The sequence below is a fragment of the Pollicipes pollicipes genome, unplaced genomic scaffold (assembly GCF_011947565.3).
Source record: "Pollicipes pollicipes isolate AB1234 unplaced genomic scaffold, Ppol_2.1 Scaffold_4740;HRSCAF=5597_pilon_pilon_pilon, whole genome shotgun sequence".
In the NCBI taxonomy this organism is placed as follows: domain Eukaryota; kingdom Metazoa; phylum Arthropoda; class Thecostraca; order Pollicipedomorpha; family Pollicipedidae; genus Pollicipes; species Pollicipes pollicipes.
In genome coordinates this window covers 3,335,117-3,406,242 of record NW_023596545.1, presented here as the reverse complement: position 1 = coordinate 3,406,242, position 71,126 = coordinate 3,335,117, and the positions used below count along the sequence as shown (strand labels likewise).

General features: G+C 54.9%; 2 protein-coding genes across 2 annotated transcripts; both read right to left on the bottom strand.

The window, feature by feature from the left end:
- Positions 1-21,001: 21,001 nt before the first annotated feature.
- On the bottom strand, positions 21,002-31,609 carry LOC119098897 (transmembrane protein 209-like). The gene is made up of 11 exons (XM_037221942.1): positions 31,545-31,609; positions 30,629-30,812; positions 28,741-29,085; positions 27,446-27,587; positions 26,990-27,099; positions 26,305-26,454; positions 25,871-25,964; positions 24,568-24,693; positions 23,655-23,752; positions 22,500-22,709; positions 21,002-21,713 (listed from the first exon to the last, which is right to left on the bottom strand). The coding sequence occupies exons 1-11, from the start codon at positions 31,607-31,609 to the stop codon at positions 21,588-21,590; spliced, it is 1,650 nt and encodes a 549-aa protein (XP_037077837.1). The 3' UTR covers positions 21,002-21,587.
- A 9,429-nt stretch (positions 31,610-41,038) lies between these two features.
- LOC119098896 (bromodomain-containing protein 8-like) lies at positions 41,039-44,970 on the bottom strand. Its single transcript, XM_037221941.1, has 4 exons — positions 44,874-44,970; positions 42,651-43,433; positions 42,178-42,593; positions 41,039-42,054 (listed from the first exon to the last, which is right to left on the bottom strand). Exons 2-4 carry the CDS (start codon positions 43,411-43,413, stop codon positions 41,341-41,343), a joined length of 1,893 nt encoding a protein of 630 aa, XP_037077836.1. The 5' UTR covers positions 43,414-43,433; positions 44,874-44,970; the 3' UTR covers positions 41,039-41,340.
- Between the last annotated feature and the right edge of the window lie 26,156 nt (positions 44,971-71,126).

Here is a 71,126-nt window from a genome sequence, read left to right as displayed (position 1 = left end):
TGCGCTCCTCGGTCGTATCCGAGGCCGACGGCGGCAGGTGACCTCGGCTTCCCGAGGTCCGATCGGCTCGTGAGGGGGAGAGGAGACGGGCTCGTTGGAGCGACCTCCGCCGAGAGGGCGCTCTCGTCGCCGCCTGACCAGGGCCCAGTCAGTAGAGTCAGTCCGTGCCTGTCTGGCGGGCCTCGTGGCGCGCATGCGTGTGTGTTTGTGCAGCGTGCACTCTTCTGTGGCTAGCAGCTTACACGTGTCTTGGAGGCTGGAGCGAAGGGCCGAAAAGGTGTTTCGGCATTTGGGCCTCAGTGGATGAGTCCAGCGTGCGTGGTTGTCCTCGCCAATTACGCTAAGCTGGCGCATCGCTAGCTTAGCACGAGTGCACTGGAGCGCGGCGAGCGCGCTGAGGCCGTGTGTGCGCGCGCCAGACGTATCACGTGTTCATTTATTGCATGTTGTAGGCCGGTTGTGAGCAAAATGGATGTGGACGTGGCTTAGCTTTGGCGTGTGGATCTGTAGCGTTAGCCTTTGCTGGGCCTTGCCTGTCCCGAGTTTGGAGTGTGGGGATCCGTCCTGCTCTCTGGTGACGGGCAGGCATATACTACGCCGTACCTACATTGTAGATGCCTAGAAGTTAGCAACTCTGAAGGCCACGGCCTATATTTGCCAGATGTTTGCGCGCTATGGAGGGAACATCTACTGTTCGTATAATCTCAAAATGAAATGCGCTATGTGGTAATGTTGATATGCGTTATCTGAAGAGCGCTGGCATCTACCCTCTCCGTCGTCCCCTCGCGTTAAAACGCGTCTGTTCGTGCCTATCTGTGTTCCATTCTCCCGCTATAGACATGTGCCTGGGGGAGTCTCACGTGGTTTAACACTCCGCTTCATGCATGTCAGCCTCCCGCCGCGTACCGAAGACAGTGAGCAGCAGCTCATGGGCCGGCTCCACCCAGCGGAACGCTGTCCTCGTGTGTCCGTTTAGTCTGTACCGTTCCACGTTCCGTTCCTCTGCAACCTGTCGCTGGCCGGCGTTGCGCCCGCCGCTGGGTTCGGCTGGCTGCGCCGGCCGCCGGACCTACGACAGCGGCCACCCGCGCCTCTCAGCCGTGTTTTTGTATGATTTATCGTTGCCGGTGACCACACGAAATACAGTGCACGAAAAGACGCCGGCGGTTGGACCTGGGCTGCAGTCTAAGCGGGCTGTTCGGGACTAACAGCTACAGTCTGAGCGGGCTACTCGCTACAAACACCTGCAGTCTGAGCGGGCTGTTTGGGACAAAAAGCTGCAGTCTGGGCGGGCTGTTCGCGACAGACAGCTGCAGTCTGAGCGGGCTGCTCGCTACAAACAGCTGCAGTCTGAGCGGGCTGTTCGGGACTAACAGCTACAGTCTGAGAGGGCTGCTCGCTACAAACGGCTTCAGTCTAAGTGGGCTGGCTCGCGATGAACAGCTGTAGTCTGAGCAGGCTGGCTCACAATGAGCAGCTGCAGTCTGAGCGGACTGGCTCGCGACGAACAGCTCCCGAAGGAGTAACTGTAAGCCTAAACGCGGACAATACGATGGACGATGGCACAGACACTCCCTGACTCGGCTTTGCCGCCAAGACTTCTCACCTGCTCGGCTCTTCCTCGACGCATTGTTACAAACACGTCTCTTAAGTGCGCGAAGGAAGGATTTAGAATTAGGAGGCGGTAGGACGTCTGTTTCCGAAATGCGACAGCTGTAAGACGCGCATGGTGTTTCAAAATGTGTCTGCACATTTGGTCCAGTAGCTCCAATCGTTTTTACATTCGGGCGGCGCAAATACCCCAAAATTACGTGTAGAGTTCAGTTTATCGAATAACACTTGCAAACTGGTCTATTTTTTGGAATTGTTGTTCTGGCTAATTTTTAACGGGTTTATTTTCTAATGGATGGAACATGCTTTTTATCACTTCACATATCACAGACATCGCCGAGCAGTAAATACGGGTGTTGCTGTCACTGTCACGGTACTGTTAGTGACGTGTTGATTTTCACAAGGTGAATCTCTCAATGACAAGAATGGTTCAGGCCGATCTTTGCTGGTCAGCCGGGTACTAAAACTTGCCTGCGCCAAAGCTGTGCTGATGAAAGGCAGAGCGTGGGAAAAATATCAGCCAAACTGAAAGGCAAGAGAGGGATTTGGGGCATGCAGCGCGACCGTTAACCGTTACATCAGGCGCTCCTGGGCTTCACGGTACACTTAAGGGTTAAGCAGTCAAAATTGACCGCAACAAAAGCGAAAGGCAAACGCGAAGCTTCACAAAAAATAAAAACTGTAACAAGGATAATTCTGAAGAGGCTATTTGGAAAGACCAGTTTGTTTTCGGGCTCAGACAACCCTCCCCTCCAGCTAAAAACGCCCGCATTTGGGGGAAAAGCGAGCAGAAGTACCTACCCTCCTGGCCGACTTGAGAAGAACTCAGAAGGTCATGCTCTCTGAGGTGGAGGGGGAGGGGGATAATGACTGCTCTGGGACTCATAGAGCTGCACGTGGAGCCGAAAACCAGACCGTCGGCGTAGCCAGATGGTGCGTGAGACGCCGGCCGCCATATGCATGCCAGGTGGCGCTCCGCTCACGTGGCGTAGAGCTCCAGGGTGGTCTCAAGCGACATTTCCGAGGTTCGGGGACACGGAATGTAGCCGGGGAACTATCCTGGTCGGAACCGCATCGACAATATTTTGGGCACCCTGAAGGCACGCCTCAGCGAAATGGACCTCGCAAGCAAAAGCATCTCGGGGCTGGAGGCGTTTCTGTAGAGGTAGTGGGCAAACATCTCACGCTCCATGCTCTGCAAAATGGTGGATAGTATGCCAAAAAGAGTTGCCAAGCGTCTGGCATTGCGCAGGGAGTGCGAGGGTAAGCCAATAGAAAATGTCTGATGCGTCTTACGAGTTCCGCACATGGTGGAAAGGTGAAAGCGAATCTAAAAGTCATCCTGTGTGTCGCGGCAGCCCGTGCTATCATGCTGCCGCACGTCTGGGTGGCAGCACGGACCAGTCCATCCACTGCCGTGGGAAGTGACGGCCACTCCCACGTGCGGTGATCCACACTCCGCTATTACTGCCTCACGGACGCCGCCAGTTCGAGTGCGTGTTCAAACGATGTCAACAGCCGGAGCGAGTCTGTCGTTCGTGGTGTGCACGGAAGCGAGGCAGTATGGTCTGTCGTTCATGGTGTACACGGAAGCGAGGCAGTATAGTCTGTCGTTCGTGGTGTGCACAGAAGCGAGGCAGTATAGTCTGTCGTTCGTGGTGCGCACAGAAGCGAGGCAGTATAGTCTGTCGTTCGTGGTGTGCACGGAAGCGAGGCGGTATGTTCGACTGTATTTGGCTCGCTTCCACGGCTGTGATTAATATTTTCTGGCATAAACAACGATTGGGTCGACCAGCAATTCAAACAAACGTAAAATTTACCAATTTCACTGAACATCCATGTAGTGCGACACTTCTGTGAGGCAGTCGAAGAAAAAAATATCGCCACAACACGACTGATCGCACGTTAACTTCTCCATGCATAATAACGATCCAACAGAATGCCGGAGAGGGACACACCCTAATATAAAGCTATCACGACAAGCGAGCACAACTCAATTATTTAACACTCGTAATATCGCATGAAACACTAATATATATAAGCAGTCCGCTCAGATCTGGAGTCAGCTGATGGCCGACCGCATAGCGTGCCGGCGACCCGTCGTGGCTCTTCGGGTTGAGGTGCTCCAGGGTGAGGCGGTCAGCGGCGCTCCTCGGACCAGGCGATCAGGCGATGTTCCCCGAGTCAGGCAGTCAGCGGTGTTCCCCGGGTCAGGCGATCAGCGGTGTTCCCTGGGTCAGGCGGCCAGGCGGTGGTCCCCGGGTCAGGCGGTCAGGCGGTGCTCCCCGGGTCAGGCGGTCAGCGGTGTTCCCCGGGTCAGGCGGTTAGCGCTGCTCCCCGGGTCAGGCGATCAGGCGGTGTTCCTCGGGTCAGACGGTCACGCGTGGCTCTCCGGGTCCAGGTACCGACCCATCAGGAGCAGCGCGCCCGTCGGCTCGTGCCGCAGCGCGTACAGGAACGCCCGATCGAACCGGAGCGGCACCAACCCGTCCCGGCCGTCCAGCGGCTCGGGCCGCGGCCCGCTCGGCGCCGGCCGAGGCTCTTCCCAGGGCAGCGTCTCCTTGCCCACCCACCAGGCGTCGCGCGCGTCGCGAGCAGGCGCCGCCTCTGCGCCGGGTCGGCCGCGTCCGTGCGCCGCGGCGCGGCCCAGGTGGAACTCGGTCATCTGGAGCAGGCCGCCCAAGACCAGGTCCCGCAGGCCGTTGACGCCGGAGAAGTCGGCGACGGCCGGGTCGGCGGCGGCGCGCACGCCCAGCCGACGCAGCGCTGACCTCAGGTCGACGTCAGTCCGGTGCGCTACCACCGGCACCGTGAGCTCCACCGGCTGCGGCGTGGCGGCGCGCAGCAGCGTCCGCCAGGCGGCGGGCGCCAGCCGCGTCTCCAGCCGCTGCAGGTCGGCGCCGCCGGGCCGGCCGCTGCGGCCGGGCATGGTCAGCACCAGCTGCAGCTCTCCGCCGGCGTACGGCAGCGCTGCTACCGTGGCGTCCAGCTCGGCGCTGTAGCCGGCCGGCAGCACGCCGCGCACGCGCAGGGCGGTCGTGCTCAGCAGACGACGTGGCGTGGCGGGCGCGCGGATGAACGTCAGCAGCGCCGGCCGCACGTCCAGCTCCGGTGACAGCGTGCCCTGCGGGTCAGGCCGGGTCAGGCCGGGTCAGGGAGGCGCCCAGGCAGGCTCAGGCCGAGATGGCGTGATGCCGCGATGCAGGGCGTCTCGCTCGGAAGGTTGGCTTTGTCATATTTATGTCGTTTTGTTCGAGTTATTTCATTTTTATTCCGGCTATTTTACTCGCATTTGAACGGGGTACCTACCTGCTGAGTCCGGACAGCATCAACATTAGTGGCGTTCGCATTCATGGAACGCGAGCACCAACGCAGCCACCCCACCGCGCAGATGCGGTGCGACCATTCGGAGTATTTTCAACATTGCAGAGTAGCCACCAAGTTAATGGTGTCAGTTGTGTGAAATTAAAACAACCGCGTGTCATGAAAACACCTGACTATGACAACGTCCCAGTTACGAACACCGAAACATACAATAAGGATCGCATGGGAGAACGCCTGGTCTCCAGTTCGACTCACGTTAAAGTAGGTAGCTGAGGAGGTCACCAGGGACGGCCCAATGACAGGGATGACCTGTTGGTCACCGACGAAGCTGTCCACGACACCCTTAGTGGTCTGCTTCATGCAGCGGTTGGCCTCGACCTGCACGGTCCGCCCGGGGTCGGACAGCTGCACCTGTGGTTGCGCCCGTCATCGACGGTCAGACCCACCTCTGGGCAGCTGCTGGACGGTCCTGGACCGGTGCTGCGCGTCGCTTCGTCGTGGAAATCGCTCCTCCTTACCGAGCCCATCGCACATGCTGTGAGAGCTGACCAAGGTTAGGATGGAAGATTAGGATGGAAGACATCATGCGAGCGGGTGTGCCGATATCTGCACGGCATCGAATCATGGATGGTGTTCTCAGAAAAAGACACTTAAGTTGAGCTATATGACACACCTGCTCCACGACAATCAAACGGATGTCTTCAATGGATGCCTGTGTGAATCGTGTGCCGGGTACTCACGTTTGCATTGATCTTCGGGCGATAATAACGGTAAATCAATGAGTGAAATCCAGTGTGCATGTTTCCTCTTGCCTGCAAATCAAAGGAAAGGCTGTGGTTGAAGGAAATCAGACCTACATGGTTCAAGCAATGAAAATCCTCACAATATGTGGATAGTTTAACACGAAGATCTTGCTATTGGCATAGAATGAGCCGACAACAACACTCGATACGTTTATGAACATCACGAGTACCGTGTCGGCAGCAACCGCTATAGTGTTAATCATCTAACTTCAGAACAAACAGAGTAAAACAGTACTTGGTTAACTTGGTAAGACCACAGACGAAGCAAAATGTGACACCATAGATATCCCGTTGGTTCGTCAGGTGTACCTGGTCTTTGTAGATCGTCGTGCAGATGGCGGACGTGTGCGGCGGTCTCTGCCTGCTCGTGAGCCTGAGGAACTTGAAGTAACCAACGTGTGGGTTAAACTCGCTCATGTCGTCAAGCTGCAGCAGCTTGTTGATCTCGTCCGACGTTTTCCCCCGGGCGCCCAGGTAAAGCATGGACAGACTGCTGCCGACACCTATCGGAGACATCACCATGTTCTGCCTGCCGTAGTCGGCCGCCAGGGCGCGGTACACGTTCAGCGCCAGGCGATTACTGTTGTTGACGAATTTGCTGGTGCGCTCGTCCTCAGTCCGCAGGCTCTGCTCTAGACCCAGGTCGCCGGGCGGTGGCGCGCGGAGCGGCGGCCCACCGACCCCGTCATATGGCGCGCTGTGATGACCTTCGTGATGAGCGTGGTCGGGGTGGTCATCGGAAGGCGGCTCGCGCCTCGCGAGGTGGCCGATGTTCATAGCCTCCAGGATAGCGGGCGCCGGGGCCTCGGCGAGTTTTTTCAAGGCCTCGGCAAAATTCCAGCTCGGTAAGTCTTCCTTTCGTGGCGCTATGGCTCCTTCATCGCCGTCTTCGGAACTAATGTCTGTTGCAACTGGTTGGTCAAGGTCACCAGATCCATCGTGAATGAGATTAGTGACACTGCTATCGCCAGATCCGTCCTGGACGAGATAAAGGCCATCGTGGTCTCCGGATCCTTCTTGGACGAGATTAGGGGCACTGCTGTCGCCAGATCCATCATCGACGAGGTAAAGGTTATAGCGGCCTCCAGATCCTTCTTGGACGAGATTAGGGGCACTGCTGTCGCCAGATCCATCATCGACGTGGTAAAGGTTATAGCGGTCTCCAGACCCCTCTTGGACGAGATTAGGGACACTGCTGTCACTAGATCCAGCCTCGACGTCGTAAGAATTACCGCCGTCACCAAACTCCTCCCTAACGATGTAAAGGTCACTGGGAACCCCCGATCCTTCGTATTCTTCCAAGGGCGCATGTTGTGCATTGCTCAGTACAAGTTTCACCTCTTCCTCAGGAACTGCTCGAGGTGCTCTGTTATGGGATTTCGCCCTCTCTGTTACGAACCTTTCGAATGCATGTGACGCGTCTTCAGTGCGCGTAGGCCATTGGGATCCCATTAATTCGTCTTCCAAAAGGTCTTTGAGGGGTTCCTGGTTCTCGCGTTTTTGCAATTGTGCACCTGGCATGTAATTGCTCGCATTCTGATTCATTGTGTCCGACAGCGTCTCAGCCTTCATTTGAACATATTCTGAGCCCAAGATGGCAACGTTCTCCCTGTTGTGTTTTCCATGCGCCATTCTGGTGGCATCAGTAGGGGCAAAATGAGTCAAAAATTGGAGCTGCCCTTTTTCAGTTTGCTTCTTAGCATGTCCAGACTGAAATTTAGTTGGTCCTTTCTTTTTCACGTGTTGATATTTCTCCCAGTCTGTTTTCGAATGATGTTTTCGTGCCACATGTTCGCTCCGTTTGCGGTCTCTCCATTTCTTCACCTTCTTACTGGGGTTAACTGAACGTTGAAAGAGCTGTAGGGCTGGGAGATCTGGAGAAGCGATCAATGTTTTGCCGTGACGACTGGGCTGCCACCTGTCGGCCGCACCATCAAACGGCCACCTGTTGGCATGGGCAAGCAATGATATGTTATTGCACGCAATAAATATAAGATGACTGCGCGCAAAGTATGGATATAAGGTATAATATTGCAGTTGCACCAAACCGATCTGATGGTACGGTAATATTTTAACTATTCATTGCAAAACGATATATATATATATATATATATATATATATATATATATATATATATATATATATATATTATAATACGACAATGGCGTGTTATCGTCGTGTTATCAGGCGTTTTTACTAAAGAATACCTCTGCTCCCCCGTGTGTACCCGCGTGAACTTCCTTCATGCGTATAGGAATGTACATGCGGGAATGTATGTGCTTGTTGTACACATGCCGTGCACGTGTTGTTTGTGTGCGCTGTCTGTGCGGTAGTGTGCACGCATCAGTGATGTGACTCATGACCTCACCTTCCATGACTCCGTTCCTGGACAGCCGTGCTGACTGTCGCCGCCGCCAGTGACAGAGCCGCCAGTGACAGCGCCGTCAGTGACAGGATCACCAGTGACAGGATCGCGCCAACACCTGTCGATTGCACAGAATGTCGGCACTTCACGCCACACGAGGCTCGCGCGGGGTGCTCTTAGTGCGGAGACCGGCAGGGGTCAGAACTGGGGTCGCTTGTGCCGTTTATGCGAAATATTTACGACTGCCGGAGCTCCATATCGCTGCATGTAACTCTACGTTTTCGCGGTATGTTTGGGTAAACCAGCAGTGAACAAAACAAGAGGTAAATAATGCTACACTTCGCCTGTCCTCCACCATGCGTACCGGACGCAAAGAATCGGGCATCAAGCGTAGGAAGCGTGAGGGGAAGAAGCGGGAAGCGTGAGGGGAAGAAGCGGGGAGCGTGAGGGGAAGAAGCGGGGAGCGTGAGGGGAAGAAGCGGGGAGCGTGAGGGGAAGAGAGCCTTCCACTATTCATGAAAGTTTAACATCGCACCTGTTGTAATGAATGGAAGTAATTGACCTAAAACGGTCTGGTCTCTTGTTTCTTCTTTAGACATTCCTGTGCCCTTGAATTGGGTCAACCTGGGGATGTTTTTACGGCGGTTTGCAGAGAAATAGCGGGGCGTTTCCGCGCCGTTGTCTGTATATCGGCTAATGAGACAAAAGCCCTGAAAAGCCTAATTTGGGTGCTTGCCAAATGTTTTCATCAGGCTAAAAGCTTACCGTATTGAGGCAATGCAACAAACGCCGGTAACACTTGAAGTCAAATGGTAATGGGTAATATGTCACGTGACGTCATAAATATGTCTGAGCGAGTTTCTGCCGCTGCGTCCAAACGAAAAACCACCATGAAAAATCGCTTTTCAGTAGCCGTTTGCTGTTGCCATACTTTGAGCTCAGGCTTACATTTAAATCGGATTTTCCATTCCACGCATTCTGCCAAGGCGATCGTGGCCTTGCTTGCTGCTAACTTGCGCTGCCTTTCAAGTCCGTGTTTTGCTTTGATCTCTGTAAAATGTTTCGGGCTGACGTGCCTTTTGAGTGAACAGTGGTGAAAAATCGAGAAAAATGCACTGTTTTAGCTCACACCATTGACGATCAGTTCACCTCATTTCGCTGTGCTTGCATGGGGTTCCGAAACTAGGCCACTGGTTTGTTCGTTTGCCAGTCAAAGGTCAAATATCTACGCAACATAGATCTGCAGCTGATCGAGATCTGCAGCTGACCTGTAAACGCTCCCTAGCCAAGAGGCCATCCCAACAATCAGCCAGCTGCGTTCGCTGACTGGGCTCCAAATATTCTGTGCCCTTCACGTTTTGGCCTGTATGTGCCCGTACGTATTTTTCTCTCGCGCCCCTCCTTGCCCCGCGCGATGCCGTCCGCCGGGCACCCCCGCCTGCCGTAACCATGACCTCGCAGTGGGACCGGCGCCGCGGAGGCGGCGGCAGATGGCCGACGAAAGCGGCGCCCTCCTCACGCCGCCCGCGCACCGCCGGTCTCCGGCCCCGTTCCAGTCCGCGTCCAACTTTACAGCGGCCGAGCCGAGCCGGTGATTCTAGATAACTGTTCCTCGCCGCTTCGGAGGCATCTGTGTTTTCCGCTCGAAGGAGGATGATGGCTTTGATAGATCTCGGTCTTGAGTGCTGTCAAACAGGCCCGGTGATAAAGCGGGGTTTGGTTTGGTTTAGATGGATTTTATCGGTCTATTTCAATCATTTTTGAGCCCAAGAATTACGAGAAAAGATGAAGACAGCCTGCACCGTTGCAGTGGTACGACAACCGGTCCTGGGTTTGTGAGCAGTGAAATATTGCGACAAATCACTCAAATAGATATGATGTTTTTAGTTAGCTTCCGGAACAAACTTGGCCGATCCACTCAGCCCATCACGCAGCCCATGACGGGTGCGAACACGTATCCATGGGTAAGGCTGTATAAGAGAAAGTGAGACATAGCACCATCCGATGATTCTCGTGGTATAATCAAATGACACCACTGTATGACGTTGATATGACGCAGCGTAGCTTATCAAGACGTCGCCGGTATCCGAGCTTTTCATGCGCCGCAGGCCGCCAGACACAGGAGTAATGCCGCGGAACAGACAGAATATTGGAGGTCTTCGTGCAAACAATGGACACTGTAAGCGGAATGTTCATGCGACCAGCGAGCCGATTAGAGTGATATTGATGGCCGGTATTATGATGTGCCTTGGAAGCACGGAACAGCACTCGCCAAATATTCGGTGCCCTCCAAATATTCGGTGCGTCAAATACACGTCAAACGATTAATATGCAATGACAGGGCAGCAAAAACATGCACACTTTAACTATTTGCGGTCAGTTTGCCGGAACATCGGGCTGCCTTCTCACCGATAATCCCTGTACCGAACACTTAGTAACAGCTGCATTAGACCAGCAAGCCTGCAGGAACATCTGGCTGCCTTCTCACCGATAATCCCTGTACCGAACACTCAGTGACAGCTGCGTTAGACCAGCAAGCCTGCCGGAACATCGGGCCGCCTTCTCACCAATAATCCCTGTGCCGAACATTTAGTAGCAACTGCATTAGTCCAGCAAGCCTAAAGCATAAAATCGAACAACCGGCATGACGACGAGCATGACGACGTAAATTGCAAGTTTTTGCGGCAACACGATGCTTTTCAACCTCATGCGGCATTGCGCAGCATGATTGTGCTGCCGCCGATGGTGCAAATGAGCGGAGAATCTGTTGCCGGCAGTTAATCTTGTGGGAGAGGCGCCAGATATATCGCTGTCGTATGAGATACATGGTGGGGGAGGTTTATATGTTTCTGAGTAAACTGGCCTCATGATTTTTTTTGCCGAGTAAATGGTGATCAAGGAGGGAGGAAGTTTTCGAGTAAGTTATCTTAGTAAGATCGCGGACATAAAATATTTTGCTCGGACACCTACTTTCTGCATAGACTTACTGAATTCGTTCGGTCTTGCTGGTTATGCACCATCTATTTTGATGTTTCACTTGCTTTGTTCTCAGTTTGAACAAGGCTTGTTTGCATTGGTTCAGTGGTCTTCATTTCGTTTCATCTTCAAGATAAGCATACTTTGCTTAGTATGGTTCTTACTGCGCTGTGCCGATGCTATCACCACATGATGGTTAAACCGTGAATCCGACCAATAGCTGTAGACACTTATAGCTGAATTGATGTTAATTTTACATGTCACTGGTCCGCATAGACGCCGTTTTCGGCCGGTGCCTGTCGACATTTTATCGCGCTGGCTCCTCAGACATCCGCGATATCACCGTCAGTTTTGAGCTACGAATTCTGGGTTCTTGGGACGTTGATGTGTGCTTTGTGTTACACGCTTAAAAGGCATGTGTATAGCAAGCCAAACCGAGGGAAGAAGGGGGTGGGGGGGGGGGGGGGGCAGGGTGCGTGTCTGCGGTCCGCTGTGCTTTAGCCGGAGCAGCGTTAGCTGAACAAGTGAGGAATAGTTGCGCGCAAGTGGCAATGTACTCTGATAATTACATTTACTCCATCCATAAGAGTAGTTTGTTTAGCCCCGACATCTTAACAGCCGAGATGATGTGAACCCACGCCTGTCCTGGTTACGAGGCTCCATGGGAAGCCCACGAGCCGTGTGAACCAGGCTGCTGGCTGGCCGTGTTTTGGCGTCGGTCACCACTTGTTCAGTCGTCCGCGGCGGCATCTGTGCCTCGAAAAACAAAACACCGGGCGTCTCTGTTTAACACAGCCCCATGCAGCACTGGACTCCTCAGCTTCGCACCAAATGTGTGCCTCGAAAAACAAAACACGGAGCGTCTCTGTTAAACACAACTCCATGCAGCAGTGGACTCCTCAGCTTCGCACCAAATGTGTGCCTCGAAAAACAAAGCACGGGGCGTCTCTGTTTAACACAACCCCATGCAGCACTAGACTTCTCAGCTTCGCACCAAATGCGAGCAGCTCCCAGCGCAGCATGCTCGCCGACTTGCCCATGGACGCAGTTGTCGTTGCTGGTGAGAGGACACACTGATGTTCTGGCCATCTATCTCTCCAACAGCTCACGCGTGCACGTTACGTTTTTCACACCAATGTGGCTTTAAAGGCTAGGCAACAGGTGTATAAACCTGCAATGAACAAATCACCTCACTTGTCACTTCATTCTACGCAGCGGATTCGTTGATTATATGCACCTTCCTCTGACGACCCGTTCATCATCGGTACAATTACTAACGATTAGGTTTCACGCCTCACCGACGGCCCCGGCCATTCCGAGACGAACGCCTGTATTGGGATGTCACATGTGATGCGGTGGTGGCGAGGCAGGGTCTTGAACCCGAGCCAGGCCGGTCCGAAGCCGAGCGCCCTGACCGCTGCACCACCACTGGCCGTCATCGGTACGAAGGCGGTCCCATATCCCGGCTGCCTTGTCTCTGCAGCAGCTTTCCCCTGAAAGGTTTCCTTTGCATGCCGATTGCATTGCAATGGCTGGCCGCACAAGCTTGTAAAGCAGGCTTGTTCAGCGTATAATCATATTCGACATTTGAGTTCGTGATCGGCTTACTAGTGATATGCACTGAAGTCTCGGCACCAGTGGTGTCACCGTCCTGTATGGAGTGGATGAAAACCCGACTTGTGGCAAACCCTCTGCGCGTCATTCCCCTGTGCTTTATGCAAAGCTTATTCCTTCACAGCATGCGTTTCGCTATGAGCATGCTCACTTGACCACGGTTGGAGCTTGATAGGGAATCAAGATTCAGTCCGCGTCTCAAAGAATGGTGGGTCCGAGTCCGGGTCCGAGTCCGAGTCCAAATCCAAATCCGCCGGGACGCAGAGCGCGCAGCCGTACAGTCGGGTAGGTCGCATGACCTGCCTTTTACTCATGAATATCTAATTGCCGTACAATCTCTTTCAAAGTTACAGCATTTTGTGAAAAAAATTTCAAAAAAAACTTCATGCACCGGATCATCCCATCTCGTTATGGTAGTGAAAGATGGGTAATCTAGTCTGGAAAATGGACAGGTGGTCTGTCATGTTAGCAGTCAAGAAACTGACAGAGGCATATTTAGGAAATAGGGAGCGAGCGAAATGTTGCATATCTTTGTGTTGAAAAGGTGGTTTGATGTTGCTCCATCTGTAGTGGACGTTATGCTGGTACTATTCCCCATGAACTTGTACTGATCGCTTTTCTTCTGGGTAAAAGTCTGGCGCTGACAGAGTCAGAACTGAATTATAAGGACATATTGATAACCCGGTGTGTTAGACCAAGCCCGCCTGCAGGTGACGCGTCTGCCTGCCTCGATCAGTGCCTCTCTGCGAGTGCCTTTCCTTCCCATTCCGATGCGTTTCGACATGTGCTCTATGCACCACGGACCTCGGCTGATCTTCCGCGATGCACCCCGGACATCGGCTGATCTTCAGCGATGCACCCCGGACATCGGCTGATTTTCAGCGACAGCCTGCGTCCGTTTAAGTTCACAGCAAAGGCTTGCCCTTATCTGGCGACATCCGCCGAGAAGTTTGAACCTTTCAGAACTTGTGATCATTTACCATGAGTACCTAACGTCTTGTCACTCGTTGTAAAACAATATTGGAAACCGGGCTTTGATCCTTCAAAAGAGGGCTCACTGTTTCCGTGCGGTGCCCAAAGCACGCTGTTTAAAATGCCCCAGTACATTGGACAATAATCATAATCTCCTGAAATCATTGCAGTTTATGACCCAGTTGTTGGCCTTCTTGTGTGTCTAGTTGCTGACTCAGCAGCGTGTAAGAAGTTGGAGGGAGGAGAAGAGCATCAAGACCTCTGAAGGCGCTCTTTTCGAATTGCGATGCAGCACAAGGAATGATTTTAAACCTAGCGAAAGTTTGTGGCACGTGCTCCCCACATTCTCTCTCCGTCTGTGACAGACGCAATGCTGCTTTTAATCAAGCTGACGAAGCATGGCGCTTCATCTGTAATGATTGCAAAAATGTGGTAGCATTATCGGCATCGCTTTCTGGATTGCACCCTGCACTTCATGCTACACGCCATCTTATACCATCTAAGACGCTAGCACAGCGGTGTGTGCAAACAGCTGAGCCGTCCAGCGATACTGACTGCAGGCAGCGCGCTTTGGTTCGGTTCAACGCCTTCTAGACCCCACCTAATCTGATTCTGTTTTGATTTATATGAAACCGGCTACACTTTTTAGCCCTAAGAGTCAAGGACAGACCTTTGGATTATCTGAGACATATCTCGAGGCGCACCTGTACGTGTGGGCGCCTTTTGACGCTCAGGCTATTCCGATGGTATGATAGACAAGCACTCTGTTTTTCTCGAGCAGTGCGAGATCACGGCCGACAGACATCGTGTGACATTGGAGAGCCCCCGATCCCCGCGCACCAGCCGGGGTCGGCCCGTGGGTGGGTCAGCGGCGCGCCTCACTGACCTGTGCGTGCCATGTGGCGGGCTGGAGCCGGGCCGGGCCGGTCGGCTGGTGAGGCGGCGACGGTGGCGACGCCGGGCCCACAGACTTCACCGGTCGACTGCCGGCGCCGCCGACTGTACAGGACAGCGGCGCACAGCGCTAACGGTGTCCCCGCACCCGGCCCGCCCACTGACCTGGACACGGCACAGCTGGTGCGGTCTCCAGGCCTGATCTGGTCACGGTCACACCTGGACGCGGCCCTCCTGACCTGGTCTCGGTCACACCTGGACGCGGACTGTCTGACCTAGTCACGGTCACACCTGGACACGGACCCTCTGACATAGTCACGGTCACACCTGCACACGGGCCCTCTGACCTAGTCACGGTCAAACCTGGACACGGACCCCCTGATACGGTCACGGCTACACCTGGACACGGACCCTCTGACCTAGTCACGGTCGCACCTGGACACGGGCCCTCTGACCTGGTCACGGTCAAACCTGGACACGGACCCCCTGACACAGTCACGGCTACACCTGGACACGGACCCTCTGACCTAGTCACGGTCAAACCTGCACAAGGCACAACTGGACACAGTCTGCAGACCTGATCTGGCCACGTCACACCTGGACACGGACCCTCTGACCTAGACATGGTCAAACCTGCACAAGGCACAACCGGACACAGTCTGCAGACCTGACCCAGTCACGGTCACACCTGGACACGGACCCTCTGACCTAGTCACGGTCAAACCTGCACAAGGCACAACCGGACACAGTCTGCAGACCTGATCTGGCCACGTCACGACTGGATACGGCCAAACCTGGACGTAGGCGTGATCAAGATCAATAATGCTGATCTGAGTCTGGCCACAACAAGACAGACCTGGGCACGGTCACAAGCTGTCACGGATACAACTGGACATGGCCACGACCGGAAACAGCCACATCCAGGACGCGTTCACAACTGGACACTGCACAACTACACATGATCGCGCATACGGGCACGGTAGGGCACGCATACATCAGCACATGGCTGACGTCTTGACCTAAACACATCTTTCCAGAATTTCTGGACATTTAGTCGAGCTCTATGTGAATTCACTGAAGCCGAGCGGAGAGCAAACGTGAGGCGCATGTCTCCTGGACTCCTCCTAGACACATGCAGTAACAGTTACCGTCCGACGGTGCCCAGCGCCCTGACCGCCGGCGCAGCTTGCACTGCTTCGGCGGGGTCACTCACCCGAGCGCAGTACGGTGTCCTGTTCCGGCCGCTAATGCCGACAGGCGACGGCGAATCAGCGGATAATGGTCGAACCTCGCAGGACAGCCGTCCATTACTGGGAAATCGCCCATCTGATAACAGCTCCGTCAGCCGCAGGTAAACGTCCTTCGTTCGGCCGTCAGCCGTTCTAGTCCCTAGATAGAGTCAGTGCGACCGTGACCATAAATGGCGTGGTGGGTCTAGTTTAGTCTGGTTTTACTCTAGACTGGAGCGAATTGTCACACACCGCTGAAGTAGTTTTATCGAAATGTACGCCAATCATCAGCTTGGTTATTATGACATTGCTGGGCTCCAGTCTAGACTGGAGCGAATTGTCATACACTGCTGAAGTAGTTCTATCGAAATGTACAGCGATCATCAGCTTGGTTACTTTGACATTGCTAGGTTAAATATAAAGCATATGCACGCAAATTCTTTGCCAAGCGTCCACTTAGGACACGCACGCCATCATCCCATTTGGGGTGGTCATTTAAGCTTGCATCGACGTATTTTGATACATTTGTTAGGTTTATTGTCGACGTCATCTAAACAGCGTGTCAACTGAGTTGCTGTTTCAGAACCCCAGAAAGTATCTAATGAAATGGACTCTTTTGTATATGCCATCAGTGACATCATCCTCCACGGCCAGCTTTGCATTCGCGAGGTACGAACAGAGCTGTGGTCGTCGAAGTCTCCGTAAGATGAAGTAGAATGGTCGAGGCTTATCGCTGACGAGACGCTGCACGAAATGATAACGCCCGCAGCTGCCACTCTCCTGTATCCCCCATGACTGACAAGTATCCCCCATGCTGATCCAGCATGGAGGATACTTGTCTGCACAAGTTGACTCCCACACAAGGCGCTGAAAAAGCGGAAATTCCGCATCCCTCGACTTACTGTTCAGGTAAAGCTCTAACTAGAACAGTGGTTCTACAGCTGCTGCCCGCAGTTATACAACTGTAGTTCTGTAGCTGCCCGTGGCTCCCTGTTCCGGTGACGTGTAGCCCTCGTTTTCTATCCATATACCTGGGCTCGGTTCTACAGCTGCTACCCGCAGCTGTATAACTGTAGCTCTGTAGCTGCCCGTGGCTCCCTGTTCCGGTCACGTGTAGCCCTCGTTTTCTACCCGTGTATCTGGGCTCGGTATTCACACCTCTTGGCGCCTGCCCAGACCTGACGCTGGACCGAGCGTCGCCGACGTCACCGCCCATCCCGCCGCCTCGGTCGGTCACGCTGCGTCGGCGCCCGGTCTGCCGGTCAGGGGTGGCCGGTGGCGGCCGTCCTGCGGCGGCGGCGGCCCAGCTGACCTCTGCCCACTGACCGTCACCAGGTGAGCCGCTTCACTGGCGGCCCGAGATCAGTCCCACGTTCAGCGTCAGACCCCGAAACGGTCGCCTCGAGGGCACTCAAGCATACTGGGTTCTGGTGCGGTCTTCTTGGCCGTCTCGCGGCAGGGCAGGTTTTTGACGGCCGTAGCGACGCCAGTGACGAGGGAACTGGGGCGGTGAACTTGTCGAGGCGAGCCCCTTTCAGTCGTAAACGTGGGGGACTAAAGCTGCCGACAAGGAGGCTGGTGACGCGACTATCGCGCCCGTCACACCGCATCATCCATCCATGAACGGGCAAGTGCGTTGAGTCAGAAGCCGGGTCACGTGTCTGGCATGGCGGGGATCCGGACGGAGCTTTGATCGCTTGGCGCAGGTCAGAATTTTGTTGTATGGTCGCCATGGTGATAAACTGGGACGACCGTGATTTTAGGCACGATGATCTCTGTCGATGTAACTAGCGCGCTGAGGTCATGTATATGTCGCATTGTTAAGCACAAATCGAAGAAATCCTGGGCTAGTACAGTTATGGACGTGCGCTAGAGCACGCAGGCGTCTAGACGTTGATAAGTACCTGTTGAAATACATTCCGATCTGTCATTATCTTGTGTCCACAACCCCAGTAATAATGAGGTGAATCAAACGGGAAACGATATATACAGACGGAGGCAGACAAGAACTCGTTCTGAATCTAGGACGGCCAAGTTCATCGGCAATCTAACAGCGCGCCATGGCCTGCCAGTTCGGTAGGCGACGACAATCTCACACACCAATGTCCACGAAGTCGCGATTGGCCACGGCTCCAGGAATCCCAAAAACCAAGTTGTTTTCTGGCGAGCAAGGCAAAGGAAAGAATTGGAATTTCAAACCCAAGCAGTGTCAATAGCGTCCAAATGCCCTCGAGCTTGAATAACGTGCGTCGGATGTCCATTTCATCGGGTTTGTAAAAGGTGAAGCATGACACCGGGTGGTGACACGCCGGGACGGCGCCAATGCCATTGCGCGTGACAGTCGAGCCGCCCCCATCCCAGCCCGGGGGGCCCGGCAGCGGGCTGCTCGAGGTTCGCTGCCAGGATCCGGGCCCGCTACCGGGCTATGCGGTCCGCTGCCGGGCCTCTGGGGACCGCTGCCGGGCCTCTGGGGACCGCTGCCGGGCCTCTGGGGACCGCTGCCGGGCCTCTGGGGACCGCTGCCGGGCTCCGGGGCGCGCTGGCGGGGCTGACGCGGCCGGAGCCGGGCACGTCTCCCGGTGGGCCGCACCGGTCCGGCCGGAAGCCGCTGGACGCGGGGTGCGGGTCAGGTCGGCGCCGGAGTCGCCACTTCCGCAGACTGGGTTTTTGCCGGCAGTGATCGACGGGAAGGACCGGTCCAGTGACGCCGTGAGGTGCCGGTCGCCTGTTCCGCTCCTCTTCTTTGGGAGGTTCTTGCCAGGGCACATGGTGGTGCACGGCCATGAATGTCAGACGTCGGGCCGATGGGTACAGGCACCCAGTTTGTGTGTAGCCAATTCGCTGCACATGAGTACTGCACGACTCATCGGCGACCTTTGGGAAAAAGAACTCCACAGCTCCTTTGTGCAGTCCTTGACAACATATTGGCGAGCGCTCGGACATCGCGCACGCATCGTTCATGTTCTTTCCGACAGCCACCACCATTCGGCTCAGTTATTCGCCACGTGGCTGTGTAGCGATGCATCGCACGAAAGCGGGAAGCGGCAGTCTGTCGTCGCCCGCCTTTCATTCGCCCTCTGACGACAGCACACAGCTACAGGTCAGTCGCGGGCCGGCGCCGCGAACTCAGCTGGCGACCCTGGAATCGGTGCCCACCAGCAGCGGCGCACCTAATTTGGCCGTCAGAGTTGACGTGCGATCGGTCCGTGGGGTGCCCGGTCGGAAACGGAGGCCAGTAATGGGCCGGGGGCGTTGGCCTAGGTGGAGTGCGAGCCGGGGTGAGCTGGGCTCGGGGCAGGACGCGAGCCAGCCGCAGTGTAGCCAGACAGGTCTTCCGCGGGACCGAGGTGGTCCGCTGCGATCGGTGGTGCTCAATACACTCCGTCCGTGCCATTGGTTTGACCCGTGAGACTCAGCGCCGTCCCTGACGGCGGACGTAGCATGCCCCTGTACCCCTGATGCAGCTTGTTGTTTCCTTGTCCCCGAATGGCAAAGCTGCGACCACAAACCCGGTGTATGGCTGCGTTTCGTGTCACGCTTGCACCATGTCCGGCCTGGCTACGTCCCAGCACTGTCGAGACCATCTGTAAGTGTGTGGCATGGTGTGATCTGTCGTACCTGTGACACCCCTGACACTGTTGGCTGCCCGGCTGCCCCGGTCGCTGAGCATGGTCAGCACGTGCGGCCGCGCGGCAGCTCCTCTCCAGGTCATGTCGACATGCTCTCAGTAAAAACAACCATGCTTGCAGATTAACATTGGGGTGTGATGTTTCGCTAGCACGGGCGTATGCAGGAAATCGCGATGGGGGCACAACCAAACAACCGGAACAACCGGGAACCCAATGATGGTGCATCGCAGGCGCGTTACATTTATTGCATGGCGCGAGACGACACGTGTTTTAAATGCACTCATTTGGATGTTTCTACTGTGATTTTATTATTGCATGCAAACTTATCATAAGGTGACACGTGCTGGTCTCTGGCGCCCTCAGAACACAGCTAGCTCCTTGCCAACGTCTGTTCAGCAAGCCTGCAGGAGGCCGGATGAAAACGGCCTCTGGTACGAACCAGTCGACGCAGGCCATTCGCAGCCGGAGCTCACGGCCAATAATAATACCAACCCGTCCTTTACCAAGTTTTGTTCCGCAGCGTATTTGTGTGTCTCGTCCCGACTATTGGAACTATTCCAAAGCCATGGACAGTGCCATCGCAGTACGTCTCTGCCAAATTATCGGCAAGTCCCGCACGCACCACCGGTCACGACCCCGCCCCGCCCCGGTGCCCTTTCGTGGCGCGCACGTCACGAGCGGGCGCCGTACGCCACGCACGCGTCTACGCAATACAAGCGCGGCAGGAAGCCCGCAAATCCTTTCTCAAGAAACGGTTTAATAGCAGTCCGTTTGCAACGAAGCATTGATTGATAGGTACACTAGTAATGTAAAGTATGTTGTAGTGTTTCAGCCCGGACACACTCGCGGCTGTGACTCGCGGGGCGGAACGAGCCGCTGGCGTTACATCTGAAGGATCTTTGCCTGCCAGGCTTTGCCCACCAAGCTGAGATTTCTTGAGAGAGTCCCCTGGGTTGAAGTTCAAGTCAGTGCGAACTTTACGAAGAAGGCGGCAGGCTCAATATGAAGCGCGCACACTGCTGTCGATATGTTTTTGCAGCAAATATTCTAAATATGCAAACGTTCCATCCCATGTCTAGGTTTCATTGTTGCTCACAGCAGGCGCAGTTTGGAGGCAGTGGAAGAACAACGGCAACGTATATGGTAAGCGATAATCTGAACTGGGATAGTGCTCAGTTACTCCTTTTGCAGTTTAGACGGACCTACGTGCTCCACTAGACTATCACTTCACACCTTCAGTGTTCCATTCAAGTGACTTAAAACCGGACCGTTTTAATACATGGTGGCCTTGGGTCAGGTCTGAGGTTGCAGCGGACGCAAAACATGGCGGTGGTAGAGTTTCAGCCCCAGGCCCGCTAACGGCTCTGATCATCGCGACATCACATTAAAAGCTCTTAACACCCAAAATGCGATTCCAGAACGCGTTCCGGGAAAGTGACGTTACCTTGGGTCAGATTTAATCGCGACGGAGGCCAACAATCACATGTTTTGCTTACAGCCACCGAGCGCTCAGAGCCCAGCGCGTCTGTCGCCACAAAAGCGTGCGTGCCGTCCCCGGATAGGTAGCTTCCCACATCTTCTGTTCCATCACTGTCGACAACACTGGTAATGAGCATGTGATTTGTATGCTGACATCACAGTCACTGATGAAAACGCACATGAGACCAAATGAGCCATAAAAACAGCTTCACCATACGCGGCGGGCAATCCATCACGTTCAAAACGGTGCGGTCAGCATCGCTTTAGACAACATCGAGCCCGTTATCAAGAGGAGCTATCCATATGCAGCACCCCAATTTCAATAATGGGCGTGTGGATCGATCCATTCCAAGCAGTGCGAAGCCACCGACTCGAAGCAGCCCGCTGCCAACGGAAACGCCGCACAACACGGGCTGAACCAGCCGGGGTGATGCCCGGCCCGGAGAACCGCGCCGCGATGCTTGTAACGCAGCGCCAGCGCCGGCCCGGCGCGCTCCGATCACCGCCCGGCCCGCTGCGGCGCCGGTGACGTCACACGAGCTGCCCCGGGGCCAGCGGCCGCCTGAGCGTCGCGCAGTCCTGGTCACCAGGCGACCACCGCGGACGGCGTCATTACTGGACGGGGCGGACCGCCGACCGACCGCGCGGCCCGTCCCGGCCCAGCCCCGACGCCAGCGCCTCGGCCAGGCGTCACTCGATGATCCAGAGCATGTTGAGCCCGGTCGGACCGATGTGGATCTTGTCCAGCATCGAGTCGTGCTTGTGCCGCACTATGTACAGGAACAGCAGCAGCGTGTGGAACAGGTTGTTCCGCCCCTGCAACGCCGAAGGCGTCATCAGCAGCCGTCACGCCTCTGGCGTCTTCAGCGATAGGCTGGCCGCGGATGACTTCACACCACACTCCACTCTCCATTGGTGGGTCGGTTCGGTCCAAAACCTCGCACAACAAGGACGTCCTGACGGGAACGGGAAAAAGGTGACGACCATTGATAATTGCCGCGCCAAGAGAACTGGGCACGTTCGGTACTCCGCGCCCCGCCATTAACTGGCTCGCCTCAGTCAGGTCAACTCGCCGACTTCCCAAGGCCCCCCACCCCCACAACAACGGCAGCAACAGCGTGCAGACCTCACCTTGACCACCTGGTGCGTCTTCCCCAGGGCAGTAACAGCATGCAGACCTCACCTTGGCCAGCTGGTGCGTCTTCCCTAGGGCAGCAGCAGCATGAAGACCTCACCTTGGCCGCCTGGTGCGTCTTCCCCAGGGCAGCAGCAGCATGAAGACCTCACCTTGGCCGCCTGGTGCGTCTTCCCCAGGGCAGCAGCAGCATGAAGACCTCACCTTGGCCGCCTGGTGCGTCTTCCCCAGGGCAGCAGCAGCATGAAGACCTCACCTTGGCCGCCTGGTGCGTCTTCCACAGGGCAGCAGCAGCATGAAGACCTCACCTTGGCCAGCTGGTGCGTCTTCCCTAGGGCAGCAACAGCATGCAGACCTCACCTTGGCCAGCTGGTGCGTCTTCCCTAGGGCAGCAGCAGCATGCAGGCCTCACCCTGGCCACCTGATGCGTCTCCTCTAGGGCAGCAGCAGCATGCAGCAGACCTCACCTTGGCCAGCTGGTGCGTCTCCTGGCCGCTGACCAGTGAGAAGCGCGGCGGCGTGATCTCGGTCTGGTGAATGACGAGCCGGTGTCGGCCGGCCGCCGGCTCGTCCGGTGCCCGGCACACGTGCTCGTTTGTGAAGGTGCGCCCGTCAGGGTGCGACGGGTGCGGCGGCAGGCGGGCGTCCATGTAGGCCGCCAGCAGATGCATCACCAGCTGTCGGCCCCGGTCAGCAGCGGCGTGAGGGAGGAGGGCGTCACATGGGGGACACACGCGGTCACACGGGCGGCGACGGGGGCCACGTCGGGTAGCGCTGGCAGACGCGGAGGACGGTGTCAGGGTCTCACTGGCAGGAACGGGAACGGGGGGGGGGGGGCACGTGAGGCCGTGACACTGGCAGGAGAGGAGGCGTCGGAGCACGGCGACGCGCGTGGGGATCCCAGAGGCAGACACAGGGATACGCGACGTCCCGCTGGCGCACCTCCGAACCCGTCACGCGGCCCGTTCACATATGATCTTTACTGTGCCTCAAAACAAAAGCAGTCTTTAAATGGGCGCACTCGAGTCGGGTTGGAATACATCTGGCGTTACATGACCGCAACATCACATGCAGTGGAATTGCATTACACCCCGTCCGTATTTTCTCTCCGTTTTTACTGCATTGCGATTCGCTCCACTAAATAACTACGATCGTATACGGCTTAAGATGCATGGATCGGTGTTTGCAGCGCTTAGAGATCTAAATTTAAACACTCAAACATCTATCCGACCTCTCATCGTCTAAAATGTTTCATCCTGCACCCTCGCGACGTCCCGCTCGTCCAGGGCAGGCTGCATAGGCCGGCGACCAGTGGGCCGAGTGGGCCCCTGGAGGGGACCCCGGCCAGACGCCCAGTGCATACCCTGCGGGTGGGTCCCTGTGCGGGCTTAAGCTCGGCGGCCGGCCCCCAAGTGCACGCGGTCCTGCCCCACCGTCATCCAGTCCCCTTCATCCCATGGCTCTGAAATGATCTTGCCTGGTCGAAAGGGCTCCAATCCAAATATCCAACCTAGGAAAGCTCAAGTCAATCGTATGAGTGAAACCCTAGATGGATTCCGAAGCGGCGGGCGCGGCCGGAGGTGCACAGAGGGGCGCGCGGGCGCGGTCGGCCGGCGCCGTACCGCCGAGTCGGTGGGCAGGTGCTCCTCCCAGGCCTTGCCCCGGAGTGTGCCGCCGCCGTTCCAGCGGAACTCCTTCAGACAGCCGCCGCGGCTCAGCTCTGGAACAGGCGCAGACGCCGGCTCGTCACCGAGAGCTGCGCACCACGGCACAGCGATGGCTCACTGGTGCCTCAGAGGAATGGAACGCCACACATCCGAGGCACAGTGAGAGCTCGCTGGTGCCTCAGAGGGATGGAACACTACAGATCAGAGGCACAGCGACGGCTCGCTGGTGCCTCAGAGGGATGGAACGTCACACATCCGAGGCACAGCGACGGCTCGCTGGTACCTCAGAGGGATGGAACGCTACAGATCAGAGGCACAGCGATGGCTCGCTGGTGCCTCAGAGGGATGGAACGCCACACATCCGAGGCACAGCAGCGATGGCTCGCTGGTGCCCCAGAGGGATGGAATGCAGCAGATCTGAGGCCTTCAGAACACTTTTTATCTTTCTGAGCCCCCTCCCTCTTCCCCCTGGCAAACACCGAGTTCACAAAGCTTTATCTTTCTGAGTCCCCCTCCCCCCTCCCCTGGCAAACACCGAGTTCATAAACCTGTCAACGTGATGCATAGATGGACTGATGGCTTAGAAAAGCGAATATTGTGCTTTTGGCCTCAGATTTGATAACGTCCATCTGGTTTGCACCAAAACAGGTCGTCGACATAAGAAATGAGCAGAGTTAAGCGCTGGCCCCAGCTGTAATGCGACTTCCTGCATCCGGTATGCCAGAAGACCCCAACGTATCCCCCAGTTACTGTCTCTATCGTCTAATTCGGAAGACCCGGTGCGCCGCACACGCCCCGCTCAGTGACGACCCCCGGTACACCAAGTGCGTGGCGCCACCATGCACCTCACACCTTGACCAGGACGTACCTCGTATGCGAAACACTACGTACTCCTGGTGCGTGGAGACGGAGAGAAAATGGAGGACGGCGTTGAGCGTGGGCACGTCCCGCACCAGCTGGGACGTCTTCCTCAGCTTATCCAGCCCCACCTCGCCTGTCGACAGAGGCACCACTGAGCAGGTCAGCACAGGCATGGTCAGAGCTGGCATGGTCAGAGCTGGCATGGTCAGAGCTGGCATGGTCAGAGCTGGGATGGTCAGAATTGGGATGGTCAGAGCTAGGATGGTCAGAGCTGAGATGGTCGGAGCTGAGATGGTCGGAGCTGAGATGGTCAGAGCTGGCATGTTCAGAGCTGGGGTGGTCAGAGCTGGTATGGTCAGAGCTGAGATAGTCAGAGCTGGCATGGTCAGAGCTGGCATGGTCAGAGCTGGGATGGTCAGAATTGGGATGGTCAGAGCTAGGATGGTCAGAGCTGAGATGGTCGGAGCTGAGATGGTCGGAGCTGAGATGGTCGGAGCTGAGATGGTCAGAGCTGAATGGCCAGAGCTGAGATGGTCAGAGCTGAGATGGTCTGAGCGGGGAAGGTCAGAGCTGAGAAGGTCAGAGCTGAGATGGTCAGAGCTGAGATGGCCGGAGCTGGGATGGTCAGAGCTGAGATGATCAGAGCTGAGATGGTCAGAGCTGAAGTGGTCAGAGCTGGCATGGTCAGAGCTGAAATGGTCAGACCTGAGATGATCAGAGCTGAGATAGTCAGAGCTGGGATGGGGTGGTCAGTAATACAGCAATTCGAACTGGCGTGACCAGTACTAGGGCGGTCAGAAATGGGGGCAGCATCCCCAACACAGCATTGCAAATAATACCGTGTTTGTGACAGCTTATACAAACACTGTGTCATCGACATCTACAACGTCGAGCCCCTTGTTGACCAAATGATCTCGACTTCGCGCCCGATATGGACACGGTGCACCGCGCAGCGCACGGGCGACGCGAGATCACACCGAGCTGCCCGTGTGTACCAGAGAGAGTAAGGACCAGGGAAGGCCTCCCGCGTGCGCCATGAGGCGTCCACTCATCGATCTGCGCCTCCGGGAGGCCGTGCGTACCAAGGAGGGTGGGTGCTAGAGGAGGCTCCCGCGTGCGCGGCGGAGCGTCCACTCACCGATCCGCACCTCGGAGAGGCCGTGTGTACCGGAGAGGGCGGATGCCAGGACATGCTCCCGCGTGCGCGGCGGGGTGTCCACTCACCGATCTGCACCTCCGAGAGGCCGTGTGTACCGGAGAGGAAAGATGCCAGGATAGGCTCCCGCTTGCGCCACGGAGCGTCCACTCACCGATCTGCATCTCCGAGAGACCGTGTCTCCTCAGCGCGGCGTTCACCGAGTCGATCTCTTTCACGAGCCGCACCAGGATGGTCTGGCAGAGCCACTGGAACAGCGCCAGGCAGCGCGTGACCGTCAGCACGGTGACGTCACACTGGAGCTGCTCCTCACACGCCGCATGGGTCGGCGATCACACGCGGCACGCGCGGACGCGCCGGCCCAGTGCGTGGCCGGTGTCACGAGCATACATCCCTGGCGTGCGACCAGGCTACCAAAAATCGCTTATCAAGGCAAAAGGCGTCTCTGCTGGGGCAACGCCATGGTTCTCATTTGACCTTATCACGACGAATGCCGCGCCGCGGTCGTCGCCAGCGCCGCTCTGGGCGCCGTCACTCGCACCGCGTGCGAGACGTCACCGAACGGCTGGCGGCCGGCCGGGCACTCACCACGCGCACGTTCTCCGTCCAGCGGAAGAGCGTGTCGCGGCTGACGTCGAGGCGCGCCCAGGTGCGGTCCAGTGACGAGTGCAGTGCGCTCTCCGCCTTCTCGTCGGCGGCCGAGCCGTCGTCCGTCTCCGGCGGGTCGCGCACAGACAGCTGGCGGGCGAGGGGTGCGTCAGGTGGCGGCGCGCACCGCGACTCGCCGGAGCACGGCTGACAGCGGTCAAAGGGTGCACGCTCGAGAAGCGAGGCGCAAGGTCGTGACGATCACATGCACAGCGCGGAGTAAACCAGCGGTCCTGGAAACAGACTGACAGAGCGTGCCAATGTCAGGTGATGCCCACATAACGCTGATGGTGTCCAGGGAGATCGCAATATCACACTGGAGAGATCGTTAACACTGACATCCGAAACTAGTACCATTTAATCGATATCAGTGAATACTGAAGGTCAGACATTAGCCCTATGGAGCATGATTGTTGACCACGTTGCCCGGATTGGGGGTGACTGACGACATCCCAGCCTCGCATGCCAGTTGCCCAACGCTTACGAGTAACATCGCCACTTCGCCGTCACTACGCCGCCGGGCCGGCTCTCCACAAGACTTCAGCACGCGCGCCCGGCAGCGCACAGGTAGCTCCGCCGACCTTTCGTCGTCAAATAACGCCACGGCCGGTGCCACGCCACTGACCTGGTACACGTGTTTCTGCGGTGAGTGCGTGAACAAGTCCGCCAGAGAGGAATTGCTGTGATTCCAGAAGCTCTGGCTCTGATTGGCTGACGCTTCCATCGACGCGTTCACTGAAAACAGCAGAGGTTGAAGTCTTGAAGGCTACAACATCCCCTGAACCCCCGTCATCAGACGTCAAGACATGCAATCGGTCCATAAACGCCCTGACACGCAGCACTTTTCGCATTCACACGATCTCACTTTGGTTGCTTGAAGTGTGCCGACCCCAAGGTGTCAACAACACCCATCGCATTTCAACGCGCCGGACGGTGAGCATCACGCAAGACGCACACCGGACAAGCGCGACTGACGAGGCCGACGCCGATCACACCAGTGCGCACCCCCGGCACCGTCCGCCCACATCAGCCGATCGACTGCGAGCCGGGGCGCACGGGAGGGGGAGGGGACGGCACTCACGTGCGTTGCGTCGTCGCTCCGCCTCCTCGTATTGCGCCATGTACTGTCGGAAGCTGTCCTTGTCGGTGATCTCGATGGCCGGCCGGTTGACGGGCGTGCTGATACGGGGCCGGCCGACCGACGGCGGCGCCAGCGGCGATCGCTGCCGACACACGGGTCAGGGGTGAAACACAGGTCAGACACCGGCGACACATAGGTCAGAGGTCAGACAGAGGTCAGACGCTGCCGGGAAAGGGGTCAGAGGTCAGACACCGGAGACACATGACCACACGCGGGTCAGAAGTCAGACGCAGGTCAGACACCGGCGACACAGGGCGACACGTGGATCGGGGGTCAGACGGAGGTCAGACACTGCCGACACAGGGGTCAGAGGTCACGCACAGATCAGACGCCGACGCCATGCGGGTCAGAGGTCAGACGCTGCCGACACAACGCACACGGCCAGAGGTCCACACGTGCCATATGCCGGGGGCCACTACGCCCAGTAAGCATAGGACAGCCACATCAACATGCACGTGCTTCGGTTTGCACCAGCTACAACCGCTTCAACGCTGCGAAGTCAAAAACAGGAAGCGTGGCAAGATCAACTGGCAAACACACATCGGTTGCAACCGTCAGTAAATCTATATTTGCACGTGTAAATCTATATAGATTTTTTACGCCACTGCACCGAATCGAATTTTGCACGAATCCCAACAATTGCGCATTGCACAGAAAATATACTGAAATGACAGAACAATGAAGATGTTCTATTTTTCCGCACATATCGTCAGCACATCTTGTGATGGTGTAATTTTATGACTACACCCCGTCGCAAGACTGCTGTCGTTAGATCACATTGAAAACAGTATCCTAGCTGAAGATTACTTTGTGTGGACACTGACTCGTGCAACCGACTGGTCCAGACTGTGAGATGGTTATAGCATTACGTATTAGCCAAAAATACCACAAATATTTAAAGCATATGTAAGCCCTAGTCCCAGGATGCCAGCCTGTGAAGAACGCATGTCCTCACTGTCGAGAATATGCGATGCATTTGGTGGTTATAACACCCACGTCACGTGAATCATTTGCCTCGACCTCCTCATGTCTGTCAGTCTCGCTGTAAGGCATGTCACACGCGCCCAGCGCTATACCTAGCCATATCATACCGCCATAGCGGCGATATGTAGTGCAGCGTTGAATTCACAAACCACAATAGAGCGCCACGCTTGCGGGTTGACGCTGAGGTGAGACCTCACGGAAGAATACCGCAGCAATGTGCCCGGCTGCCTGAGACAAGCATGCCAAACTACCTGGGCGTACGGCGAGCCGCGCTGACCGTAGGGCGAGCCTAGCTGACCGTAGGGCGAGCTCTGTTGGCCGTAGGGCGAGCCTGGCTGACCGTAGGGCGAGCTCTGTTGGCCGTAGGGCGAGCCTGGCTGACCGAAGGGCGGGCCTGGCTGACTGTAGGGTGAGCTTTGTTGGCCGTAGGGCGAGCTCTGTTGGCCGTAAGGCGAGCCCTGTTGACCGTAGGGCGAGCCCTGTTGACCGTAGGGCGAGCCCTGTTGACCGTAGGGCGATCCCTGTTGACCGTAGGGCGAGCCGTGCTGGCCGTAAGGCGAGCCGTGCGTGGTCCAGCCGGCGCTGGCCGAGCCGTCCTGGTAGCCCCAGGAGGAGACGGAGGCGGAGAGGGCGCGGCTGCCGCCCACCTGGTCCGACCGGTCCAGCCAGCTCAGCGCCGAGAGGTCCATGGGCGTGGCGGGCGAGCCGCCGGCGCCGGTCGCGCTCCGGTCCGGCCGGGGCCGGCTGCCGATGGCCGGGTCTGGCCGCACCACCGAGCACGGACGCGCGTCAGAGGGTGCAGCGCCAGGCGGCGAGAGCGCTGGCGACGCTCAAAACGACGGGCCCGCTCCCAGTCGGCGACAGAGCATCCCGGTCAAGGCCAAGAGCCCAGCCCCATCACGATGGCTTTGAAGGAGAAAGACGCCACTTGTGCAATAGAATTAGCTTTGAAATTCTTGGCTCAAGTCAGCGAGCCATTTGGACCTGTAGATGACATTTGCATGCAACTGCCCAACAATGCGTGATGCTGTTACTTGCATGTGTTTTATCCATTTCAAAGTTACCCAGGTGGTCACGTCTGGGACACCCTGGTCAGAGTTGACAAGATACCAAAAACTGCATCCACTCGCGGCGCATAAACAACAGCGTGAACGAGGAGCGGCGGGCTATGCACTGCCGTCCAAAACCAAAAGGGCCTCAGTGCCATCAGGTAAATAGTTAAGAAACATTTCACGTTTAGGCAATTAAGCATCCTCTTGGCACACACAAATTTCATCCAAATTTTGAACTTAAAGGATACGTTTCACACTTATAGATATTGAAGCAAGCATCAGATATGATCAAATGTGCTGACTAATAACTATTGGCAAACTTTTTGATTGGAAAAGACCGCTCTAGACAGCACAAATCTCTGCATAGTAAATATGCTTCTCAATGCGTTATGGTTTGATTCCGTAATCGTTCCTTGCACATTGCACTGATTGAGAACCAATTGGCGGCCACTTTATTTGAGACAGCGCTCACGAACGCCAGATGTGAACGCCTCGACAATCATATTTTTCTTGGCCTTGATCGCCGCATGGCTTATGGAATGGCAGGGTTTGAATGTTGTTATTATGATGTCATGAATGCCAAGTTGACTTTGAAATATTCCCCACAATATGTTTTTTTTCTCTTTTCACGGGCGTGTACCTCAGAAACTAGAGGCGCTACCATCTTAAGAAGGGCAGGATTGTGAGCAGCACCGAAAGGCATTCAAGATGGCTATTTCAGTTCAAAGCCCTATATGAATGTGAAGCCCCCCCCCCCCCCCCTTAAGACCACATGGCATTACATTACAGCTTTTCGAGATGCATCGAATAAGATAACAGCATTTCCAAAAAATGGTGCAAAGCCCTTTCATCTGGATGGCAGTGTAACCACACCCAGAGCATTTAAGTGTATCTATGCCCTTGATTTCAGTATGGGAGAAGGCAAGCCTAGGAATCACAGGAACTTGGTCGAGCACCACGGCGAGCGACGTCGCAGACGCCGGCCCGCACCGACCCGCTCCCCTCCCCCCCGTCACCCTGCGGACCGCCTCCACCGGCGGGACGCGCGGCCGAGACGGACGCTCCAGCCCTCACCGTGCCGCCCCACGCTGAGCAGGCGCTTCTGCTCGTCCGTCAGGCTCAAGACGGTGCAGCCCAGGCCCGGGTACAGGTAGCGGGTCATGTGGACGGCCAGGTTAAGGCAGCTGATGACGAGGACGCCCAGCTCCAGCCGCCAGAGCAGCAGCAGTGGCACGCCCAGCAGCTCGGAGGCCAGGTACGAGCCGTAGTACCTGTGTCAGGGGCACGCTGTCAGATGGGACACACATACAGCAGCTTGGAGGCCAGGTAGGCGCCGTAGTACCTGTCTCACCTGTCTTGGGAGCGAACTGTCAGATGGGACACACATGCAGCAGCTTGGGGGCCAGGTACGAGCTGAACCTGGCCCCCATCTCAGGTCTAATGGGGAGCTTTACCATGGTAACACGTGGCAACACAGAATAAGGCCAGCAGCATTGCAAAACATGCAGGCAGGGGTAGCATGGGCAGATAAGTCAAGCAGACACTAAGTGTTATGTCAGCAGATATAAACAAACTTCGCTGCACAACCTCGTAGACCTGTTGCCCACAATATAATCGGGCAAGTGATTGCAAACAGAAAACCCTCTGTGCACAATTACAGCTGGTAGGTACCCCAATATCTAAATGATAGATGCCTTGATGCTTGACAAATGGATGTCCCAATAATTAACCTGAACACCTAAAAACCATGAAACAATAAACATTGGGGTTCCATGCACCTTCACAGGCACTCTAGAGCAGTGCCCATGGTTTGCCTTAAAGATAGACACACTAGTGGCCCAAACATATGCAAACACTGGCAGATCACAAAATAATATATATTTACATATGCATGCCACTTTTGCTCAATTGCATGCACCATTACTTACATCTACTTTTATACTTACATTTCTAATGTGATGAAGAGTGACAAGAACAGGTTAATCATAATCCAAAAGGCTGACTGTCGTGAAACAGCACCTAAGTTCTTGCGCAGCAGCACCTCTGACACAAACTGATTGACTGCCATCTTGTGTTTTCAGTCCTGCAAGGCCGAAGAAACATAAAAGAACCAGACCACATCACCAGCATGCTAGCATGGGAGATCACTGAGCATGTGCATGCGACATGTGAGTGCTTTGAGCCCTCCTTCCATTCAGAAATTAACATATCAGGTGTTTCATGCATGGTAGCACAAAGATGCCAGCAACTCCAAGCAGCATTTGTCAGAATGTCCATCAAATCACAAATTTCCCATGCTCTTTTATAATGGGTGTACAATCTGCATATTGAGAGGTGGGAGGCTTGGCTTTGTTTGGACTTAATAGGTGACCATAACTGGATGCCAATAACTGGAAGTATTACCTGCTCCTGGTTTAAGTAGCATGATGTGATTTAGTAGTTTGGTGGTCAGAGTCCAGAGATAAATACCTTAATCAGCCATGGGCCAGATATCCACTATCTTAAAATCCACACATTTGTCTGACGTAGCATTGCAATTTGAAATTTTTCAACTAAATTAAGGTACAGGAGGGGCACAGAGGCTTCACCTGTAACATGCACTGATTTCCTCATTATTAGGCTGCACCTACATCCAGCTGTGTTGTTAATCTGGTTGTGTTGGTTTATGACAAGGGACTGCTAGATGAAACAAGAATCTCATGCACCACATTAACACATGCTCAGGCATGGGTTCACATTTGCTTATTGGATGTTTCCAAACCATCATTGGGCACTTCAGTTTATGCTTCCAGTCCACAAATTATATGCAGCTGATTTGACAACCAATCAATGAACAGCTTTATTTTTGCTGTTTTTCATTGATGGGTCCATAGTTTTAGCCAATATATAAACAATGATGCTCAATCGCAATGCCATCATCAGTAACGCTCATGACATTTTCACATGGCAGAATAAGGCACACACCTCCACTGTTTATTTCCATGGTGGGAAGTAGCTACTGGTGTAGGTGTACTTTCCCACCTAACACTAGAAAAAATAATTGCACACCATTCGTCTGTTTAAGGCGCACATCAAATAATCTGTGCAAATAATCTGTCCCGTTGGCGTCAAGGATCAAATTTAATGGATTCTTGTTACCTTGGCCGGGTACATTTTATGGTTCTTGATGCTGCTCGATGGGCAGTAATGGCGCCGGTGTCGCGGGTGCTGTGTGTGTGCGACGCTCGGGAGCTCGCGATCGTAATTATAAAAAAATGAAGGCAAGATCATGAATCTACCTGTTTTGTGATTATTTACGATATGTCCTGCCTTAAACACGACGAATGGTTTAATTTGGTTCCGTACATTTTGTAGAGTTCTTGGTAAGCAGAAATATTGTATTTACACAACAGCAACGCAGAAACGGCGCTAGGGAGTCCAGGCGGTGCGGTGCGTGCGGCGCTCAGGGGCCCACCATCGAAGTTATTCAAATTCGAAGGAAGAAGCATGATTCTACCTGTTTTGAGATTATTTACAATATGTCCTGCCTTAAACACGACGAATGGTGTACAATGATTTTTTCTAACGTTAGGTAGGAAAGTACACCCTGACCTTCTACACTCCTCTCATAACCTGGTACAAAATAGGAAGCTGCCACAAGGACTCCTCACTTATTTCATCCATGCTACCCATTTCACGATGGAAAAATAAAAACGGTATCTCTCCAAGGTACAATAATTACCTTCTTGACCCCACGAAGTAAGGTCACTGGTTTACTACGCCAGCCACGCAAATATCAAGCCGTCATGCTGATCTTTGTTTCAAGTTGAAAACCTAATGTGACTCAAACGATGGCAGGAAGAGTTCCTGAAATGTGCGTACTGTCCTTTGAGTTAGTTGAGTGCAATGTCTGCGTTGAGTACATTAAGCTAGCTTAGTGTGGCGTACTCCAAACTCAGCACGACCCCCCACCCACCCGCACCACACCGGCCGAGAGCGCGTCCGCCAATCTAGTAGCACGCCAAAACCTCCAAATATGAATTGCCCGTCTCTTATGCGTCACATTCGGTGCCATGCAGAAGGTGTACAGCTCGAGAACATTTTTTAGTGGCTTCAACCTACGTTATTCGCCAAAAGAGGAACGCGGGGCTCCCTAACTAATTCCGCACAAAAACCGGCTCATCCTAAATGAGTCACACGTGCAATTTTGTTTTGATTGGCTAGGCAATACGGAAAATATGATCAACAAGGTCCGTCACTCAAGATCACAATTAATTGCATATGTGTGGGAAAAAACCGGTGAGTAAAAGCTTGGTTACGTTGGGTGCTGTCATCCTTTCCCGGCATTATTCGTACGTACCACGGAGCTGAATGGAGAATCAGATCCCGTGAGATCTTTGTACCCAATGGCGATTTAATCACGCAGTCCAGGGCAAGATCGCTTAAGGCAGGATCATCGTCGCTAGCAGCGTTTGGAGGGTGTGGGGAAGGCGGTGTGTTAACAAGTCGTGACATAGCGACGTTCCCGAGTGAGAGCAGCGCATCCAACCAATACGTGTTCAACCGTAAGCCGAACATTACAAGCCTCGCAGACCGGTGGTGCAAAACGACTGAAAAGATGACTGTGGGTGAGACGAGTGTGGCCACATCTCAAGCGCACCAACACTACTTCTCTCTGCCTGTTCTCCTGGTGACACGTGGCCCATGGTTGGAATGTGGGTTTGATTCGATGCATATGGTTAGCATGTGAGACATCCTACTGATTCTGAAAATACCAAGCGAAACAGATTTTAGTAAAATGAAGAACATCACTTAGTGTCAGACACACTTCCAGAGGCGTTGGAAGACGAACACTTTCGTTCGTAAGGGTGTCGGCGAGGACATTACCTACGATGCCACAATGTCCCGGTATCCGCAGAAAGGTCACGTGTTGGTCTGTTGGCAGCGAAAGCATTATATCATGGACATCATGCACTCCCGGGTGGTTGAAATCATCGAGTCGCTGAAGGGCCTGCAGCGATGCCTTGAAGTCTGTGCATATGGTAGCCTGAGGAATACATCTGACTCTGATATGCAACAGCACTCATTTTATAGCGTATACCTACGCAGAGAACACCGTACTGAAGTCTGGAAGACGTCCGGTGAATCGAAAGTCAGGACCGACGGCTGCTGCACCAACCCGGTCACCATGAGCAGATCCACCGGTGTAAAAGAAAATGGATTCGACGTGCATATTTCGGTACTCCAGGAATGCAGACCGTACCTCAGCAGCAGACAATTCCGATTTGGTGGATCTAAATAGATACTCTATTGAGAGAGCATTGTAAAGATAGAAAGGCGTCAATAGAGGGTTACGAGCAACACGAATGCATGGGATGTCAAGAGCTCGTCGCGCCTGTCTGACAGCGTCGGGCAGGACACACGACCTCTGCTCCTGTCTTTGTTGGTGCGGTCTATTGGTTTCAAGAGCAGCGCATAACTCGACGTTCATCCCACTTTGCGATTTGTGGAGCAGCAAGAAGCAACGCCACTCTGTTAGCGCTGGCAGGTTGGCGTCAGCACGGATGGCGAGGCCTGGGGTCGTGCGGAAGGCCCCGTGATCAGACGCAGGCAGGTTGATTGAATGGCTCCCAAGCGTTTGCAAAGGTTGGCGGAGATAGTACTGAATATGAAGCTGTTATATCCCAACGTTGATCGGACGAGACCGATATAAAGTGTGATGAGCGTCGCACGGTCTGCACGCCAGGCATGACCAGCAAGGCACCTGAGGACGTTAAGCCATTTTAAGCAACGATTTATGACACCTGTGTGAGCTTGGAAGGTTAGACGTGAGTCCAATGTAATTCCCAGAAATAGTATGGGAGTTGGGAGTAGAATGGTATGGGGCAGAATGGTATGGGGCAGAATGGTATGGGGCAGAATGGTATGGGAGTACCACAAATTTGTGGAGAGACGGCAAGTGACGGTAAGGGACCTCGCATGAAAACGAGCGTGGCGTGGAGAGTAGAGAGAAAGAAGCCCCATTCTGAGCACCAGTTCACACAATGATCGATTGCTATTTGCAAAGCTGAGAAAGACTCTTGACAGTCTCTGTGTGAGCTCCATATAGTAAGATCGCCAGCAAACATCGAATATCGGGCACATCCTAGGGTGTTCGGCTGTGTAAGAAAAACATCATTGATGGCGATAAAAGACAGCGTTGGAGACAGAACACCACCTTGTGGAACACCATGATCCATACGATGTAAGTCAGATGCCGTGGATTAGCAGCATACACTGAAGAAATGACTGCAAGAAATTGCAAAGAAAATACGCTAAGTGGCCCCTGAGGCCAAGAGCATACAACTTGCAGATCACGGTGTCGCGATGGACTTTGTTAAATGCTGACGTGAGGCCACGAAACACAGCGACGGTTAGATGTTGTCTATCCCAGTTGGCATGTATATCTGTAGTGAGACGTATAATGTTTTCTGCTGTACCATGCTTACCTCCGAATTAACTTTGGAAGGCGTCTAACAGCTGATTTGTTTCCAGGAACCATCGCAGGCGTGCACTGACCATTCGTTACACGACCTTGCAGGCACAGTTTGTGAGCGATATTGGACGATTTGAGTCCGAGGACAGCCTTTCTTTGCCGGGCTTCAGGATTGGGGTGACCATGCTTTGGAGCCATGCGTCTGGGGAAGTGTGATTGATCCAGAGATTGTTGATGGCGACTGGAAGTGTTGATAAGTCTAAAGTAGATAGCTTGGTGAAAAACGAGTAAGGTAGTTCATCTGGGCTAACCGAAACTTTCTCCGGGACAATTCGAGTTCACGCATGGTAAGAGGAGCATTATAGGCTTCATCGTGATCAGACGTAAACTCGGGGTTGGAAGTTCTTTTAGTTAAACATGGGTTAACGCTGGGTGAGTAGATATTTGGGGGGGGGGGCAGAGGCAAAGCGTTGCGCAAATGTGTTGGCGACCTCATGTGGATCGGTTACAATGTCGTTTCCTCTCGCAAGCTGTGGGAAGGCACATACGTGATTTCGGCGAGAGGCAAACGAGCGGACATGCTCCAAAAATTTACTTAACGGCGTAAAGCGCTTGCACGTCGAAGCAAAATCCCGCCACGCCGATTGATTTTCTCGACGCGAGGTGTCAGAACACGCTTTGCGCGCTTTTGTATAAAATTCCGCATGATGGGCGCCAATGCATTCTTGAAAATCTCTAGGTGCCCTGCGTCGAAGTGCATTTGCCCATTGACAACGCCAGTTCCACCATGAAGCGTTTCCAGTCCGATCAGGTCTGGAACCTCCTGAAATGTTTCGGCTGATAACATTTGGCGGCTGAGTGGACGGCATTGGAGAAATCTAGTACGGTTGTTTTGAAATCGTATGGAACATGCCGGGTGACAGCTATTAAAGGATTCCCAGTCAACACCATTTGTACACCATTTCTTTGTGGAAGGCGGAGGCAGGAGTGCAGTCGCACGCGTAAGAATAAGATGGAGAGGAAAGTGGTCAGAAAATAACAGGCCACTAGTTACAATCCACTGGAATAAGAGAGCGACACGGTGTGACACAATGGACAAGTCTATGGCTGAGGTGGTGTGGTAACTGAAACTCCTAAGCATGTGCGTGCCACCATTGGGGTATACCAGCGAATGTTTGTTGACCACGGTTTTCACCTGGGATCCCCGTGGAGACAAATGTTGGCTTCGGGCCCAGAGCGGATTGTGGGCGCTAAAATCACTAAGCATCAGGCAATTGGCAGGCATTTGTGAGAACAAATAATCAGGAGTGGATTGTGTAATGAGCCGAGAGTTGGGAGGTAAGAATGCAGACAATATCAACACATATTGGAAAAGTTTCACAGTAACCGCCACGAAGTTCAGCTGGGTTTGAAGAAAAGTGTGTCGCTGGAGAACCGAATTTCATGCATAAACCGCCACGCCACCCTGACGCGCTTCAGAATTTATGCTATTCTGCTAGAGAGTTTATCCGGGAACCTTAAAGTTGTACGAATCTGAGTCACGGAAAAGGCTTCTTGTAGTGCAGCGACCAGGGGAGAAAATTAATTCATATGTTGTTCAAATTCGGCACAATGCTACAAAAGATCTTCAACATTTCATTGAAGTAGGAACGCCATTTCTTTACGTGACATGACGCGGGTCTGGTTAGGCAGGAGAGGAGGACCCTGGAATAAACGCACGTCTTGTGTGTGTGGGCTGCGTACGATACCCCCGGTTCTTGCCCTCATAGGCTGATGCACTACGTAAGCGGAAGCTTCGTCGCTGTGTAGGAAGCGTGGTGGGGGGGGGGGGGGGGAAGTCAGGGTCCGTTTCCGGGGATGGCGCCCGTGGAGACCTGACGGCCCGGGCAAAAGGAGGGACTTCACTTTGTCGTGTGAGCACACTGGGATGGAGTCATCCGAGTCAACCTCAGACACCGCCTGGCTGCGGTGGTCTGCTGATACTGGTGACCCAGCCTCATCTCGGATCATGATATCAGTGTCAGTGGGCTCTTGGCACGCAGCCAGGGTAACCTCTGCCACCGCGGAGGTTGTCGGGAGTGGACTCCTTGTACCCTCCAGACCACTATTATCCCTGTAATCGCTGTTGCCTGAGATGAAGCCTGACTGACGGCGTTTGCGTCGTCTACGCTCGGTGAAGGCGTTTCGCTCGGGTCAGCTCGGGCGGCGGTTGACTTGTGGATGTAGGTGGTGACGGGGTTTTCAGCAGGTCACTTTTGGCGCTGGTGGTCTGTGACGCTCTGGGCAGCGGCTTACTGCCCGTCGTGCGTGGCGGCGGCGGCCCCCATGTACCGTTCCCAGCCACGGATAGCGTCCCTGGCGGGGGTGGCTGCTGACGGTTTGTACGAGGGGTGAGTGGGTTCCTGGTGGGTCACACGCAGCTCGCCGCGCTGGGAGTGCCGGCACTCCTCCAGCCCAAACCCAGGAGGGGTCACCCGGGCGCTGCGGCTCGCAGCGTCTCAAGTTTCTCCTTCCAGACCGGGCACGCAAGATCGGTCACCGGGTACGGGCCCTGACATGTCGCACAGCGTGGAGGGGGGGGGGAGGGGGCATCGCTCGGAAGGGTGCTCCCCGGCACAGCGTGCACATCTCTGCGAGCGAGCCCCGCGCATGCCCTTGACATGCCCACATCGTAGGCACTGACTACAGCGGCGGGGCAGCGGGGTGTACCGGCGGACCTCATGCCGCGTGTAGGCTGCGTGCAGATGCGCGGGGAGTTGCAGCCGTCCGAAACGGACCATTAGCGGGGGGTTGGGGCGCGCAGTTCTCGACGGGGAACGGGTCACTGCCGCTACTCCCTGCGGCGCACTCTCCTCCAGGATTTTCCTCGCAGAGTCCCCCGCCATGCCCGGTGCGTAGACTACCCCCTTCCACCTGGTTTAATTTGTCTGCTGGGGTGACTCACACCTCTCAGCCCCCGAAAGATGGTCGTGCCAAGAGGGATCGAGTTTGACCGACATCAATGGTTTTCAGGAGGGCGCCGCTCCTCACTGCCGCGGCCTGAGCTACACTCCCTTCCAGAAGATCGTGAATTCGTCTCGAATCTTGTAGGGGCTGACGTTCCTGAAGGACTCGGTGGTATAAGAAAATCTTACCAGGAGGAACGCCGTCCCCGTCGGGATCCAACTACATTCCGCTGTCGCAGAAGATGCGTTGTCCTTGGTCGACACCGTGAATCCGCCCACTCCGTCGTTGCCTTGGGCTACGGAGTAACACCCACGAAGGAACGCAACGGACGAAAGTGCCGGCATACGAAAAACAGTCACGTAGAATACGAAAAGCACATGAAACTTGCATCTAAGGAACTATCACGCGGCAGAAACAAAGGTGTCACAGCTCTGAAAGGCACTCCAACACCACATGTTCTAGAAGCGGAGATAACAGGATGAAAACGAAGCGGCGAGTAATGCACATTCTTACGCTACCAGATCGCAATGGAGAGACTTGAAAGCAATATTACTTCGCCGCCATCCATGCAGCGAAGTCCATGCTTCGAAACCTCCCTACTGATTTTCTCCAAATCCACCGATCGAAAACGAGTCTGCGCTTTTTGGTGGTCGCTCTGAAACTGACGATCTCAGGTCACCATCTTTCTATTTTTCCACCATTTCCACCATTTGCTTTCAAAAACCGCATAAATCACCCTGGCGCACTACAAACAAGTCCGAACTCTAAACCGCTCAACTGATCTGTCCCGAACCTTTACCAACAGACACCACATACGATTTCATCAGCTGCTCTGAAATCGGTGACCGCAGGTCATCATCATTACCTTCCATGACCGTATAAACCATTCTGGAGCATTGCGGTCAAGTCCAAACTCGAAAACCGCTCGAATAATCTTCCTAGGACCTTTGGCAACCGATGGAGCATATGCGATTTCATCTATAATTCGAAAACTGGTGACCCCAGGTCACAATCTTTACCTTCATCTACCGTACAAACCACTCCGCACGTCCCAGCCAAGTCCAAACTTGAAAACCGCTCACTGGATTTTTCCGGGACTTTCACCAGAAGATAGAACGCAAAGATCTTTATCAGTCGTTCTGAAACTGGTGTCTGGTGAAACTGGGCAGGTGGGTTGAGATGTTTCTAAGTTTGGGCTTCACCGCAATGTCTCCGTGGCCTTTACAGTTCTTAAAGGTGTGGATGGTGGCCTCAGGCATCCTGTTTCAGATCGGACACGAAACCACATGATGGCTTTCGATTGGGTTTGGTCTGGAGAAAATCCGTCCAGCGGTTTCGGAGTTTGAACATGGCTGCATGGAATACAGTGAAGAAGTGTTGTCCGCGGTTGAAAGATGCAACGTTAAGTATCACGTCCATGACGTCACGATAATAAATATTCAGCACCCGCAATCACGGACGGTGATTGATAGAGGTAGGGGGTTATATCCCCGCAAAATGAACTTGAATCATGGTTGTGCAATACAAATACTAGGCAAGCATCGCGTTCCTGCCACTCCCGTGTGGTCTTTCGGAGCAGCCCACTGTGCGGAGCATGGACAAGGCCTCATATACGGCATAGCACGTGCTTCAGAACCATTTCGCAGCTTGAACGGGGAACGAGGGATCATGTTCTGCACTTATCGTAAAACATTAACATCAAGAGTATCGTGTTGCATGAAAGTAATTGACCCCAACTCATCACATCTGCAACCTCGAGAACCCAATGAATCACACGCGTGGTCTTTCTCACGTCCGAAACCACACAACTCAGACGTGGTGACAGGGAGTTGAGGCGACCAACTACCGAGCCAACATAGGCTTGGAAGGGCTGACAAAAAGGTCTGGAAGTTCCTTAGCGCGGGGAAACAGCGTGAAGCCCAGCCACCTGCCGCTTGCGGACATTGCTGAGACCATGGTTGGCTGATCACGCGCTGCAAACGAATGGAGAATCGTGCGCGTAGAGCTTCACCACTAGGCATGTCCACTCACCTACCTCTGAGGGTTTCATCGCTGTCACACTACGAAGGCACTGTGCCTGAAACACCAAATGTCGGACAAATTTATTACAAGAACAGGAATCATCAGATACTAAGTTCACAGCGGTACCGACGACACACGCACACATCGATAGGATGCCCATACTGGCTGGTCACCCAGGACGCCTCCGTTACGAACGAGCACCTATACGCCAGGCCCAAAACTCGCTGCACATCGCTGGAAACGTAATACAGACGAGAAAAACGAGCCGCCGCTCATCACTCACACAGTCCGCCAAACACGATGAAATGGAAGGAGCGCACGTGTACCAAGGCGTGGTCACGAGAGGGGGGCGATACGGAGCCGGGCGTGCGCCGGCGCTAGCGTCGCTTCCTGGTGGGCGTGGGTCGCTCGTCGCCGGACCGCTTGCGCTTCAGGTCGTCGCGAGACGACTCGCGCGTCTCCCGTCGCTGGCTCGTCTGCTTGTCGGCCAGCAGCAGCATCTGGATCTTCTCCACGCACTCGGCCTGCATCTCGCGCGCGAACCGGTGCACCTCGTGGTCGCTGGAGTTGAACATCATGGCGTTGCAGAACATCAGCATCAGATCGCGCTGGAACTGCAGCGTCGTGTTCACCGTGCCGGCCTCCACGTTGCGCTTCATCTGCGCCAGGTCCATGGGGTGTTTCACGATCTCGCGGTAGTTGGTCGCCTGGTCGTTGGTGATGGGCCGCGCAAACATCGAGGCGTGCCGGTGGGCCGTGAACTCGCGCCACAGGATCAGGATCGACTTCTTCCAGATCCGATAGTCGCGTCGCTCTTCGGCGTCGTCGCCGCTGAGCACGGCCGACGCTGGGCTGTTGGGCACGGACTCGGCCTGCGCTGCAGCGGCACCAGCGCCAGCCGAGCCACTGCGCTGCCGCGACCCGCTCGACTCGGCCTCCCACTCGTCACGCTCCTCTTTGACGACCGGCAGCGGCGGCTCGGCTGACTTCTGCGGCGGCGCGACCTCCTGTGCGCCACCCTCAGTGCCCGGCTCCTGCTTGATGACGGGGGCCGGCTCGGACGGCACGGCCGGACCGTCTCCGCCGGCGCCGCTGGCTGCGGCCGGCTCCGGCTCCGGCTCCGGCTCGGCCGCCGGCGGCTCTGGCTCGTCGGCGGGCGGCGGTGGCGGAAGCAATGGCGGTGGTGGTGGTGGCGGCGGGGGTGGTGGAGGCGGTGGTGGCGGCGGCGGCGGGCAGGCGGCCGCCTCGACCTCTTCCGCCTGCGTGGCCTGCTCAGCCGGCGCCTCCGGAGCGGCAGCAGGCAACTCCTGCGCCGGCTCCGCGTGCACGTCGGCCACCGCGTCACCCTGCTCAGCCGACTCAGGCGGCGCCGGCTCGGACTCCACCTCCATCTCAGCGGCCACAGCTGGCTGCGAGGCCTCTGGCGGCGGCAGTGGTGGCGGCGGCGGTGGCGGCAGCCGCGGAGATGGCGGGTCGACCACCTTCTCTGCGGCCGGTTTCTCCGCCGCGGTCGCTTCGCCGTCGCGGGCCGCCTGGTCGGGGAACAGGTTGAGCCGTGGCAGCGGATAGCCCGGCGCGGCCGGCGGCAGCTCCAGCAGCCGTGAGAGCGTGGGCGAGCCGGCGGAGGACGCTGGCGGGCCCGGCTCGGCTGTCGCCGCTGCCGCCGCAGTCGCCGGTCGCGCGCCACCCGAGGGCGAGCGGAGCAGCGAGGTGAGCAGCGGGGAAGAGGGCGCCGGTCGTGAGTCGGCGCCCTCCCTGCTCGCCTCGTCGCCGCTGGCCTCGGCCGCCACCGCGTCCGAGGTGGCGCTGTCTTCTGCGAACTCGGGCTCGGACGCCGAGCCGGCCTCGGAGAGGCTGCTATCGCGCCGCTCTGGCGTCAGCTTGCGCCGCTTCGGCGGGGGCGCCTTGGTCACCTGCGCTCGCAGCGCTTGCTGCACGGCCACCTTCTGCGCCTCGCGCTCGGCCAACCGCTGGCGGCGGCGCTCCTCCTCCAGTGCAGCCGCCTCCTTCTCGGCCTGGATCTGGCGCTGGATGTCGTCCAGCTGTGAGTCCAGCTGGCCAGAGCGCAGCTGGCTGATCTGCTGCTTGAGCGCCAGGTAGGCGGCCCGTTTCTCGGCAACCAGGCGGCGCAGTTCTTCGGTCCGGTCCTGGCGCAGCCGCCGCACGATGTGCTCCCCCGGCGTCTCGTTCGGCTCGCCACGCTCGCGCTTCCGCTTGGGCGCGTCCACCAGCTCGAGGAGGCGCGCGTACTGCTGCGCGCAGTTCTTCTGCGAGAGCCAGTCGGATGGACGGCCGGCGTCGGCGAAGCCACGCATGGCGCGGCTCACCGACACCCAGTTCTGGTCGCCGCTGCGCAGCACAGCAGACGCCAGCGCCAGGTGCTCGCGCGTCGACCACGTGTCGAGCGGGGTCTGCTTCAGGGCCAGGCGGGACGGCGTGCCGGCAGCCATGGCGGTGCAGTGGTGATTGGCTGGAACAGAGACACATGCCACTCTCTGGTGTGGCCTACTGCCAGATAACTGACCAGTTGAAGGCAGGGTGCATGTGGAGATGTAGTCCAAATAGGACACTAGACTGTAATGCACTCTTGTCACTATTGATATTTATTTTTGTGCTGTTGTTGTTGATTGGAGTTTTGGGGTGTGCCGACTACTGTGATCATTTTGCACCCATTCATTTTTGTGTGTCACTGCTTGTACACTGTTTGGTAAGTGATCACCACAAAAACTAAGTGGATGAGGAGTTTTACACCAGTGCATGACTAGGCAAAACAAGCGTTTGCTGTAGTACATATTCCAAAGTTCCAAATTTCCTGGCTGTAGGGTATGAGGGCTTATGGAAACAGATAGAAGATTCACAAATCAAAGTTCTGAGCTTTATGAAAGTGTTAATATGGGTATACTAGCCAGCTTGGTAAAAACATCAGCAGAATTTTTAAATTTACTGATGCACTGATGATGACTTGCAATGACACCTTAATGATGCATAACTTCATAACAGGCCTGTCAATCCTGGCTTATTGCCATTTGTCCATTCTGTCAGACCAATGAGTACAGCTGAAGCTCCCTGTCATAATATTCACACTAACCAATACAAATGAATGTATTTCAATCAATGAGTCCATCAAGCTCTTGCCTTGTTGATTTATTAATAATGCTTTCATCCTAAATATGTAGATATTAAGTTGCATGATTTATCATACATAAATCATGTGATGCATATTAGTAAAAAAAGCATCAGCAAGACTTGTCATGTCCCTATTTGTTAAATTTTTGCCATCATAAAGAAATAAAAGGCTTTTACCCATGCCAAATTTATGATTGTAAATTTTCATCTGTTTCCATTAAGGCAATACTTTTCTGGAACAAAACTAGATATGTACCTTATGTTGGGTTTTGGATCTACAGGTTTCCACATCATTGTTTATCACTGACATCTTAACATGAGGTTGCAGATGGTGTGTGTGTGGCAATGTACAAGATGTGTATGCCAAGGGTCTCTACTTAATGTTTACCATTAATTCTTCAATGTGAGATTAATAATTTTAAGCTGCAAATACAAGAACCAAAACATAGCATTATCAACATAGCCAATACTGACATTCTGACATACCAACTTTGCCTTGTAACATCTATTTCTTGGAAAACTAATATTATGGTGATATAACACACAAATCTAACAGGCTGCTGGAAGAGCACACCAAAAATTTCAGTGACGTTGTACATGACTCCGAGACGGTGGGATTGGGGGGTTAGGGGGCACACCAAATCGCACAACCTCTCGAAATTCTTGCATCACACCCATAATGTTGCAACCTGCAAGGAAATAAGCGCCTTCCAAAGCAGCGGGCAAGTTGCGCTGCAATACTAAACAAGCTATTACAATGAGCAAAAGAGATAATGCAAATTACCTTCGACAGCTATCGAAGGTTGATTGGTCAACTCGATTTTTGTAACGAGTTATTGCCACGGCTTTCCAAGATACTTAACGACTGCACCACCAACACACGCGCATCCGCGCGTCTGCGCGCTATTCCAATATGAGACGATACTAGCGCAGATGGTGCGGCTGAAGACGAGCTACCAGAATTTGGACTCACGATTCAATCCGGACTGACTGAAGCGGGAATTTGATTTGGAGCTCTCGCGTTAGCGAGTACGTTAGGTGGGGTGGGGTTACTTGTCTCTAATTTTGGGGGAAATGCAATGTGGGATAGATAAGGAGGAAATTCAAATGCCAAGGGTAGCGTCAGTTGTTCAGTGCATTAGCGGGAACTACTTACCGCCACTACTTATAGGTAGATGTATACAGGCGAAAGCACATCCTCCAACGTCACATCAAAATAAAACGTAATGTTTTCTTTGCTTATTAGTATGGCTAATGCTGAAATGACTAAGCTTGTTTCCTTTGCATACCGCGCCTCGTTCTTGGCTTGCATTTGGAACAAATGGTTCTCTTATCCAAGCTCAGTCCTTCGGTAGCAGGCAAGCAGGCGAGAACACTCGTAACTCATTAACACAGGTATGCAAAGCATTGGACGCTTGAGCAACAACTTCTGATTCATCACGAGGACGCGTGGGACATCTCGTCTGATTCTGGTTGCGTTGCTCCTCACTACCAGTTGGCGTTCTTTTTTTATTACTTTTTTTCGCCAAGCCGCGGTCATAACATTGGGTACCTTGCGCCTGGTGCCGCTGCTCAGTGCGGTGTGTCAGCAACACCGACAGTCAGGCAGTCACGGTGTGGTGCCGTTGCCCAGTGCGGTGTGTCAGTGACACCGACAGTCAGACAGTCACGGTGTGGTGCCGCTGCCCAGTGCGGTGTGTCAGCGACACCGACAGTCAGACAGTCACGGTATGGTGCCGTTGCCCAGTGCGGTGTGTCAGCGACACCGACAGTCAGACAGTCACGGTATGGTGCCGCTGCCCAGTGCGGTGTGTCAGCGACACCGTCAGTCAGGCAGTCACGGTGTGGTGCTGCCGCCCAGTGCGGTCTGTCAGCGACACCGGCAATCGGACAGTCACGGTGTGGTGCCGCTGCCCCGTGCGGTGTGTCAGTGACACCGACAGTCAGACAGTCACGGTGTGGTGCCGCTGCCCCATGCGGTGTCAGCGACACCGACAGTCAGACAGTCACGGTGGCTCTCTGACCGACAGTCGGACAGCCACGGTGGCCCTCTGACCGACAGTCAGACAGTCACGGTGGCTCTCTGACTGGCAGTCAGACAGTCACGATGGCCCTCTGACCATGGCGTTGCGGCGCCACGAGCCGAGCAAAAATGGCAACATTTGAGCCAGAGTTCGGCCACTGGGGGCTTCCGCATATTGGGAATATTGGTGTGTCTACATAGAATGTGCAGTATTACTAGTTTGCACAAAGCTTTAAGCAGTTGTAAAATTGGTAATATTGATCGGCAGAACAGTTAAGAATTGAAAGTAGATGCAGTTATTTAGGAAATGCTGCAAAACTTCTCAATTCTGTATTGCATTTGATTGCCTTTAACGTGCATCACCTGTGACGGTTGACAGCAGCTGCGCTGAAGGTCAGGTGACGTCAGAGGGCAGGACCGACCATGCCGAACAGCACTGCACGTTAGACTTACGCCACCAAATGCTGCCGTTGACATGGTTTTGCTCTATCAGACGGTAGGAGTGAGGGTTCACACAACAGCCAGTGCTTATCGTGAGATGTGATCCCAGATTTTCATTCATTTAAAAGGTTCTAATTAACTCTAAAACGACGCCATAGAGCCCACATTCAAACACTCCGACCAGTTTCAAAAGAAAACTGGGGAGCGTGGCCTTGGACGGGTGCAAAAGGCCATCCGTAAAATGGCTCGAAAAAGATGGTGGACAACAAATGATGGATGGTGTACAGATGTTGAACAGCAGTTGAGTGTGGCGTAAAGCACCAAACACACCCAAATAGCTTTACCGTTAGCATGAATATGAATGACACGATTTCCCTGGTTTGTAAGCTCTGTTTGCAAGTGTGACACAATGCAATCCCAAATTATTGATTAGGGTGATAAAATAAGCATTTAAATATGAAATTGTATCAAGCTCAAAATTCGCTCTGCTTCTGGGCATGATGGAGTTAACTAAAAACAACGGCATTTCGAGAGCTGTTGTACTAAAGGGTTACCTTAAGGTTTTAGACTGAGTAAGTTTATATTTCTCAATTCGTGTTCATGTCGCATCGACTTTGGACACTACCTTACATCCTGATTTTATGAAATCATTATGATTGTGATAACTTAGTGAAGAGATGCCCGTTGCACTAACCGTCGTTTGCACTGTGGCTAGAGGCTTTAGCAAAGCCAGTAAGAAGTCTGACGTTAATGAAAGGCATTCAAGTTGGGGACGGCGAGGTCGAAGTATTTCTTCGTGGAGGCCTCGGCACCAACACATACTCAGGGGAAGAGCCGCAGTTATTGTCAGAAACTTTGAAATTGTCCGGGCTCTTTTACAAAGTTTCCGGTTTACGGCCAAGTCTAAAACAGACTGATGATGCATGGGCTATGTTTTAAACTAGCTTTGTGTTATTTCATGTGTCCTGAGTATGGATTGCAGTGGCTCAAAGCTTCAACTCGATTGTGGGCACCAAGCCGCTAGTAAGCAGCTGAGATGATTAGAAACACAGTTATCCAGCTAAGACAAAAGGAATCTAATACAGCATATCGCGACGGCCGACACGAAACTTTTTTTGCGTCAGGGATGTTGCTGGTGGGTAAGGCGTTAACATTATGCCGATCAGTGTATCTATTTACTTTCTGCCCATTTCTTAAGTCGCTCGTTGAAGAGAACGGAATAAATAGTTTCCAGGTTCGTCCAAGACGGGAAGCAGCATAGAGCGAAGGGCATGGCATACAAGAGCGAGGTAAGAAACGGCGCTCTCAGAGCCCCAGACCCAGATTTATTGGCTGAAAGCTTAGAAGCAGCTTGTTTCAAAAGGCTTTTCTGCTGCTATGGTTTGAATTCGAAATTGTCGATTAAAAAGCATGACTAGGGGTAGACACCAACCGTGCGCACTGTCGGCTTAATACTATTGTACTAACCTTGCTATGGAATGATGCTTGCTGGAAGAAGAGTCTAAACGCGTGGCTCTTTCGATTATCAAACTGGTCTGGGGGCGACATTTGAGCAAATCAGATGTTGGTCCTCGCCGTTTGGGGACACCCCTTCCTCCCCGTGGCGATACCCACACGCGTGTTAGAAACTGCGCATCGGACGAGAGATTTAACACATCTTGGGACGTCGAACCATTCGCCGATGAAAGGAACTAAATTATGCATCAAATTAGCATCCAGCGTCGGTGGAATTTTGAGCTGCGCCTCTTGATGCCTACCACCAGGTGGCGCCGCCGCTTTGTCCGCCGCCTCACGACATCAGGTGCACACACAACCCCCAACTTTGTTCGCCCCAAATCGTATGCGATCGGAACTTTTCAGTAAACAATACAACACATTTTTTACTAATCCTAATTATAATATAAATAACGGCGGCGGCGGAGCGTTTTCGGAGCCGGGCTGGCAGTGGAGGGGACGGCACGTTCCCACGCGTGAATGGCGCCGCCACAAAGGAGGCGGCCGGCGCGGCCCGGCTCTGTGGGGCGCCGCGAATAAAGAGCAGCAGCTCGCGGCAGGTAGGGCGCCCACCTGCCGGGGGCGGCGCACCAGTGCCATGCCGCAGTCCGGCCCGTGTGCAGACCAATTACGTCGGCAGCATCCAGCCCGCGGCAGGCTCGCGGCGGGCCCCGGCAGAGCGGCGGCCGCTCCCCCGCACGAGCTCCACACACAGCGACCACCTCCGGCCCGGCGCGTCATGCTCGGTCTCGACGGCGGCGGCGGCGCCAGGAACGTCGCCTACTGCAGCTCCACCTTCTGGCCCAGAGCCGGCTACCCATGGTAAGTGCTGCGGCGGGTGCGCACGGCGCGGAGGGGCCACCGTTCGGGCCTGTTGGACGGGTCGTCGGGGACTGGGAGAGGGGCGTGCGCAGGGGTTAAACGGCTGGCGTCGTCGTGCAATGCTCTGAGCGTCGTCGCAGCCCGCTCTCCCAGTGTTCTTCTGGGGCTTCGACCACTGCTACCTCGATGCCGTTCTTCAGCGGTCATCTGATTCGTCATTGTGCCCCGTCCAGAAAGTCAGCAGGCAAAAGAGGTTGTCGTCCTCTGCCCAGAGGATCAACAGAGCTCGCTGTTGTGCCATGTCCAGAGGGTCAGCGGTGGAAAGCTATCCTACGATATCCAGAGGGCTAAAACAGGCCCCGGGGCGTCGTGCCATGCCCGGGGAGCTGGTCGCCACAATCCATGCTACTGCGTCGGAGGAGAGGGGGAGGTGGCAGCATGCATTCATGGGCAGAAATAGCCGTTTTTTTAGCCATACGCAATAGACTGCTGCCTATCGTAGCTCATCGTCACTTAATTGAAAACATTACGTTCAGCGTTGTGGTAACATATTCAGACATACAACGCCCACAAACACGCAAGTAAGCCGGCGCGGGCCTGGGCCATTGGTCTGTGGCCACTTGGCATCGCTCTCGGTAGGTGGCGCCTCGGGCGCCTCGGCGACTGGGAACCGCATGTCGGCCAGGATCTCCGCTGTACTGGGCGGCTGGGCGACCCCAAAAGCGTCTCTTACCACCTCGGTGCGCCACCCGGTGGTGTACAAGTTGCTGTCCTGTCTTGTGCGCTGCTTATGTCGCTCAGACATCAAGGAAAAACTCCCTGGTGAAAGAAACAGGCTCATCAGAGAGGCGCACTGTGTGAAGAACGTCTGTAGTGAGTTATCGGACACTAATTTTTCTGAGGAGAGCCATCTGAGACTCTGTCAAGATAGTTGAAATGAGTGAATAGCTTGCGCACTCCGGATATTCTTTGGTGCATAATCACAACTTCATATTTATTTTCCTAATTTCCTCATTTCATGTTCATTCCATCGCAGGATCAGAAGTTTTTATTTCTTCTTTGCTATGGTCAGCAGAAACAATCACCGCAATTGTCATTGGGTTATCAGATGCATTGCATCCATACTTCGTCAGGGCTTCATCAGACGCTACCACTGTGAACACGTTTCTAGGTCAGCCTCTGCTCCGCCCCCGTGTGAACGCGACACACACTAAGTGAACCCCTCTCCCCCCCTCTCCCCCCCTCTCCCCCCCTCCCCCCTCCAGCTCTCCCTCGTAACGTCACCCGCACATCAAACGGCCGGGCTTGATGCGTGCGTGCTGCCGCCCGTTCTACATATTCATGAATTCGGCGGTGCTGTCGCTGACCGGCGCGGGACCCGATAAGACCTTTTTGGCGCTGGAGCGCATTAGCCGGGGAGGCATTAGGCGGCGGTGCGGGCCGCCTCGCGCTGGCCCCTCTGGTCGCTGCCGCCCAATGACGTGTCACCGTCGACTCCCAACCGGCGTATCGCCAATCATTAGACTTTCTATATTTATCACTCGTTATAGCTGATTAATCACGTGACGTTTCTGGCGATATCCATCAGAGATAAAATGTCCCGAGAAAGGAACATACATTCTGGACAGCTAATGAGCGACCGACGGGAGCCGCCTGGGCCGGTGCTGACGGGTCCGTGGGCGGCGGCCGGCCGGCCTCGTGCGCCGCCGCAGCGCCGCGGCGCAGGCCCGGCACCCAGGCTGGAGCTGGCCGGCGACGGCAGGTGCAGCGGTGGGCTCCGCTCCGCGCGTGTGCGCCGCTGTCGGCGCTCAAGATATGACGCCACATCCGCGGTCGTAGCAGCGCAGAGGCGGTCTGGTCCGATCTCGGAGACGGTCCGAGGTGACTAAACTCTGTCTTGGGTGGCCGCGAGCAGGCAGCTGCTACGAAAACTCCCCTGCGACGAGCGGTGCGCTCGTCGGCACTGGCTCTCGGGTCAGTGCTACGCCGCTCGTCGGCACTGCCTTTCGGGTCAGTGCCGCGGGACACGATCGAGGACGGTTCGGTTTGGTTAGAGCCGGGCAATCTCACCATCTTGGAAGTCTGATAGCGGACGGAGCCCTAATTACGGAGGCGCGGTGTCGTGACGATTGATCTCGGCTTAACTCGTTCCTTGGAAGGATCTGTGTTTCTCGCGGAAAAATCCGGTCGTGCGTCATTTGGGACTGTTGGAACATTCCCAATAACAAGGGAGTGGAGCATTTCTGGAACCCGGTTTTGCACTCGACAACCGACTTCGCAGTAAGCCACCTGATACAAGGGATCACCAGCCGTCAAGGTGTCATTGGAGAATAGAAACATTTAAAGCTCACGCAAGCATCTGCGCTTCGTGCTGTCAAGCTTCGACATCCTCGCCACATTCCGAACATTACGCCCTTCATTCGTCGAGATCCACGCCTTGGGCCGCTCCCCATCGTATGCAAAACTAATCGCTCCAAATATTCAGGTCCAAACCGGAAAGGCAGCGTGATATTGTGTTACCCGGATGCGAGCGTGAATCCAGGTAAAAAAAAAAACTCAAAAAGGTGGCCAGGCCCAGCGTTGTCTACCAGCTGAATAGCAGCCCTTGGCCGTGAATGAATGCGCTCAGCTCGTATTTCTCCGCTAGCATCCGCACGGAGTTCAGTCACCCCGAAACACAAGCCTCCCTCAGACGGCCCGGGCCGTGCACGTCCGTGAGCTGCTCGCTGCGCTTGGGGCTCAGCCCAGTCTCCGCCCGCGCCAACCAACATACCTTTGACCTGAAATCACACGGCTCTCCACGGCGCGTGCACGTGCGGTCTGAATGACATGGTTCATGGCTCTGACATGGCTGAATGACATGGCATGGCTCTTCATGGTGCGTCACTGTGTCTGTGCCTCAGGTTACTTGTGTCAGTGGCGCGTCACTGTGTTTGTGCCGCAGATCACTTACCACGTCACTGAGTCTGTACCTCAGGTCACCTGACGCGTCACTGAGTCTGTACCTCAGATCACGTGGGGCGTCATTGTGTCTGCACCTCAGGCCACTTGGTGTATCACAGAGTTTGTACCTCAGGTCATTTGGCGCGTCATTGTGTCTGTACCTCAGATCACGTGGGGCGTCATTTTGTCTGTATCTCAGATCACGTGGGGTATCATTGTGTCTGTACCTCAGATCACGTGGCACGTCATTGTGTTTGTACCTTAGGTCACTTGCCACGTCATTGAGTCCGTACCTCAGGTCATTTGACGCGTCACCGAGTCTGTACCTCAGATCACGTGGCGCGCCATTAAGTCTGTACCTCAGATCACGTGGCACGTCATTAAGTCTGTACCTCAGATCACGTGGCACGTCATTGTGTTTGTACCTTAGGTCACTTGCCACGTCATTGAGTCCGTACCTCAGGTCATTTGACGCGTCACCGAGTCTGTACCTCAGATCACGTGGCGCGCCATTAAGTCTGTACCTCAGATCACGTGGCACGTCATTAAGTCTGTACCTCAGATCACGTGGCGCGCCATTAAGTCTGTACCTCAGACCACGTGGCGCGCCATTAAGTCTGTACCTCAGATCACGTGGCACGTCATTGAGTCTGTACCTCAGATCACGTGGCACATCATGGCGCCTTCGGGTGTCATGCACTTGAGTCGCGTGTCACCGCATGGTTCGCACATACGATGTGTATCTAGGTCCATGTGTCCCGGCATGGAAAATTCATGTACGGCCGCCTCACATCGCATGTCTGATCGCTAACCTCCTGTGTACCGAACGGCGGCGGGCAGCCGATAGGCTCCATGCAGGAGCAAGGCACGCTGCAGCCAGCGGCTCGGTTATACGAGCATATTATTTGAATTCGTATGCAGCGGATTCGCCGGGCAGACCATAACGGCGTTGATATCTTCCCGCATCTCGTCTCAGCTCCAGTTGAGTGCAGCCTTGATGCACGGCCGGGGGCGGAAGTTTTCGGCTGAGGGCCGTGTTTATCTGGCGTCCGCCGCTGCACTGGCCGCCGCGAATTAACTTGCGCCTGCAGGCGAACATTATCCCGCATCCATTGCGATAATTCATGGCGGCCAAACGTCACCGTTTCACGGGGCGACGGCGTGATTGGCTGCGGCAGAATCGCCGCGGGCGCCCCGGCCAGACGGCGGCCGGCGCCGTCAGCGTCGGCACGGAGGCTGTGCGACCTCGCACCTGCCGGGCCGGAGATGATGAGGGGGCGGGACAGGGCCTGTGAGACATCTCATCGGTCTTCCTCGTGCAACGTCTCGTGCTTCGTGGTGGGCTTAAACTTGGCTTTAACTGTGTAAGCTTACATCTTGCTGAAAACCCGAAGCACGAGCCCAAACTGAGGCGCCCGGAGGAGGAAGAGCAAAAAGGCCGCACGCAGCCCAGGCCTGCATGCACTGCCAGACGCAGCCCAGGCCTGCATACACTGTCAGACGCAGCTCAGGCCTGCATGCACTGCCAGACGCAGCCCAGGCCTGCATGCACTGCCACACGCAGTCCAGGCCTGCATGCACCGCCACACGCAGCCCAGGCCTGCATACACTGTCAGACGCAGCTCAGGCCTGCATGCATTGCCAGACGCAGCCCAGGTCTGCATGCACTGTCAGGATGGCCGTACGAGTTACAGAGTAATAGCTGTTGTTAAAGTTGAAGGAGGTAGACACGCGATCACACAACACAGGATGAAAATGCAAGTAACCATCAGCCAGAGAGTATGCACCAATTGCAGACGATAAACCGGATGATTCTGCACGGTCGCTGGCGTCCCTCAGCCCGGCAGCGGGAGACGCGGTGCCGGCGTCGGACACCTTAGTGCGAGGCCGGACACCTCAGTGCCGGCGTCGGACACCTCAGTGCCGGGGCCGGACACCTCAGTGCCGGCGTCGGACACCTCAGTGCCGGCGCCGGACACCTCAGTGGCGGGGTCGGACACCTAAGTGCCGGCGTCTGACACCTCAGCGCCGGCGCCGGACACCTTAGTGCCGGCGCCGGACACCTCAGTGCCGGGGCCGGACACCTCAGTGCCGGTGTCGGACACCTCAGTGCCGCGCGTCGGACACCTCAGTGCCGCGCGTCGGACACCTCAGCGCCGGCGCCGGACACCGCAGTGCCGGCGCCGGACACCTCAGTGCCGGCGTCGGACACCGCAGTGCCGCGCGTCTGACACCTCAGTGCCGGCGTCTGACACCTCAGTGCCGGCGTCGGACACCTCAGCGCCGGCGCCGGACACCTCAGTGCCGGCGCCGGACACCTCAGTGCCGGGGCCGGACACCTCAGTGCCGCGCGTTTGACACCTCAGTGCCGGCGTCTGACACCTCAGTGCCGGTGTCGGACACCTCAGTGCCGTGCGTCGGACACCTCCGCGTTGGACACTTCAGTGCCGCGCGTCGGACACCTTAGTGCCGGTCAGGGCGCCCCGTGGCCTTCAGAGGCGCCTGGGCCGTGCCGGCCAGCCCGCCGCTGCACTGCACGGCGCCCGGTTCGCCGGAGCTGCGCCAGGCTCGCCTCGTCGGTCAGCGGCGCGGCTCGGGCGGCGAGTGGCGGCGCGGGGTCCGACGACCGGGCGGGACGCACGCGTCCCGCCCTCCTGTGGCGGTGTCAACCGCGGCCAGCCACGTTGGGGTCGTCCCAGTCACGCCACTTGGCGACCGACGCTGAAACGGCGCAAACATGACGAGGAAATGATGGTAGATAACCGGGCCGAGCACTGGCAGGTCGTTTCGCGTATGTGACCGATCCTTTCCTCCGATTGTCTTCCTTTCCGGACATATGAGGGCAGTAGCTCAGAAAACCTTGAAATACCATGTTGGATGGAGGGTAGTGTTGTTATGCATACTCCTTGCCCGAGGCGCTGGCGTGGTGGAAGTTTGCATCGATACGGCAAGCAAAAAACAGCGAGAAAAGAAATGAACCTTCATCGCGAAAGTAATCAGATCCTCTACCTTGAAACATCCATAAGTCCGCTCCTTGGCTGCCAGCAAACGTTTGGGTTTAGAGCTCGCCCTTTAGTTCCACGTCAAAGATATTAATGGCAGCATGTTTGTGGGGCCTTGATAATAAATGGGTTCAAAGCAGAGCGCTCTCACTGACTCCGAAAAGGCTTGCTATTCTTCGATGGGATCGCGCGCACTCTGCTCGATTTCTATACCAGGCGATAAATCTCATGGGCGAAACGCAACACAGTCAGACTCACGAATGTCAGTACAGCACACTCACGAGTCACGCTGGTACTGGCACGGACTGATGGCTGGGACTAAGAGACTTACGACTGGCACGAGGGCTGACTCACAGTCAGTGCCGACGCTGAATCACGACCGGCGCCGCGGCTGACTCACGACTGACGCCGCGGCTGACTCACGACTCACGCCGAAGTTGACTCACGACTCGCACCGGAGCTGACTCACGCGTCGCGCCGGAGCAAACTCACGCCTGGCGACGGAGTCCAGCGCCGACTCGTCTGGTGCAGGACGTGACTGGCACGCAGGAGCGGCGTTGCACGCGGAGTCGGCCCTCCGCTGCCCGCCAGAGGTGCACGCGGCAGCGGGGCGGCGGGAGGGCCGGCCGGCAGCCGCCGCAGCCGCCGCATCACAGCCGGCGCCGTGCCGCTCTGGCCGGCCTATCCCAGCTGGGTGCCGTGACACCGCGCCTCCCCGCGGCCATGCAAACTGGTCTCCGGTTCCCCCATCTCGTCGGCGGCAGACAAACCTGCTTTGTGTGTGAGTGGTGGCAGGGACGGCGGGTTTGACGGGTAGCCCGCTACGCGCCGGGCCGGCCCGGCGGCGGGCGTCTGATGATCAGCCGGGCCGGCCTGGCGCTGGGCGTCTGATGACCAGCCGGGCTGGCCTGGCGCTGGGCGTCTGATGACCAGCCGGGCCGGCCTGGCGCTGGGCGTCTGATGACCAGCCGGGCCGGCCTGGCGCTGGGCGTCTGATGACCAGCCGGGCTGGCCTGGCGCTGGGCGTCTGATGACCAGCCGGGCTGGCCTGGCGCTGGGCGTCTGATGACCAGCCGGGCCGGCCTGGCGGCGGACGTCTGATAACCAGCCGGGCCGGCCTGGCGGCGGACGTCTGATAACCAGCCGGGCCGGCCTGGCGGCGGACGTCTGATGATTAGCCGGACCTGTCTGATGACCAGCCGGATCTGTCTGATGACCAGCCGGGCCACCGCGCACCTGGCCGGCCCCGCGCTACGCGACTGATGATCAGCCGGGCAGCCACGCACCGGGCCGGCCTGGCGGCGGGCGTCTGATGATCAGCCGGGCCGGCCTGCGGCGGACGTCTGATGATTAGCCGGACCTGTCTGATGACCAGCCGGACCTGTCTGATGACCAGCCGGGCCGCCACGCGCCGGGCCGGCCTGGCGGCGGGCGTCTGATGATCCGACGCACGGGTGGCTTTTGTTCATCTGCATACTGGAGTTAACCGGCTCGCCAAGGCCTCTGGTGGTTTCGCCTCCTCTGTCTCCTTCCTCACCATCAATCAGAACCTTATGGTGTGGCAACTAAGAACATCGCGCTACATCCAATCAGATTCTACTCGCTAGGTCGGTGGTATTTTGCTGCTGTCAAGTCATTACGAGAGTTATGTTTTTGCGTGCGAAACTTGCGAGTAAACGCATTTTCATGATTCGTGTTTTTCTGGTAATACTACTGCACAAGTTGAATCAAGGCCTCGTGATTCTTGAAATCAAGTTTGTCTACTCCAGGAAGCATTTTCGCACATGTACTATCAGGTCCGGAATTGTGTTGCAGCTTTTACAACTATCTTATTCTACAAGAGTTGCACCATTTGGGAAAGCTGTTCCAGTTAAGATGAATAATAGAGTGCTGGAGACCACCTGGAAGTCCAAGTGTCACACCGCTATCACATGCACATTTTTAACTTATGTTCATTACGTTTCTCTGCATTATTCATAGCCCATGAGAACTCTGTCTTCTGACAGCAAACTTGCGCATGATAAAGCGGTGTGCGTAAGATTACATTGATTCACCTTTGCAGCCCCGCGAACATGCCAGCCAATGCATAATGTAGCCTTAGCCCGGGTCGTCCGGTTAAACGACGTCTCTGACCGCGCTGACCACGCCGTTCGTATGCATGCAGCTGACTGCGACTCCCAGCTGAAAGCGTTGACGGGCCTGGCGCTGGAATAATACGGCGCGTTATGTTCCGCGGAGCCGTAGTGTACTGTGGGTTAGCCGCCTTTTTATTTCAGAGTCACACGTGGCCGATTAAATGAGCGATTATCCGCTGTTTATCATCAGCCCTGAGGCACTTAGTGTTGTAATCGGCCTACGGTCGTCAAAATGTGTTTCTGAGTGATGGTGTTGCAGACACTTATACCCACCTTTTTCAGCAGCCATTATGCCATCAAAGAACAGTATGACCGTTTGCAGGTCCCGAATCAGCAGATCTGGCTTAATGTGTTTTTGCTAGCGATGGTTCGAGGAAACCAATAGTGTGATCGGAACTAATCTAGTGGACCGTTGATGCCAAAATCACAAGTGGTCAACTGTGGTTTTTGTCAGCAGTGGTTACAGTACCCCTTGTGCCAGTGGTTTATGAACTGCGCAGTTCTATCAGACGAAGTTCAAGGTTGTATAGCGACAGTGCCACGTCCCAACTGCGTATTGCTGATTAACCAAGAAGGTACTCGAGCTCCTGGCTTTTGACATGAGCTCCTATGCCGAAAATAACCGACCTTTAATGTAGCCGGAGCTATTGTATAAGCCGCCTTATCACACGATCGTTCAGGTACGTTATGAGAATGTTTGACGTTTGAAGGCAATGCTCACGGTCGAAGTACATCATAGTCATGACCATGGGTGCCGCCTTGAGGCATACAGTGTTCTCTTAATATGTCCTAGTGATTGCTTGATGTCGTCGTTTGGGCATCACCTCCTGATGTATTGAACGATGATGGTATACCGTTGGCCACTAATCAGACGTTGACGAGATAGCCTTACCACGCTCAGTGTGTGGATGACGTGAGTATAGTCGCACGGGGAAGATGACATCCGAGATGTGTATTTATGAATAACAAACAGCATCATTCGCAAGGATAAGACACATCTCCCACACGCAAATGTCCCGTGTATGTTCTCTCAATCAACAAAGCACTCGTAAGCGCTTCACAAGGGTGGTCACCTGCATTTGTTTCATCTCTTTACCACCAATGGCGTTCATCACTAGGTTGCTATTCTCCTCTTACCACATGAAAAAGGAGACGCTGTAGAATAAGAACCCGAATATTAATAATGGCTTGCACTGCGCTTTGCCATAGAATTGCTTTCCAATTGAAGGATGTCCCTTCCGACAGCTTTCCCCCTTTTCACGAAATTCTTCAGCCGTGTCTGTCAGACCACCAGCGTTTGGCAAAGCGTCTCGCCTGCCGTGAGTGCCAGTTAAGCGTCCGGACGACGTACCCCTTGTCCAGGTCCGTGAAGTGCTTCACAACCGCTTGCAGTTGACTCCCCCCCCCCAAACAAAAGAACGAAGAACGCCCTTATGACCCCCGCTGCGGGGCCTGAACGTTCCGACCCGAGTTCTCTGGCCGCGGCCGGCATGTCCCCGTGCCTACGTGTCCCACGTGTTCCCGCCGTCGAGTGTGCAATTTATGCACTGAAAGCAAGAACGGCGTCGGTGATGGGAGGATGAAATTGATTTATTGCCGATTCTTGCCGTGGAACGCCTCAGAGAACGCCTCAGAATGCCTCAGAACGGAACGCCTCAGAGAATGCCTCAGAACGGAACGCCTCGGAGGTAATGCTTAATTCTAAGATGATCAGCGAAGGCGTGTCCCTCCTTTCACCGATGATACAAGCCTCAGCTAAAGTCTATGCTGCGGGATTGTTAGGATACAGATGTGCCACGACGAAAAGGCCTTTTCTTTTTACCGTAGCTTCAAAGATCCGCTGCGCACTGGTTCTGGAAGGCATAGGCCCAGTTTAAGGCTCATCTCCGCTGCCCATCCCATGCCATGAACCAATCAAAACCCATCCCATACATGGCCGGTTTAACTCAATCGGAAAGTCGGGGGCGTGCGAAATGCCCGCGTTCAGCAGAGCACTGCCCTGAACGCAGATCAACTGGCACATTTTGACCAGGCCGCTGTCCGGATCACAAACTGGTGGGCTCATCTTGGCCAGGCGGCTGTCCGCCAGCGGGCTTATTGTAGCCAGCCGGCTGTCCGGATCACAAACCAGCGGGATCACCCTGGCCAGAGGGCTGTCTGGATCACAAACCAGCGGGCTCATCGCGGCCAGGCGCTGTCCGGATCACAAACCAGCGGGCTAATCGTGGCCAGGGCGCTGTCCGGATCACAAATCAGCGGGCTCACCCTGGCCAGGGCGCTGTTCAGATTCCAAACCAGCACAAGCTGACGGTGCCGAGAGCGCTCTCCATGACGAGGGCGCCGTTTATTGGCTATTACGGCGCAGGCAGATGTCAGACGTCGCCTATGCCAGTGACGTCAGCAGCTGCAGACGAGCACCCCGAACATGAGGATTACCACCCGGGCGGAGAAACCGAGCCGCTGATCGCGGCCAGCGCCGCGGGACGCCCGCGAGCCGGCGAGCGCACTATTTCGCAATGGCTCATATTTACTGGAATAAACGTGTTTGAAGTGACGGAAAGAGGTCGCACATCTGCAAAGCAAGCATGTATGTCAGGCGTGTGGCTTAAATATCAAATCAGCTCAGTGAAGACTATGTTGTTCTTTGCTTGCGCACCACCACCTCTCTCGTGGGTGAGTGACCACTTGTATTTACTCCCATGGCCACATGTTGAGCAATAGAGCTACCACAAGGCGGTGTTTGGAGCCGTAAGGCAACAGTAAAAGCAGTGTGCCATGAACACATTGGATCTTTCTTCTGGGCAGAGGAATAAGCAGTGCCTTTATCCCGAGGTGGGGTGCGCATGGCGCGCATGCCATGGTAGAGGTAACAAATAAACCAACAGATGGGTCAGAATGGCATCTAACATTCCGATAAACGAGCTTCGTTCGACCGTTGACGCTAATGCTATCAGACACAATCGTCAGTAATCGTCATCATTATAATCCTGGCAACATCGTTATCATAAACTAACAAGCATAACTCCAGGCGTTGCCATGATCAGATAACCAAAAGAGCATACATATTTTATTGCTCTGATTGCGCACAAAGCGGTGGTAGGCCCGAAAACGAAAGAGAGCATTGGCCATGACCGCGGGATTGTGTCACCGGTCGGTTGTAAGTGACCTTTCATACGCTTGTTTGACCGTGATGTCAAACCCAAACCATATCCGGGCCACAGCGCTTGAAATGTATGAAATGTACGTGATTACTCTGTGAGGTATTGTTTCGAGTTGAAGCAACACCCGCACGGGTATTTGGTCTCAAACCCCTCCCGTCTATCGGCGAAAGCGATCTTTTTTTAGGTCTCTCGCGTCCGTGACAATCGTATCTGCCAGATCTGAGCCAATCAGTTTCGAATGGATACGTGAGACTGTGAAAGGCCGTGCCAATCACAGAGTCACGCAATGGGAGCGTACGGAGCCGGTTTGGACTGTGTGTAGTTCCACTGAGGGTCGATGGGTGACCGAGCAACAGGGGAGGAATGAACAGACAGGGCAGCTGCAGATGAACATACTGTGCAGCAGTTAAGGTCAGCCATTCGAACTTCGTTCTCCATTATTGTAGGAAGAAACGATATCGCTCATTTCTAACTGATATTACCAAACACCAGTGGATATATGATTTTGCTCCATTCGTTGCGAAGGCCCAGATCGTCATGCCCGCGCAGTCCAAACCAACTCGCCTGGATGAGAGGCAAGGCTGGTCGGTTGGACTCGCCTGGGCAATATCAGACAATGTTTAAAAGATTAGAGTACCCACTGCCATAAACGGTCACGCACAGTGAATGCAATGCACGGCATGGTGTCCGAGAGTCGATATGACTTGCGGTACAGGTCTAGGGTCGTCCCGGCGACGTTCGTGTGGGGATGAGCGCGCAGCCTTACCTTACCAGAACACGGGGAGGCACACCGTAGTCAAGGTGATCACCATGAGTCGGTTCGATTTCCGTGTCAGGTGGGGAATTTTCCCGACACTGATGCTTAAAAATTTCAAAGGGCGGCTATACCTTGACTGTATGACACTCAAAAATCATAAGCATTATTCTGCATAAATTGTTACAATGAGATTATCTCCAAAGTTCGGGCCACGCAGACAGCGGCTCGTTTGTATAGTATACGTTCACGCAACAGCCTGTGCCGGGAACAAAGGTCTCACCCCCCCCCCCCTAAAAAACAGTCACAATTTAACCAAAAATTGAATATTATGTTTAAGTGATGTCGCATGATGTCAGTTAAGCAAACATTAAAATGTAACCTGAATTTCATAATCAGATGGATTTTTTGCGATCAGCGCCCACGCTCAGCACGGCCTGTTGCGGGAGCCCCGACCCCACTATCTGGTCGTGGGACCCCAGGTCGACGGCAGACTTTTGCAGCGAAAGCTTAACGTGTCACAATGACCGGACTGCTTTGTCCTGCCCTCTGAGGTCACTTGACCTCAGGAGCGGTCGCACCTACCGGCCGCAGATGCTCTGACCAGTGGGTTATCGGGACAGACGAGTATAGAATGTTGCGTTACTTTACGAAGACGCCAAACACCGGTATGTACAACGTTTGAAATCATATTGGATTCATTTTTGTTTTGGCGAACGGCTGCTCACTACGTCGGCGCAATATTTCTCAGTAAGTGCAGTAGTACTAGTGTCAGCACTGTTTGGCGACATGGAGGCCGACTGAAAATCATTCCGCCGTGTCCCAAAATCTACGACCGGTGCTGCGAAAGGAACCACTCCTCCGATTTGAAGATGCTCAGCGGAACTCCCCGAAAACAGTCGGTTCCGCTAGCTCAGTGGGTTGGAGTGTCGGCGTTTAGATCCCCTCACCCGTGCCGGTGCGGGCTTTCGTCGCGTTAGGCGCTCCCTATTTGCTCTTGACTGGGATGGGTTGCGGCCGGTGGCAGTGACCGCGCGCTACGTCAGGTGACGTCAGCGAGCAGCACGCCCCGTGCCGAGCGTTACTGAGCGTTAAAGCACCAAATTCTGCCCTTGACATGGGATTTTGCAATCGGATGAGGGTCAGGGTTCACGCTTTGCGTGAGGTCTCATCCCAGAAACCCTTTCATATTAAGGAAAAAACAAACGCTCAGGTAAATGGTCGTCTTATGGTAAGCGGCAGTCTAAGCGATGGCTACCTTCGTTTGGCCGGGAGACCCCCAGCTTGTGACTTGTTACCATACACACAGCAGTCCAGCCCACCCCCAGCTCGTGACGTGTTATCATACACAGCAGCAGTCCAGCCCACCCCCAGCTTGTGACTTGTTACCATACACAGCAGCAGTCCAGCCCACCCCCAGCTTGTGACTTGTTACCATACACAGCAGCAGTCCAGCCCACCCCCAGCTTGTGACTTGTTACCATACACAGCAGCAGTCCAGCCCACCCCCAGCTTGTGACTTGTTACCATACACAGCAGCAGTCCAGCCCACCCCCAGCTTGTGACGTGTTATCATACACAGCAGCAGTCCAGCCCACCCCCAGCTTGTGACTTGTTACCATACACAGCAGCAGTCCAGCCCACCCCCAGCTTGTGACGTGTTATCATACACAGCAGCAGTCCAGCCCACCCGGCCGTTTTGCTGGTATTTGTTTTCGCGTGCGCTGTCCGGACTGATGCCGTCAGCTCCGCCTGCGGCCATCAGTCACCGTGGAGCTGCATCGCCGGAGTGTCCTGCGTCCGACGATCTTCAGCACCATCTGCGAGCTGCGCGCGGGGGGGGGGGGGGGGCCGGGAGCGCTCTGCGTACCGGGAGGTCACCCCGCCCCCGCCCCCTCCTCTCCCGGGCGGAGGGCTTGTCGCGCTTCTTCGCTCGGCTTGGCACGCTGCCAAACCTCACTAAGTGCCGATAAAGCAACGTCTGGCTTATCCCTGTCGGAATGCACTTGGCAGTCGCGCTGGCCTCTCAACACCTCCACCGCATTCATGCGACACTTCAACCCTTTCAAAACAGTCATGTGCAACATCAACAGTCGCCTTCACCGCAGCTGCCTCGCCGCGCCCGCTGTTCGGACTTGGGGTCGCAGCCCGCCAGCCGCCGATTCGTCGAGTTCTAGCCCCGGGGTCCGGTCCTCTGCCGGCGCGCCGGCACGCCTTTAGCGGACCACCTGGCGATCCGGCGCGGGGCGGTGCCGGGCCGGCCGGACCGGTCGGCGCGTGCCCTGCCTGCCGTGACGGCCGCCCGCCAAAATACGCCGCCACGCCGCCGACCAGTTCCCGTCTACTACGACGAGAGCAGCCGAGGCGCAAACCAGTCGCCAGCTGACCGGTTCCGTGCGCGACCGACCTCTTCTCCCAGGAGCGAGCCAGACGCAGAGGCGGCGGCCGAGGCGGCCGCCGGTCACGGTCAGGGGCAGCCGGTCGGCACCCACTGCGCCGGCCCGGCGGGACCTGCCCCGTCGAGCCGGCGCCGCTGGAGGCCGGCTCACGACGGCGCTCCTTGCTGGGGTCGGGCGCCTGCGCGGGCCCAGCGTCCGGCTGTAGGCCAGCGCTGGAGCTGGGCGCCGGCGCTGAGGTCGCGGGTGGGGGTCACTGCTGGGATCAGCGCGGTGCACCCCGGGCGGCGGCCGCGGTGCGCTCGGACCGCGCCGCCGCGCCGGCCGGGGGTCGACGGCTGGGCCCGTCAGCTGGGCACGTCAGAGGCCGCCGGGGCCCAGTCCGCGGTGCCCATATGAGACGGACTCCGCGGCCCTGCGGTCACAACGCCAGGGTGGGAAACACTCCTTTTGGGGCCGCTCGCTGCGCCGTGCCGCTTTGATGCCAGCCGCTGTTTAGAAAATCGCTCACGTTTTGACAAATTCATCCGACTGGCACACCGCGCGGGCCTTCGGATCAAAGCGATGCGTGCCGTCGCTCCGGATGTTCACGGTATGAAGGTATGTCCTCCTCGCAACTGGCCTCTACCCGGCCATTCGGGCTCATTCCACCTGCGTGCCTTCCCCGCTGCAAAAATTAGACAGCATTGAATAAAAACCCGCATCATGGTGCGTGACAAAATGGGCCTCCGGTGCCCACCAGGCTGCGGTATGACGCTCCAAATATCGGCTGATTTTCGGATAGACCGGTGACCTGGGACAAAAACGGCCAGCGATCCCGTCACACAGGTCTTGCCCCGAATGACATGTATGAACTGGTGCCAATTATGTCTGTAAAATACACGCTATCGTTTTTGTTTTCTCGTTGGTACTGCTTGGCATCCGGCTGGTCTTTTTACGCAGCTCGGGGCGATTGCGGTCATTGCCTCACCAGTCTTTGCCAGCTCTGGGACGGCGACCACGCAGCATTGGAGGAGGCTCAACGGTTCTCGACGACGTGCGACGCCCGGTTTTTAGGAAGTAGCTGTGTACAGAGATAATAACTTACTGGCCACTGATGGACCACTCCTTTTTGCGGCCCTCAGCGTCGAAGATAAAGGCAAATAAAGGCATTTGGGGGTTCAAGGTGGTGATGCTCGTGAAGGCATATCTCCTCTGCGAGTTCAGAGATGATTTGCAGGGAGGTCTAGATGGTCACGCCCAGCACGCGTTGCCCAAGCCACGACCTGTCGACGTTACACCTCAGGAAGACGCTCCCACGCTGACCCGTGCGTGACTGCCCGCTGGAAACGACTACAACGGCTTCCTCACCGCACCTGGCGCCGGTCACGGGTCTTCCTGGCCGCAACCAGCACAGGTCACGTGTTGCTCTGGCCTTAGCCGGTGCTGAACATGTGTCTTCCTTTCTCCACAGTTTTGCAATGAGTTGATCAGTGTGCATTAGAATTTATATTCAACAATACCCGCTCGACGTTTAATACGATGGGGTACTGACTGCGGTCACGAAATACCTGTCGTTCATCGGACCGCGGCAAGCTCCGGTTGGGGAGACCGAACATGTCATCTGCTGCCTCCTTCCCCGCCCCACACACACATCACTCGTCAACCCGCTTTGCTGGCAATCTCAAAAATGGTCCCATGCAAGGTCGTCGTTGCTGCTGCTCCTAAAGCCCATGGCTGGAATGGATGCTTCATCAATAAGCAAAACTGAAAACGTGACGTCCGCGCGAAACAGCCTGATCCGCAGAACATCCTATTTTGAATAAGCAATGGCATCGGAGAACTTCGTCAACGTCACTGCGACCCGCTTGTTCATCTGCATCGTAGTGCTGCGCGCACCCGCCATGGCGCCGCACTCGTGGCCCATTTGCATAGCTGTCCTTTGGCATGTGCATTTTAATCACCGTGTCCTCCGGTGGCTTTCATGCCTGTAGATGGGCAGCGAGAGCCACTATCCTGCCGGACTGAGAAGCACCGGCGGCCTCTCCCCAGCTGCCGTCTCCCTCGAGCGCTGAGGCCGTCCCGGCATGAGGATCGCTGAGACCGAAGGCGGTGGGGCATGTTGAAAGCCGCCGTGGTCGTGAGCACGGGATCAGATGGAAAATACGTCACAGGAGATTCCGAGCAAATCATGCAAATGTGATCATTCGGATCGTGAAGGGCTATTTTTACGAGCCTGCACATGACGCACGTGCTCTGTCCATGCACTGGCTTCAGAGAAGTCTGGCCACCCAGAATTACATTTTTAGATTGCAGGGAACGAGCGGACAGTTTGGGTTTCAAAAAGTAGTGTTTCTCAGTAAACAGCGAACGAATAGCTCAAATATTGGTACGTGTGCGATTTTCGTCTCGCCACAACAGTGATACTGCCAACAGCCAGCACCACTGCCTCGTCCTCACCCCCCCCCCCCCCCTCACCCCCAAAGTGGACATGTTAAGGATTTTTTTCAGAAAAGTTGCATCGTGCAGATGAAGCACTTAAAAAAATGCGACGTCAAATAAATCACGAAAACATCCCGCACCTTGTTCGGATTTAATGTCAAAAATGTCTTGTTGGAACTTTATGCTTAAAAATTGTGACCTTTTTAAAATCTCTAGCTCTCAAGACAGCGAGCTGTTTGTGATTGCATATGCGATCTCCAAAGAGCAGAAGCTGTTTGCAAACTGCTCGACCGACTGAGGCTTTGCAAAATTCCCGCGCAGATTGCGAGACGTGTGATATTTCTGTCTTGGACCAGGACTTGTTACATAACCCTGCACAATGCAGGATGAGGTTTGCCAGAGCGCGTGCGGCTTGACTTAGGTTATAATGACGCCATTCAGGAAGGAAACTATATCCGTCTGTTGATGTTTACGCTCTACGTGACACTGGCGGCCTGTATCGAGGGACGAAGGACGTCAAGAAGCGGCGCGGTGCTGTAAATGGACCAATCAGAGCCGCAGGGTGACAGGCGTAACCGACGTCACGCGTCCCGTCACGCCGACACGTGACACCGGCCGCCCCTCACGTGACACGTGACACCGGCCACCGCCGGGCCCGCTGACGAGCCATTGTCGGTCGGCAGTCCCACGCGGCCGGGCGCGCGCGGCCTCGCCTCCTGCGCTCCCACGCATCGGGCGTGTCGTGGCCTGGCGCCTCTCGGCCAGGCTCGCAGCCTCAGTCATGGTGTCCACACACGCATGCGATACAAAGCCTTGGCGTGACAGCGGCTATCGCGGTCGGAGGGCGTGCGTTTCTGGTCTCATGTCAAGCACAGTTGTCTGTTTGGGCCCCGCTCCACGCTAGCCAGCCCCGTATTCCTGACTCTTTCTCAGGTTTTATACTGGGGCAAATAGCGGACGGCTGTCGGTTCAGGACACAGTATCGCAATAGACTGACAAAAACAGCCCGCTTAGAACTGCATATTCATGGATCGGGATCATCCAGAGCGCGCGAGCAGTGTCTAATACCTACGCTTAACGGTGACGGAACCAGTGCAGGGATGATGAAAACAGGCTGGGAGGCGGCGAGGCAGGGTATTGTGCTCTGATCGGCCGCATGAAAAAGCGGCGTAGTTAGCCGCCCTTCAGCCGCAACCTTTACTTCAAATTACTAACAGACGTGATGTCAAATGCGTTCTTTGATTGAATTTTTTCGATTGAATCATGCCGGTCCAGTGCAGCGTAAGTTAGATTCCCGCCTCAGCTCATAGTACTCGTGAGAACCAGCTTCTGCCTTCAGAGCGCATGGGCCCATGTCAACACCTGTGTGACGCGGCGTACTGCACCCCTGAATGCTAACCCGAGCTGTCAGCGGCACTCATCACCATCAGAATTATCACTGCCCTCCTCGACGCCGAGCTCGAGGGCACCGGCTGGCCGGCAGATGACGAGCACCGTTTCTGGCGTTGTCTCGTCGAATTGTGTCTGTGCTGCTGCTCCCGGCCAAGGGCAGCCTCATTAGGCCGTGCTGTTTTTAGGGCCGGCTCGACGACATGTCGGCACGCGAGCTTCCGAATTCGGCCGCGAGGTGACAGCACGATGAGGGTCGGTGAAATCATATAGCGTTATATTGTCAGCGAGAAGACGTGGAAAGTGTGGCTCCCAGGTGGCCTTTGGAATGCCGCTTTTCAGCTTTCTGAGGTAAGCCGGTGTCGGTGCGATGCAATGAGTGATATTAGTACGTATTCACGAGAAGAATTTGTATGTTACTTATATCAGGAGCTTTTTTGAAGATGCGAAAACCTATATGGTAACAACCAGTTTGGTTAGACTGCATTTGCTATAGAATGCAATCCGTTGAATTCAAAAACTTTTCTTAACGCAGATGTGCTACCAAATCAAACTCTTTGTGTTGCGACCCTAAATCTTATTAAAGATAAGTAGCTGAGTCAGTTCTCCTATGCGCCATGTGTGAAACCACAAGTTGTAAGAAGGAGCTCATTTTCAGCCTAACCCTGGAAAAAACACATCATTGTGGCTTTAACTCGCCACACTCATTCAATTTGGGTTGTCAAACGAGGAAAAGCAAAAACGATATTGTGTTGGTACAACAGCTGTAGGCAAACAGGACCTGTCAGTTAATTATCATGGGTTGATGGTCTGAGCCGACAACGGCAACAGCCCGAGCTGAAGCCAGCGTGCAACTGACTACATGAATGGGTGTTTCATGGTCATTCTCCACGGCGATTTATAAGGCCATTGCCCCAAATTTTTTGTTTCACCACTATGCCCCATGACACGGCAGTTGAATATTCTGTCAGGAAGGCACTTATCGACGGCGGGTGCAAATGCATTTTTGTTTTGATTTTGTTACCTTCGAATAAATGTAAAGTGATGGTCGAGACCGCTCCCCCCCCCCCCCCCCCACGCATCTTCAGTTCTCAACAGCTGTGCTTGCATTGCACAATACGACGGACGGTCTCCTGTCTGCGCAGCACCGTGTGATGGGGCAATACAATAGAGATGGCTGTGTCACGGCATGTCAAAACCTCAGTTTGTACAATGTAGCTGGTGCTTCGAAAAGTACGAGTGCAGTGTGCAGAATATTTGAAGTTAAGAATGGTCGCGTTCTCTTGATTCCTGAAGCCTGATGTACATCATTGACGACGTTGTTCCCACATTGATCAGGTCTTGAAACAATTTTTGAGTGGTGCTTCACATCATTTCTGTCCTTCAGCTCTGCTTTGAAATGCACTCATTGTGAATGCCTCGTCTGAGTATTTTGGCTCGAATGCTGCGGTGAAAAAGGCAGTAGGGCGTTTAAACATTTGTAGCGTAAACCAATCAAGAGTTCATGCTTTCCACACTAGGCTTAAACGCGTAATTTTGCAACGGTAATGTGCTTTCGATACTTTTCAAAATTGCTCGCACCACTTACAATGTGTCAGTTCTTAACATCGAGCTCTTATATTTCAACCCAAAATAATACGCACTATTTTCAATCATTGCATTTCTTTGATTGTCATAAACATCAACATTAGTTGTGAATAGAGCCTGCTAGAAGCACGCTGGCGGGCCAGTCCTTGCGCAGTTCCAATTTGTGAATGGATGCCTGCCTTGAGCCCACTGCCGGTAGAGACCCTGCACCGGTCCGGCACTGACCGACGCCTGTTCTGAGTGCCTGTGGACGAACCACAGCCAGGGACCTCCGAGCCGGCCGCTAGTTATGACGCCCGCCGGTCAAATGGGGACGACTTTCTGTCGTTTCCCAGGTCCACGCTCAGCCTCTCTCTCTCTCTCACTCTCTTCGTCTCTCTCCCTCTTCCTCTCTCACAATCAGAGGCGGACATTTCCAGCATTCTCCTTTATACCGGCTGTAAAACAGGGAATGCTCGGGCCGCCGCCGGCACCGTGTCCTTCGCCGACCAGCGGCTGGCCACCGTCCGCGTCCGTGCGACCCGCACCTTGTGTAACCGTACCGCTCCGCGCGACCCGTACCTTGTGTAACCGTACCGCTCCGCGCGACCCGTGCCTTGTGTAACCGTACCGCTCCGCGCGACCCGTACCTTGTGTAACCGTACCGCTCCGCGCGACCCGTGCCTTGTGTAACCGTACCGCTCCGCGCGACCCGCACCTTGTGTAACCGTACCGCTCCGCGCGACCCGTACCTCATCGCTCCCCGTGTAATAGGTTTGGTTTCAGGCTGTGACCCAGGGTTGGCTACTTTCGTCCTCGATTCATGGAGCCAGCATAAAACGCTTTAAATAGCTAAATAAATGTCCGAATTTTTGAAGGGAAGGCTTGGCGAATTAAAATTTTGAAAACAATGGCATCGTTGATTTGAACTGTAATCGCCTTAAATTTGTTGGTGACGTGAGACAACCTGTCTTAATATGACGGGGATGTTTGGGTGTCATTATGTTATTTGCTCAACATGACAAAATGTCATAATTGTTACTCGAAGGCCTTGCCGCCACAGGCACACTATGATATCCTCTCAATGTCTGCACTGCTAGCGATTACATGGACCCTACGTTCCGTTGCGAAATCGGGCTGTCATATCAGTTCATACGAGCATATGATCCAGCACATGACCAACGAAAGCGGGATTTTGTAGCTCTCCACCTTACAGCTGACTTGTTGGGAGCTGGCTCTACCTTTCGACTACTATTGCTACTACTACCACGGTTGCTGCTACTGCTACTACTACTACTACTTCTACTACTACTATTACTATCACTACTACTGCAACTACTCACACACAGTATAAATGCATCAGGGAAGCGGCAATTAGTAACATCAGCAAGACAACACACTGATTATCATTAGTAAAGCAGTACACTTATTACAGTACACACATCGCGCGTGAGTATTTGTTCATTTACGTATTAAGAACATTATCATTCCACAGGCAAAAGCCCAATCACTGAAGGAGTCAATAAATATACGATACACACATGAGCAAAAAACATCACCAAACACACACACACACACACACACACACACACACACACACACACACACACACACACACACACACACACACACACACACACACACACACACACACACACACACACACACACATGACACACAGTCGCACATCTAGTCACCAAGAGCATGTCCGACGTGTGCCGGCGAACCTGAACAAATCAGATCGGAACGATTTTGTTGGATGAAGAAAGTCATTTGAGGGAGAATGCTGCAAAAGGTGATCGCAGACAGGGGTTGTCGCGCGACAGCACTTTTTACAGTGCTGACCCTTGCAAATGACTCGTGGAAAAGGCCGATATGCCGAGAAAGCCAGACGGGTGTGGCCAAGCTGAACAGTGATATCAAGTGAACGCAGTCAAGTCTGTCATGCTATACGTCGTACAGAAATAAGATGTCAGACTGAGCAAAGCGTGCCTTGATAGATGGTGCTTTGAAGAAAGCGAGAAGATCCTCACAATCCAGGGGAGGGCACCGGGACTGGATGCTCGAACCCAACCACATGAGAAACCGATGATGAAGTCATTCGAACCGGGCGAGATGGGAAACGGCAGCACCGCTCCAAATAACGCTATCGCGCTCCACCAATGATCTCACATGAGCGTTGAAGGCACGAAGCAAAGCCTCGTGATTGAACCGCGCTCGATGAGGGCACGACGGCATTTGCGCGCTTTACATGAGAAGGCCCAGCATCTTGGTTGCTTTTGAGACAGCTGAATCTATGTGATTAGTAGAGGTGACTTGAATGTCCAGGAAGACGCCAAGACCGCGAATCTGCTGGCAGTTATCAAAGCGGTGACCGTCTAGTGCATATGAGTGGTGGACAGGCGACGTGCGGAGGGTGAATGAGATGGTATTGCACTTAGCTGGGCTCGATTTCAGGCACCAGTTTTTGGTCCATTCACAGAGGCGATC

Bases quoted from the DNA above. Each gene is read 5' to 3' on its own strand.
- LOC119098897 (XM_037221942.1), bottom strand. From the start codon at position 31,609: ATGGCAGTCAATCAGTTTGTGTCAGAGGTGCTGCTGCGCAAGAACTTA. The intron at 27,100-27,445 runs GTGAGTGCCGTC...TGCTGTTTTCAG, and splicing joins GGAGCGACGACGCAACGCAC to TGAACGCGTCGATGGAAGCG. The intron at 21,714-22,499 runs GTGAGGTCTGCT...TCGGCGTTGCAG, and splicing joins AGACGCACCAGCTGGCCAAG to GGGCGGAACAACCTGTTCCA.
- LOC119098896 (XM_037221941.1), bottom strand. From the start codon at position 43,413: ATGGCTGCCGGCACGCCGTCCCGCCTGGCCCTGAAGCAGACCCCGCTC. The intron at 42,594-42,650 runs GTGGCGCGCGAC...CGGGCCCGCCAG, and splicing joins GCTGCTCCGCTCGCCCTCGG to CGTCCTCCGCCGGCTCGCCC. The intron at 42,055-42,177 runs CCGCCTCCACCA...GCCGCAGCCAGC, and splicing joins GCCCGCCGCCGCCGCCACCA to GGCGCCGGCGGAGACGGTCC.